The following is a 72089-nucleotide window of genomic DNA, read 5'->3' on the forward strand; positions in this document are numbered from 1 at the left end:
TAAGGCATGTGCTAGCGAGTGGCGCAAACTTTACTTGAAAACAAATGCCTCAGTTGGAAGGTCATAGCGGTACGCATGACACGGTGGCATTACGGCACACACACCACTCTACAGATGAGTGTGTGGATGTGGAATACCACCAGGATCTTGTCCATTAACCGCTGAAAACAATCCCTCAGCGCCTCGGGGGGGTTAGCAGCTAACTAGGAGGGCAGTGCCAGTTTGAGGGGAATTGGCCGCTCCACTAGGCTGCCTGATGCTCAGGTGCAGCACAGAAACGCTCATTAAGTCCTGCTACCTAGGGCTGGAGAGCATACACGATGGAGCCAGAGTGTGAGGAATTTGCATCACAACCCCTCACATGAAGACGAGGGAATTATTAAACACAATGAGGTTTTTTACATAATGATGAAACAATGAGAAGTTCTACGAGGTTAGCAAACCGTGCCAAGCGCTGTGTGCATGTCTGAGTGGAAGCCAGCGCCCGTTCCATTCAGCACACGTAAGTCCATGAAATGCACGTGGTTCGGGAGAAATATTCCCCTCATGAACGTAGGGATAAAAACACCTCGCTGACTACTCGTTGGAAATTGGATCCTCGCACACAAGCTTTTAGGGTAAATTGAATTGAATAAGCAATTTAAAACAATTTTCTTTTTCAATAAAGCTGTTGGAGCTTCTAAGCTTAAAGTGCCATACTAACGGAGGTTTGTTACACTATCTTGAGATGGTCCCTGTTCAACCACATTTGTTATATAGTACATCTCAGTTTACTACATGCAGTTAATAGTAAAAGGTTTGGGAAAACACTGCTTTCACCCCCTTAAAATATTGTTTTATACAACAATTCCTGCTCAATGTTGTCCACTCCATGGAATTAGTCAAAAGAAGTCACGACCAAGCCGAGTCTCCCTCTCCATCATTAATAAGTGATAACCGAGGGATGGGGGGAAATATCTCATACCAGGGATTAATCAAGGCATTTAAAATCCATTTCCATCACTCCGCTGAACTGCATGCTTGACCCCACGGATCATCGTCCATGCCCTGAGACACTGATGGAGAAATGGTGCAGCCCCTACGAAATGGGACGTGACGAGTGGGAAGCTCGGGGTGTCTTCAAACTGGGACTCTTTGAGGAAAGAAACACAACTGTAGGGATGTAATAAAGTCCTTAGTAGCTCCAGGGAGAGATGGCTAATGTCTTAAAAGAATAACTGGTGATGTCATTGGGGTTATCTCCTCTTTTTATTCCTTTTATAAGCAGGTAGACATGAGAAAGCGGCACTCTTAACCCCGAGGCCACCCGGGTGACCCTACTACAAATCTGTAATGGAAAGACTGACAGAAATGGGCAATTACCAGGAACAGATGGTGCGAAGACGAGATGCTATCGAGTTGCATTATGGGATGCGTAGGATTCAGGAGCATGACCCACACTAAATGACGATATCTAAGTCTTTCTTCGCCATCACTTTAGATGATTGTTCTTTTTTGTCATGTGTATGTAAGATGTGGATATGTTTCTTCCTTTGGATCCTTGTTGTTATGGAAAAGTGGTTGAAGAGTTTTGACATATCCTCGACCTGAAGACAGCCATTTCTAAAAAGTTAAGACGTTTTGCTCTGGGGCCGTGTTGGAGAAAGGTAGAAGCTCTTAGTCGCTGAAAGACGGAAGAAGACTACATCCCCATGCTGGCTTAAATAAAGGTCACGATAACTGTCTGACAGAGGAGAAGGCGACAGAGGCACCCGGACAGCCGATAAGGGAAGAGCGAGCGCCTCTCTGAAGGAAGCTAAAGGTCATATGTGTGCTGTTAAGACTCGTTGGGGTCACCAAGGTGGCATGGGACCTCCCCACAGCACAGCTCCTTGTTTGCCAAGGGACTCTACTGCAGTCCTGTTTGTCGAGAGGAAAAGAGAGTATTGATTTATGGAGTAGAGCCGAGTAAGGTGGAATTGTTTGTTTGTATGCGGGTGTATATGAGTTTATGCTATGTCCTCTTCATCTCAAGCTTCCCTTATCGCTCGCACGCTAATATCCGCTGCTCCCTTTCTTTCCTCCGTGCCCCTCTCCTCCTCTCAGATTCATTCTTCCCTCTCATCATTCTCGCTGTCTTTTTGCCTCCGTCTACCTCTCCCGCTGTTTCAGTAATCTCTCCGATGCCATAGTGAGTGGTTAGATGGAAATGAATTAATCATGTTTTTCCAAAACCAGTCTTCTGCACAAAAACATGAAGCCGGGAAAGGGCAGATGCACTGCTGAGTTGTGGCGACCCCTGCAAGATAGCTGCACCAAAAATAATTCATTACAATTGGGCAATCGGTGAGTGGGTTTAATTTAATAGACCCCCTTTTCACGGAATAACAGCCTCTTTTGCAAGGTAGTGACGGTAGCTGTTTATTTTTCCATTTCAATTTGTTTAAAATAATTTATGTCATTTAATCCGTACAAAATTGTTTTTTGTAAAGGGTAAAGAAGAAAGGCTCTCCACTGCGAATCTGCTAGTACAGGTCCCCATATCCACAGAGAGGTCACCCCTGAAATGCTCTTCTGCAGAAGGGCCTAATTGCTGGTCGGCCATTTTGCTTTGGGGGCGTGACAGTGGCATGAAATATTAACAGAAACTCGTGGGATCCGAGCAAGGAGCCCATGACAGTTGGAAAGATGTATAATTAAGCAGGCGAGGATTAAAGACATGGACACACACTCTCACCCCCCCCCCCCCCCCCCCCCCTCTTTCCCCATGACAAGCAGGCACACACAAGTATGAAGATTAATACACAGCTGGCCGGGCTGACAAAGCCAAACTGTAGCGTCAAGAGTCATTACCTCCGTCACGCATCCCAGAGTGCACCACAAGCATCGAGCCCCGTGCCTGGAGAGACACAGCGGAGGTCAGGGGTCATAAACTCAGCCAATGTTGTCTTCACACACAGTTAAATTCGGCCCTGCTGTCCTTCATGCTCATTGGCCTGATTCCGGCAGAGAATACTGCGGCGGAGCTCACTTCACCTTTTGGGTTTCGGGGAAACGAGCCATGCACTTTAAGAACTAACCGCCACGTATACATGATGTATGACTTTTGACACATTTGTCCTGTTACTATGGAGTGCTTTGACAGTAAGCAGTTTCACGAGGCGCGAGGCAGATAGTGCGAGACCTGGCTCACACAGAACAATCCCAAGTGTGTTTAAACCCAGTAGGAAACCAAGATGATCAGTCCCTTGACCTTTGGATTCTCTGTTACTATTGGGTAACTCTCATATATTTAAAGGGGCCCTATTACATGCTCTAATGCTCTTTATTTTTCACCTCTTTTCACCCTCTGTCTGAAACCAGAGCCCAGTCTGCTCTGATTGGTTAGCTGGCCGGCTCTGTACTTCACCACATCAGAACATTTATAAACTGAGTTTCTGGAAACCTAATGGTAAACACCCAACACAATAGAATCTGCTGTTCAGGATTTACAAACGTTATCGCCACGGCTGCAGACGCGTACAGATTGCTCAATAACATCCCAAAAACAAAGCTCTGCGAATGATGCGTCTTTGTGTCACATTCCGCTCAGACCCTCATGCTGAGTTTCGGCGACAGCTCCACCAATTCTCTCCCTGCGCTCTCAGTCAGAAGAACTATTGTATCATTTGTTTTGTTGTCTAATTACAGATTTTTCCTTTAGACTTTCCCGCCGACAGGCTCGCTGCGTCTTACAAAGTCTGCCGCAATTTATCTGGTAGAAAACTGAGCATTACTCTGTAGCTCTGGCCCGCGGGGCACGGAGCTGTGAAACACGGCACATTAGCTTGTCAAAGTGGACGAGGTCATTTGTTTTTTCTCTTGTATTACTGAATTAAAAGTGTCGACTGCGCCTCGTAATGCGCTTGTGTTGGAGTCTGTGGATGTACAGCTGCTTATGTCATCTGAACTGTGTGTTCATGGTGTATTCGTGAACATGCATGCACGCACACGTCTACGTTTACATTCGTCCCTTTGCTTGTTTTTCATATGTATGATTGATAGCGTACGTACAATACATACAAAGAGAGGGAGAAAGGAAAACACTCGTTGATCCATTATGCAGGAGTGATGACGCTACATCTCCACAGGCTCTGCATTAAGTTCACTCTGACTTCTCTAAAAGATGGCTGCACAACATACATGAGCCTATGCATACTAACTCAGCAGTATCTTTCAGTATCTCCAGCAATCTTTCCCAAAAACCAAAACACACAGTCATGATGATGATGATGCTGGAGTCTGGAAGAAAAAGCAATAATGTTTGGTGTAGTGTTTAGCAGAATTTGCATATAGATTTTTGGTGAAGCGATGGAGAGTTTCCCTGCTGTGTGACGCGTTTCTGTACTCTTAAAGGAGTGCTGAGGGAACCTGTTGAAACATATTCTGCTTTCTAATGAGGCAAACCCAAAAAAACACTCACATCCCTTCCACTACGCAAAATGTTGACTGCAATGCAAATCTTTGTTAATGTTATATGCCAACAGAGGGCAGTATGAATGTGCATATTGTAAGCAAAGTTATTTAGGCTAGACTAACGGTGCTTATATTGTGTAATGTATTTACAGACATGTTTTTTTAATAACACAACACACTAAATAAAGTCGTTATTCATTAAAGATGTGTGCATTATTTTGTAATGGTATCAGATCTCTACCATCAAACAAATGAATTCTGACATAAAGTATTGCAGAGCTACTCACTCGTGGGGGGAGGGGGTCTGCAGTTCGGTGGACTAAGGACCTCCAAATCTGAGGCCATGGTTCTCAGCAGGAAACCGATGGACTGTCCACTCCAAGTAGGGAATGAGTCCTTACCCCAAGTGAAGGAGTTCAAGTATCTCGGGGTCTTGTTCTCGAGTGAGGGAACAATGGAGCGTGAGATGGGCCGGAGAATCGGAGCAGCAGGAGCGGTACTGCAGTCGCTTTACCGCACCGTTTTGACGAAAAGGGAGCTGAGCCAGAAGGCAAAGCTCTCCGTCTACCGGGCCATTTTCCTTCCTACAGTACCCTCACCTAAGGTCATGAAGGATGGGTCCTGACCGAAAGAACGAGATCGCGGATACAAGCGGCCGAGATGGGTTTTCTCCGCATGGTGGCTGGTGTCTCCCTTAGAGATAAGGTGAGAAGTTCGGTCATCAGGGAGGGACTCGGAGTTGAACCGCTCCTCCTTCGCGTCGAAAGGAGCCAGTTGAGGTGGTTCGGGCACCTAGTTAGGATGCCACCTGGGCGCCTCCCTAGGGAGGTGTTCCAGGCACGTCCAGCTGGGAAGAGACCAAGGGGTAGACCTAGGACCAGGTGGAGGGACTATATCTCTTCGCTGGCCTGGGAGCGCCTTGGGACCCCCCAGTCAGAGCTGGTTGATGTCGCCAGGGAAAAGAAAGTTTGGGGCTCTCTGCTGGAACTGCTACCCCCGCGACCCGACCATGGATAAGCGGGAGAAGATGGATGGATGGATGGATGGAGAGCTATTCACTCCAGATAAATTAAATTATATAAATAGTATTACAAATGTTAAAATGAGGTAGGAATGTAAGAGTTCTAAATTTAGTTTGAGAGGCGTAGCGATGTCCGTCCTCTTAGCCAGCTACATGCACACAAACCGATATAACACACGACTACAGTGAGGGAAGACAAAATAAATGAATTAAAGATCCTGCCAATATATCCATTCCAAGTAAAAACTAGTCAAACAAACCCGATTTTCTTTTCCCCAAGTTTATACAAATAAACTGTGTCTACCTCGCTGCAGGAGTAAAATATGTATGCTTATGCGCCTTCTTTTCTGCATCTCTTTTCCTCTGTGTGGGTGTTCCCACCCAAACTTCACATTCATATGCAGCCTACGTTCCCCCTTTGCAAACTTCCCAAAAAGTTCTGACCCACTTTAGGCCTTCCCTTTGCATATTGGTAAACACATTTATGAACATTCTGTATAATCAGCTTCCTGAGTCTTACCCCCATACGGTCACTCGCTCTTTTAGAACAAAGGGGATGAGAGACACTGATTAGGGCCTTCAGACGGGCGTGTGTGTGTGTGTCTGCGTGGGTTTAAGCCTTCAAAACTGTGTGTCTTTTGCTGTTTGTGTGCATATTTGTGGTGTGTGTGTTCCCTCTCATGGACCTCTGGGCCCGGAGTGTGTGACAGCCTTGGACCAGAAACATGAAATTTGCATTCTTTAATTAACATCCAAGCATTCACTGGTGGTTGTGATTCCGAACTTGGGCTGCCGCTAGTGTTGGAATCACAAAGACAAACAACCCTGGAGGTGATTTTCCGTCTTTCACACTCCTCTTTTTACTGTCTACAAATAAAAAAGCTGAGAGTAACTGGACTTGATTCGGTGACATTTGAGGGACAGTTAGAAGCAATTGTGTTAAAAACAACAACATGCCACCACAAATGGATTGCCTTCAGGATTTGTATTTTCTGCTGTGAGACAAAAGGACAATTGTACTAAATGTGACGGACATTTTTTGGAGTTGCTCCCCGGTGACGTGGGCGAGAATGAACGGTGGCACGAGGTGTCAGGTTCGGTTAGCAGCGCGGGGGGGGATGTGTGGCTATGATATGTTGTTTCCCTTTGTAATGACACAAACAAGTTAAAGCTTAGGGGGGAACACGATTTCCATTTCATCAGTGCCTGTGTTCGAACATGCTGTCTGCATTTTAACTGCCGCTGTGTCACCGGAGTTATTCTGTTCTGTCCTAAAGCAAAATACTATTGTTTTTTATTCTTATTTTTTGTGTGTAAATGGCAGCAGATCATTTTCTTAAGAGTAAAGTGGTTTGAATTTGAAACAAAGCAAAAACACGTACTGAATGTTAACATTGTTGCAGGCATGAGATAGCTATTGACCTCAGATTCACACATTGCACTAAAAGAAACTATTGTTTGAAAAATCCTCTTATTAAAAGAAAAGCCAACATTCATCAGCCCTGCAGCATCCATTGCCTCAAAACGTTAGGATCACATCATTCTCATATGAACAGATAATACAACATGAATTATTTAACATTGTAATATGTTATTAGGTACCTACTAACATGACTTTATCAACATGTAGCAAATGTAGGTTAGAAAAATAGCAAATATGTGCCAACTAGGGATGTCACGGTATCCGTATTCGTCCCGTACCGTCACGGTTCGGACGTCACGGTTCGGCACATGCAGTCACACGGCGAATATGCCTTTTTTTTTACGAGTGGGAAAAAAGTCTGTCATTCAGGGCAGTATCCACTACACTATATATAATCCAGGGGGCGGTATTGCGCCTAAAAGCTGTTTGCCAGCCGCCCTTAAACAACAAATGAAGAACAAGAAGAAACACAACAACAAAAAGAACAAAATACAAGAAGAAGAAAAGTTAGTATGGTGAGTTCAGATAACACACAGGAGCTAGAACCCACCTGCTTCTTTTAAATCAGCTGTGTGGGAACATTTGGGTTCCCTGTGGACTACAATAACGATGAGGTGCGCGAGTGGTGGATCGGACGAGGACGGTGTGTCGCCGTTGTTCGACAGCGGTGCGGTATGCTAATGGTAACACACGCCAAACATGCTAAATCATATCAGAAGGGATCACCCAGATTTGCCACTCACCGGAGCCTGGCAAAAGACAACAGCTGTTCAACAGCTGATCCCCGCTGTTTTTAAGAAGCCAATAGACATGAAAGCCGTGAAACCAAAATAAATAACGGAAGCTTTTGGCATATGTTTTTAAACGACTTTGCGCTCTTGAAACACTTTCTTATTATTTATGATGTAATATTTTCAAGACATTCTTTTTAGTTTTACAGCTTGATGAAACCTTTTTGTTTGACATCAGCCATTATAGATACTATGGCCATCTGAGTGTGTGGTACTGTGTATGGTTTGTTTTTAACTGTTTAACACAGTTAATTATTCAAAATGTCAGAGTTCTTTATTTTTAAACTGAAACTTGCACTACTGTTCAAACATAAATAACAACAAACATGGAATTATGCATTTGGGATTTTTTTTTGCTTTTTTGTTGTTGTACCGAACCGTGACCCCCAAACCGAGGTACGAACCGAACCGTGACTTCTGTGAACCGTTACACCCCTAGTGCCAACAGTGGTCCTATGTTTTCTCTGATAGGGACCTAAGATGTATCACATGGTTGAAATAATATTGTATTTCGTATATATTCTGAGACTCCAAAATAAAGGGAATGATTTAATAATGAGGCAGATTTTGCAATAAAGTTAATTCCACTTCCGTGCTCCATGATGATACCATCCCGAGGGTGATTCAGTCTCAGGGAGCTCTCTTTCTTCATATTCCTCCAAATGCATTGTCAAGAACTACCATTGAAGACAAATCCAGCAGTCTTCTAAGTAATATGGGGGGGGGGGGGGGTACAGCCACCAGGCAAAAGCAGCTTATAATCGCCCGATACTCCACACACGGATCTAATATGCAAACGCTTTTACACTGGGTGACAATTAGTTTAAACAAATAACTGCCAGTGCAGTGCTTGCTTGTGTATCATTTGCATTAGGTTGAAGTCTAAATGGTCACATGGGAATGTAAGTGGAGCTTTGCAGCAGCACTGAGGAAAATGTAGCTTCTTTATATTGTTGATGGTTCAGTCATTTTACTCTTTCGCTGTCACAAACACCTTAGATCACCACTACATAGAAAACAGGGATTAAAGCGTGCAGCAGGAAGGAACGCATCCTGTTTCTCTTAGAAGCTAACAGACTTCCTTGTTCGCATCACGTAAGCGGACTGTGGTAACCTACTAACTTCACAACAACGTTTAACACCGAAGCAAAGTCATGGCCAATACAACACACGGTGTTTAGTTATTTACACATGGCTCTTAAAAAGAAAAAAGGTAAGGCGAGCTGATAAATATTTGAAAAGACCTCCTTAAGATGCTGACAATACACAATCATGTTTTCCCCTCAACCTGCTGCAGAACACGCTTGATGATGAAAGAAACTACCCAGAGTGCACTGCTGTCGTTCGCAGCCCCGGAGCGTGGTGCGAACAGAGGCCTTTCGTGCAGGGATCGCACTTCAAACTGCTCCCCTCTGTGGCGGCTGATTGACATCACTGACGTGTCAACTTCCAATGGCTACATGTGATGGTCTTGCCAAAGGGGGGGTGAAGGGGTGGGCTGGGGGTTAGACCATGATGGGGGTAGATACACATTTACAGGAACACACACAGATATTGAATGAGGATGATGTCAGAGCCGCACAGTATGCTCTACGTTTTAAAATCTAGCGACAGCCTTCAAACGCTTTCAATATCAAAGCGGCGCGGCTTCTGTACACGCTGTACTGTAACTCAGCTGCAGTTTATCTGACGGACTGGTGGTGGTGCAGGGAAACTGGAGCTAGCTGTGGGCAAACAGCCTGTTGGTCCTTCTGTCTCACACTCTTCTGTTTTTAACATTTCTTCAACCTACTCACTTGAATTGGGTCTTTTTCCCAACATGTCATTTCACATTTGGCCTCGTTCTCTGTTTGGATAAGGGTCTTTATTTAATGTTTAATGCAAACATTTGTGTAATATGTACAAAATGATACCACTTGTAAAATATAATATCAGTGAGAAAGCATGCAATAACAAGGGTGTTTTTGTTCACAGCGGTGCCGTGGGTGTTAACACATTCAGGAAAGTATTAATGTTTGGAATACATTCAGTGCAAACTTACAATTTCAATTTGATAGAAAAACAAATATATATATATACAGAATTAGTTGTTATCATACGGAAGGGGATTAGGGCCACATTAAAAAAAAAAATGTTGGGAGAAAAAAATAAGAATTCTGACTTTTTTCTCAGAATTCTGACTTTTTTCTCAGAACAAAAAAAAAACGTTTTTTTTTAAAATCCTCCCAAAAAAAAAATCACGTGGCCCTAATCCTATTCCGTATTATCATTTCTTATTTTTCTTACAGCCTGTATATATTCTGTTTCATCTCATTTTAATAAATATAATATTAAACTTGAATTATTGTTCTTTCTTTCGGTGATAAGAAGCATTTTTTTTTGTCAAAACCACAGCATACCAAGGCCAAATGCAAAACGTAAAATCACCAGTTATTTTTGTAATAACCAATTAAATAAAAAAGATATGACAGTCTCTCTTCGATGTGTCTGTAATGCTCTTTTTCTTTCTGTTTCTCTATTGGCATATGTGTCTGTGTGTCACCATTTGAAATGTAATCAATAATCGGAGAGATGTGACAGCAGCAAAGTTATATCGGTAGTTTCCAGTTGTCACTCGTCAAATGTCTATTTATTTCGCCCCCTCTCCTCCAGTCACACTGCGACATAAATAATAATAAGACGTTTCCTGTTATCTCTGTCTCCCACCAGTGAGGAATCTGATTGGCTGTGTGGTGTCGTGTATGATTGGTGACACTGCCATTCATGTCTCCAGGGATTAAGGGTCCCTGCAAAGAGTGTGTGTGGGGGGAAAAGAAGGGGGTTGACATCTTTACTGTTATTCACTTACGCAGCTTATTACAGATGAGTGAGACAGACGGCGAGAAGAGGAGAACAAATAATGTGACAAACAGTCTACTGCGCGGGCCGTAATAGCACACTATAAATACAGTAAACCATTTGTTGTTAAATATTACATTTTGCTTCCTGAATTGAATGCTTGGGCAAATTCTATTAAGTGAGTGTTTTTTTTTAATACCAAGAAATATAAACATCTAATTTTTTCTAGAACCAATGCATTATTTATTAGGATTTATTTTAGAGGAATTCAAGACTATTAACTTGTGTTATGATATAGCTCCTCCTGCATGAAATGTACTGTTCTCATCCACACACGCTGACATACAACTTGATGAGGAACACTCAGCGAGAGGAAATCTGGAGATTTTGGGATTTGGCCCTTTAGAGCTGCTGAGTATGGCGCCGTGTAGGGGCCAGATTAAACAGAGGGCCCACAGCTCAAACATGTCTGTTGTTTGACTCCGCTCAACACTGTTGATCTCTGAAATCCAAGGCAAGCTCTTAGATCTGATGCCTTTGTTGTACGCAAATGGTTTTGGCCTGATTAGCTGGTTCACACACAGGCAGGCCCGGTTCCAGAACAAAATGACTAAGGGTGCATCTGAGATTAGAGAGGGTGCAGTGGTAAAGTGCTATTTTTATAAGTGGGGAGTGTACCTAACACCCTCTATGGGGGTCCTCACCTCCTCTGGGGGGGTCCGGGGCATGCCCCCCCCCGGGAAGATTTTTTTTAAATATTGAAGTTAAAAGCATCAATCTGGTGCACTTTGAGAGCAACATTAAGAGATCTATGGATCTATGTGCTCTTTGCTTGATTATGCCTTCCCAGTCCCTTATCACGTAGCCTATAAGAGCATGGCGCCAGTTGTTGTAGCCAGTTGTGGTGAAGGCATCTGACTTACTTGAACCGAAATATCTACATGCATAGCAGAAGATGGCATCTTTTTTACATGAATATTCCAGCCAATCTCTGTTTTGAAACCATGAGCTGCAAAATGAGCGCCTTACCCCACTGTACAGGCGAGTTGGGTACTTTTTTAAATATACCTGGGCAGGCTCTGTTTTGCAGAGGTCCTCTGGCACTTGCGGGCCACCGAGGGGTGGCGGTGTTTGGGGTAACGAAGACGGCTGTGGCTGCTCCGCCTCTGTGGGCGAGGCGGGCAAAGCCGGCGAGTCGGGCAGGAGGACGTTAGTGTCCACGACAGTAACGTAATGTCCCCATGATCTGAACTGTTATTACCTGCAGTAGATGCAGTGTATGCTGGCGATAAGGGCTGGTTGTTTTAACCATTTTCTGATCCATCATTGACTGCTGTGTAAGCACCTTGCAGATGATGAATGTGCAGCGGCACAGGTCACGCGCACCTGACATAATAACGTTACTTACCGTTTAAATTGATCAAATAAATGCAGCAGACAATGCTATTCAACCACAATTACAATTTATTTTATTTCAACTATATTCTTCTTCTTCTTCTTATTATTATTATTACTACTATTGTTAGTAATAGTAGGCAAAATGTAATCTTTTTCACTTTTAATTTTTTTTTTTTTTTACTTTTAATTTTTCAAATGAGGGTGCATAACGACTCAACTGAGGGTGCAATGCACCCTTATGCACCCCCGTAGTACCGGGCCTGCACACAGGCCATACGTTAATGTTACGTAACACCCGTAAACCCCGCAACTATAGGCTCTGCAAGGCCATGTGTAAGTAATAATGCTCTGTGCTCACAAACAGTGATATTGTGGATGTGCAGTTATTCCTTTGAGGACACAGGAAGGATAGGTGAAACTGTACTTGTTGTGACTCCACCTGTTTTTACACAATTACTGCTCCATTTCTCAGTCGTTGCTAGGATACCCAAATCCAATAGTTTATTTCGAGGTCAACTCCCGCATGTGTCATCCAGAAACAAACGGGACGCAAGTAAATCAAAAATCTATCCCTAAATCCCCTGTGACATCGTATCCCTGACTATCCGTTAATCCCCGGTTGTCACAGTCGAGGTAGATCAGAGTAAATAAGAGGCGAGCGCCACGGCGACGTTTTGCCAGGAGCATGTGTGTGAAGGGGGAGGGGCCGCCCGATCTGCTGACCACCCTTCACAATTATCATTTCTGAAACTGACTTTGAAAACAATTGCGGCACACTTTAACTTCTGGCAATTACTGTACCTAATTATCACATTCTGGATACTTAACGTGAGTATTTCCAATTGACTTCATGTCAACTCAACTCCCTCTAAAAAGGGACATTTTGTACTTTACTACATTTATTAGATTGCTTTGTTTACTAGTTAGATTCATAAATTACCTATTAAATGATGATGCTGGTAAAATGATAAAAAAATCAGCTCCACTTGTCAAGGGGCCCTATTATGCTGTTAGGTTCATATTTAGATTTTTTTATATAAATATATGCATAATTCATACGGCAAATACAACAATGGAATTGTTTATGTGAGTTTGACTATGCTATAGGACTTTGAGGGTTTTAAAAATGTCAAGCTTGCATAAAAAAACTCACCACTCCCAGTATATTTAAATATCATTCTATATTTTGATTTATTATTTCAGCGGTATACTGCAGGCTGCTTACATCACACTCTAATAACTTTCGCTAAAGACATACAACTTACCAAAGCTGACTTAAGCCATCTTTCTCCCTTTTCATATTTTTATAAAGCCGAGTAAAATCTCAGCGAGGCACATGAAAAATCTCCTCCTGAGGATTATGAAAGGAGGGATAATAAAACCTGGCGATTGCTGCAAATCATTTGCATATCCTCTATTGTCGCTGGTTACGGCTGTGCAAATCATCACGCCGTGAGCAGACAAACAGCAAGGACAACTTAAGAGAAAGACTGCTTTAGACAGGAGAGTTGTATTTTTAAGGGACAGTGTGACTCGGACCGTTGTATTGTTTGTAATGTCATTTTGGCTGCAGGTCACCCATCAGATACCTGACACATGTACACAATAGAAACTCCTGCACTCTGGATGAGCTATTAGGGGCTTAAGAATGGCTGCATTTCAAACCACTTAGATGATTGAGACTAAATGTACCAGGATATGAAATATGCACAATTGGACTGAGTGATGTTTTTGATATGATTGTATCAGAAATACTCATGGCTTCAAAGTGCCCTAAGAGGAGATACACGTGTGGTATGGTTATGATCTGTAGCAAGGGTCCGTCCGCCGAAAACGATGCCTTTTTCACAGGGATCGTGTTGGATTTGAATGTATCGACATGTCTCTGTTGCGATCCGTCTCCAAACCAATTAGTTTCACACGAGTGCAAACACAGAGCGGGGATCTCCATGGCTAGTGTAAATGAAAGAAGTAATCATCTTAAAAACTCATAAAGGAGACGTTTTCCCATCGGGACACTCTGAGGGAGACGGACCTGTGCAAGCAGGGCCCTTATTCATACTGTGTGCATGCCCGTGTGTGTGTGTGTGCATGCCCGTGTGTGTGTGTGTGTGTGTGTATCGACCTCCGCCATGACCATGGGATCCGGTTGTCTGGGGAAATCTGCTCCAAATTGGACTCTAAGCAGACCTGAGTGTGCCTAATGAGGTGTTGATCACGAGCACAGGTCTAAGGAATAGTTCGCCACGTTAACAACATTGAGCGGCAGAATTATTCTCAGTTTAGTGTGGAGGAGCAGTTCAGGTCTCATATCATGTGGGAAATGTGAGAGTGATTGAACAAGCATGGCAGCGTCCCCTTGTTAAAAGATGCTGTGTGGATTCAAAACCCCAAGAGATTAGATGCCTGTAAAGGTAGCCAGAGGGAATGCACACACGCATTTACACTCGTCATTTCAAGTGTTTCGCATCGGATACAATCCAAATATCATTCAATATACTTAGTCTGTAATTCTACTCCAGGTCACAATTCTGATTACAAACTTCTTATCTTGCTTTTCCCCGCACCCGATGCCAAATCCAGACCAGATGGCGTTGATAATTCTACTCAAGCTGTTTGGTGACACCACCAGAACACACACAATGTGGTAAACACAGCAAACACTGTGGCACTGCGACTGCTATTTCAAATGTAATGGTTGTACTGACCAGGGATCAGATCAATGCAACAAGAGTGTTTCGTGTGCAAGTAATTTGAACGGGGGTGTAAAGATATGTAGTATTTAGAATGGCAGGAATATGAAAATATCCAAATTATTGCATCAATGTCTCCCGAATAATATATTTTGAGATACACTTTTATTTTACTTGCATCGTTGGCACCCATCAATCTCTAATGCCGCTTTCAATTTCAACTAAAGTAGTTCACAAATAGATATGATCCTTCCAACATACACACAGTAGTGAATGAATCAGCTCTGCCATGTTCACAAATAGTTATTGTCTGCTTTCAATACGAGTCCGTCTGTGCGGAGCAACACTACGAGGAGATGAAGTGGTTCAGAACTGGGGCCTGAAGGTCCCCTGAGGCCACAGAGACACATCTCCTATCTCTGTCACATAGCAATGGTCAGAGATACAAGCACCTTCTTCCTGTCCATTACACTCCCTTTACTCTGTCCTTTGCTCCATCTCTGTCACTCTTTCCCCATTTAACTCATTCTTTCTGTCACTCTTCCTCTTTGTCCGTCCCTCTGGTTTCAAGGAGACAGCCATTTGCTGGATTGAAGATGGAAAAAGCCCCTAAATGTTCCCGGTTCTCGGCACAAGATCGCTCGTCGGTTGTGGTCCTGACTTAGTATCTCACTTTGACCTGAGCTCCACACTCCACGTTTAAAGCAGAACTGTTTTAGACACTGATTAAGAGAGGAACTGTGCCATGGCCTCGAGCTGCATATCCTAACGCTCCGCACATCATTATCAGCCAGAGTTCACGTGGGGCCAAAGAGGATTTCACTTCCTGTATCTCCTCTGCTGACTTATGATGCTGAGGCAGCGCTATCAGGCCGCGCCGGTTCATTCTACTTGACAATTGGAGACAGTGCAGCCATGTTCTAATAATTACGATTAGCAAATTGGAAGATGGAAGGGATACAGGACAAAGAGGCAAAACTCTTCAGTCCAATTCCAGGCTGACCTGAGGGAAACAGTCACGCAATTACCACTTGCTAATTCTTTGTTAATGATGTGTACGACTTGCCTCTCGTATTTCACATACACGTACAGGTTGAACACACACACGTTTGAAGCCCAACAATGCATTTGGCTGCAGCTCAACCATCCATTATGCGTGGTCTGACCCTCAGGCGGCAGTGCCCTTTCTTTCTCTTTGGTGGTGCCGGTGCCCCCACCGCCCAGGCTCACCGATGAAGCGGCGAGACATCACAAGAAGGGAAAGCGAAACTTCAAAGGTTGGAGATTACTCCTTCAGATCTTCGCGCTGCAATTGTCTGCGCGGTTAGACCACACACACTCCGACCCCTCGTCCTTGAATGTGGAAAGGAATGCAAAAGAAGTGCAGAAGCCTTACTGAATCACACAGTTGCATTACAGATACAGGCAATATATGTGTTCAAGAAATACAATATAATATGATATTGTAGAGTATATTTAATAATTGCACTTTTTTTGTTTAAATAAATAAGAACGTTTTAGCTTCATTTGGAGCAGACTTTGTGTATTGTATGGATTTGACAAACATGCACAGTTACAATCTTTAATTATTCCATTATTGTAGCCTAATGTCGTACACACACCGTGAAAGTACTTAATCACACTTTAATGGCCCTGTTTAAGCAGATATTCCTGTGTTAAACGCAGCCGTGCCGATCATTCTGACACGAGTCCAGCAGAGCTTACCGGCCATCGTGACTTCTTCCCACACAGACTCTCTGCTGCTGTTGTTCAATTGGAGATGTCACCCATTACTCACGACTGAGACGGACACATATGGTAAAATACTGGGTACTTGGATGCTGATGGACCTCGTTGCCCCGTCTACTGACCATTAATTGATCTCTGCCGCTGTGTACCAAAATAAAACGGTTTTACTATTGCCAAGGATTCTGAATGAGGCTACCGAGGTGTTCCTGAGCAAGGCACCGCTCCCCACACTGCTCCCCGGGCGCCGTTCAAAATGGCAGCACACTGCTCCTAACACTAGGATGGGTCAAATGCAGAGAAACAATTTCCCCACGGGGATTAATAAAAGTCCATCTTATCTCAACACCTCCTCTGTCTGCTTTTTCCCCGCTGAGCTATTAAAAGATTTGGATCAAGGTAGATTCCTACATTGTCTTATATAGTAAACACCCTTAAACAGCCTTTGTATTGCCATGTAGCATTTTCCTGAGAGGTAGCTCTCTCTCTATTTCGGGGTCATGTTGTCCATGTAAAATCTCAGCGAGGCACATGAAAAATCTCCTCCTGAGGATTATGAAAGGAGGGATAATAAAACCTGGCGATTGCTGCAAATCATTTGCATATCCTCTATTGTCGCTGGTTACGGCTGTGCAAATCATCACGCCGTGAGCAGACAAACAGCAAGGACAACTTAAGAGAAAGACTGCTTTAGACAGGAGAGTTGTATTTTTAAGGGACAGTGTGACTCGGACCGTTGTATTGTTTGTAATGTCATTTTGGCTGCAGGTCACCCATCAGATACCTGACACATGTACACAATAGAAACTCCTGCACTCTGGATGAGCTATTAGGGGCTTAAGAATGGCTGCATTTCAAACCACTTAGATGATTGAGACTAAATGTACCAGGATATGAAATATGCACAATTGGACTGAGTGATGTTTTTGATATGATTGTATCAGAAATACTCATGGCTTCAAAGTGCCCTAAGAGGAGATACACGTGTGGTATGGTTATGATCTGTAGCAAGGGTCCGTCCGCCGAAAACGATGCCTTTTTCACAGGGATCGTGTTGGATTTGAATGTATCGACATGTCTCTGTTGCGATCCGTCTCCAAACCAATTAGTTTCACACGAGTGCAAACACAGAGCGGGGATCTCCATGGCTAGTGTAAATGAAAGAAGTAATCATCTTAAAAACTCATAAAGGAGACGTTTTCCCATCGGGACACTCTGAGGGAGACGGACCTGTGCAAGCAGGGCCCTTATTCATACTGTGTGCATGCCCGTGTGTGTGTGTGTGCATGCCCGTGTGTGTGTGTGTGTGTGTGTATCGACCTCCGCCATGACCATGGGATCCGGTTGTCTGGGGAAATCTGCTCCAAATTGGACTCTAAGCAGACCTGAGTGTGCCTAATGAGGTGTTGATCACGAGCACAGGTCTAAGGAATAGTTCGCCACGTTAACAACATTGAGCGGCAGAATTATTCTCAGTTTAGTGTGGAGGAGCAGTTCAGGTCTCATATCATGTGGGAAATGTGAGAGTGATTGAACAAGCATGGCAGCGTCCCCTTGTTAAAAGATGCTGTGTGGATTCAAAACCCCAAGAGATTAGATGCCTGTAAAGGTAGCCAGAGGGAATGCACACACGCATTTACACTCGTCATTTCAAGTGTCTCGCATCGGATACAATCCAAATATCATTCAATATACTTAGTCTGTAATTCTACTCCAGGTCACAATTCTGATTACAAACTTCTTATCTTGCTTTTCCCCGCACCCGATGCCAAATCCAGACCAGATGGCGTTGATAATTCTACTCAAGCTGTTTGGTGACACCACCAGAACACACACAATGTGGTAAACACAGCAAACACTGTGGCACTGCGACTGCTATTTCAAATGTAATGGTTGTACTGACCAGGGATCAGATCAATGCAACAAGAGTGTTTCGTGTGCAAGTAATTTGAACGGGGGTGTAAAGATATGTAGTATTTAGAATGGCAGGAATATGAAAATATCCAAATTATTGCATCAATGTCTCCCGAATAATATATTTTGAGATACACTTTTATTTTACTTGCATCGTTGGCACCCATCAATCTCTAATGCCGCTTTCAATTTCAACTAAAGTAGTTCACAAATAGATATGATCCTTCCAACATACACACAGTAGTGAATGAATCAGCTCTGCCATGTTCAAGTACAATTTGCAAAGCCCTTGTTCAAAATAAAACATCATTTCATTTGACTTTGATGCCATTAGATACGAGGATACCCGCCATCACACCTTTGATGTGCCGATTATCTTGGACAAATAGTTATTGTCTGCTTTCAATACGAGTCCGTCTGTGCGGAGCAACACTACGAGGAGATGAAGTGGTTCAGAACTGGGGCCTGAAGGTCCCCTGAGGCCACAGAGACACATCTCCTATCTCTGTCACATAGCAATGGTCAGAGATACAAGCACCTTCTTCCTGTCCATTACACTCCCTTTACTCTGTCCTTTGCTCCATCTCTGTCACTCTTTCCCCATTTAACTCATTCTTTCTGTCACTCTTCCTCTTTGTCCGTCCCTCTGGTTTCAAGGAGACAGCCATTTGCTGGATTGAAGATGGAAAAAGCCCCTAAATGTTCCCGGTTCTCGGCACAAGATCGCTCGTCGGTTGTGGTCCTGACTTAGTATCTCACTTTGACCTGAGCTCCACACTCCACGTTTAAAGCAGAACTGTTTTAGACACTGATTAAGAGAGGAACTGTGCCATGGCCTCGAGCTGCATATCCTAACGCTCCGCACATCATTATCAGCCAGAGTTCACGTGGGGCCAAAGAGGATTTCACTTCCTGTATCTCCTCTGCTGACTTATGATGCTGAGGCAGCGCTATCAGGCCGCGCCGGTTCATTCTACTTGACAATTGGAGACAGTGCAGCCATGTTCTAATAATTACGATTAGCAAATTGGAAGATGGAAGGGATACAGGACAAAGAGGCAAAACTCTTCAGTCCAATTCCAGGCTGACCTGAGGGAAACAGTCACGCAATTACCACTTGCTAATTCTTTGTTAATGATGTGTACGACTTGCCTCTCGTATTTCACATACACGTACAGGTTGAACACACACACGTTTGAAGCCCAACAATGCATTTGGCTGCAGCTCAACCATCCATTATGCGTGGTCTGACCCTCAGGCGGCAGTGCCCTTTCTTTCTCTTTGGTGGTGCCGGTGCCCCCACCGCCCAGGCTCACCGATGAAGCGGCGAGACATCACAAGAAGGGAAAGCGAAACTTCAAAGGTTGGAGATTACTCCTTCAGATCTTCGCGCTGCAATTGTCTGCGCGGTTAGACCACACACACTCCGACCCCTCGTCCTTGAATGTGGAAAGGAATGCAAAAGAAGTGCAGAAGCCTTACTGAATCACACAGTTGCATTACAGATACAGGCAATATATGTGTTCAAGAAATACAATATAATATGATATTGTAGAGTATATTTAATAATTGCACTTTTTTTGTTTAAATAAATAAGAACGTTTTAGCTTCATTTGGAGCAGACTTTGTGTATTGTATGGATTTGACAAACATGCACAGTTACAATCTTTAATTATTCCATTATTGTAGCCTAATGTCGTACACACACCGTGAAAGTACTTAATCACACTTTAATGGCCCTGTTTAAGCAGATATTCCTGTGTTAAACGCAGCCGTGCCGATCATTCTGACACGAGTCCAGCAGAGCTTACCGGCCATCGTGACTTCTTCCCACACAGACTCTCTGCTGCTGTTGTTCAATTGGAGATGTCACCCATTACTCACGACTGAGACGGACACATATGGTAAAATACTGGGTACTTGGATGCTGATGGACCTCGTTGCCCCGTCTACTGACCATTAATTGATCTCTGCCGCTGTGTACCAAAATAAAACGGTTTTACTATTGCCAAGGATTCTGAATGAGGCTACCGAGGTGTTCCTGAGCAAGGCACCGCTCCCCACACTGCTCCCCGGGCGCCGTTCAAAATGGCAGCACACTGCTCCTAACACTAGGATGGGTCAAATGCAGAGAAACAATTTCCCCACGGGGATTAATAAAAGTCCATCTTATCTCAACACCTCCTCTGTCTGCTTTTTCCCCGCTGAGCTATTAAAAGATTTGGATCAAGGTAGATTCCTACATTGTCTTATATAGTAAACACCCTTAAACAGCCTTTGTATTGCCATGTAGCATTTTCCTGAGAGGTAGCTCTCTCTCTATTTCGGGGTCATGTTGTTCCAGTCACTGTGTATATTTTTCCACACCTTCGGGATATTTGAACCTTGGCACTGTGTTTCGCTGAACGTGGCTGACTGTTCCTCGCACAGGGTCATGGAGGGAAATCACACAAGAAGTGGAATTACATTATAGCTTATTTGGAGGCCACAAGGTTCCATGGAAGCCATCCATCAAATGTTTAAGGTTTTTTGTGCAACCTGTAAAGAACAGCAAATCTAGTGCAGGGCACAGACACTCACCTCTTTGCACATGGCCGTGGGTCTGGGTGAGAGATCTCAGCAGACACCCTGTGCCCCTGAGTTTACAAACTGCTGCTTTGAGCTATAACTAAACACATTGATATGCATATTAAGGTATTAAATGACCCAGGCTACAAACAGTTTTGCTTATTCATAACTCAATATGACCTCTGCATGAGTCTTAATACTAGAATAAGGGATTATCTGCCCCAGGTGAAAGTGTTTTGCCATAATCAACATCTAATTTAGCTTAATTTAATAATAAGTCAAATAGCTATGACACTGCTTCCTTGACTTGCATTAAGTTAATTACAAATAAGCAAAACAGTGTAGAACATAAAAAGTTACATTATTCAATGAAAACCATGCATCAATCCAACATAGCTGCTGCTAAAAAGAATCACCACCTCCTAGTGTGTATTCATCCGCAACAGAAAATAGTCCCCAACAAATATACACTTTACTCATGTTTGAATAATGTTTGACTTCACTTCAGTGGACATGTTAATTGCTGATTTATTGTCTTATTTTTTGCCAAAAAGTGCACTCTCCTCTGAATATGTGTCCATCACTGAGAGCTGTTATGTCTGTAAGTATCAACAGGTGTGACGTAAATACCGTGGAGTTACACATGAGATATGTAAAGTATTTTTCACAAGCAGCTTGATTGCATTCATAGGTTCAGCATGATTTAATTTTCATGGATGGCGTACGGCACATGCATTTCCTTTAAGAAGTAAACTAGACAGACTTTTAGAGTCATACCAGGGGCGCTTATGGTGTCTTGTGTACTGAGGGGCTTATTAATAATGGGGCATGTCCTCCAGGGCAGGCAGAGCCATACTACACAGCGAGCCGTCGTGTGTGTCCTAATGGTGCCGTGTGATACATGACACGAGAGCGGGCAGCATTTCACGCTTTGGACTCTTTTATGACCTCGGATGGTTTTACATCACGTCCGGGTGCGAGGCCCCACTTAGCACATTTACAGGTACAACTATTATCCCCTTCATCTCAATAAAAGTTTCAATTACAGGACAGAGATTGGATCAGATAAATGGGCCGTGGTGGTGAGATACTGCACCTTCAACGTGGGAGAACAAAGAAGAGGGCGAAAGAGGGGAGAGGTGATTCACGTGGCTGCAGTCACCACTCAAAGTTGGATTTCGTTCATTAGGAACATCTCTACAGGCAATGAAGTGTATGCAAAAGTATGCATTCCGACATGTTTCACACCCTGCGATACAAGTGTGTTTAAGCTGCAAGCGTTAATGGAAATAGTGTAAATGATGTGGAACAAAAGCACTTATGATGCAAAGAAAGTCTGATACATTCGAGGCAATAAAGGATTGTCAGATCCCGTGGTGTAAATAAGCTCCGGCGGATGCACATTCAGTAAGAATAGTGTTGCCATAAAGAGAAAAATAATGGTGTCATTTACAGTTTTATTTTGCATCTAAAAGACGAGTTTTTTGCAGGGACACAGAGAAGAATGTTGATTGTGTTTGTGATTTCAACAGAAAGAAGAAAATGTCTGAGTCATTTGAACACAATCACACAGATCCATGCACATGTACAACAATGGATTAGACTTTGTTTCGGCACATTGCTCTCACGGCTGCGTGACTTTGCGTTTCTTAATATTGCATGGAAAAGGGAAATGTGGAGGACGATGGGTTCAAACATCTAAGTTTTCATAATTTTTTTTTTTTCTTTGGCTAACAACCTCCTCTGTTTACTACCGGAACATAGTGACATCATTATGTAACACATGCTTCTATGGCTAGTGAACTATTTGCCTCAAAATACTAATATGAACCTACAAAGGAGGATACTAGGACTGACTTCTTCAGTTAGTTGAAATGTTGTAAAGACCAGAATATCCAATATGTACTCAAGGATGTTATGGTAATTATAGGATGAGATGTTTAAGCATTGCCCACTAGAAAATAAATGTATGAGATACACATGAAATAAGAGCATCGACAAGCTTTACCTTGTCAAAACAGAATCAGCCAGTTGTTTCACCCCAGAGATAATAATAGACGCTAAAGGGAACGTCAGACAGATTTTTAATCCAATTATTTTGTACCATAACCTACTGAAAATAAATCTAAGTCACAAGTCTCACATACCCGTTGTTCCCATTTCTTTGGACACATACATCACATTGAGCAACACAATGGAGTCTGTAATGTCTGTGAAGGATGATGAATAAAAAACATCCCTCAGATCAAGACTCAAATGGGATTTAAGTGCTGCAATTTCATCAAATTACAAGTACTCAGCCTTACAACGACTCCATATTTTCTACTTAGTTTTCTCTACCTAGATGGATTGACTCAGTAGCAACAATGTTCAGTGCATTAGACACACATGTTGTACTCATTGGTCCATTATGGGTTCATGATTGTGCCTTTTAAAGATACACTGAACACAAATATAAATGCAACACTTTTGTTTTTGCTCCCATTTTTCATGAGATGAACTCAGAGATCCAAAACATTTTCTATTTACACAAAATAACCATTTCTCTCAAATATTGTTCACAAATCTGAAAGAATCTGTGATAGTGAGCACTTCTTCTTTGCCGAGATAATCCATCCCACCTCACAGGTGTGGCATATCAAGATGCTGATTAGACAGCATGATTATTGCACAGGTGTGCCTTAGGCTGGCCACAATAAAAGGCCACTCTAAAATGTTCAGTTTTATCACACAGCACAATACCACAGATGTCGCAAGTTTTGAGGGAGCGTGCAATTGGCATGCTGACAGCAGGAATGTCCACCAGAGCTGTTGCCCGTGAATTGAATGTTCATTTCTCTACCTTAAGCCGTCTCCAAAGGCGTTTCAAGAGAATTTGGCAGTACATCCAACCGGCCTCACAACCGCAGACCACGTGTAACCACACCAGCCCAGGACCTCCACATCCAGCATGTTCACCTCCAACATCGTCTGAGACCAGCCACTCGGACAGCTGCTGCAACAATCGGTTTGCATAACCAAAGCATTTCTGCACAAACTGTCAGAAACCGTCTCAGGGAAGCTCATCTGCATGCTCGTCGTCCTCATCGGGGTCTCGACCTGACTCCGGTTCGTCGTCGTAACCGACTTGAGTGGGCAAATGCTCACATTCGATGGCGTCCGGCACGTTGGAGAGGTGTTCTCTTCACGGATGAATCCCAGTTTTTCACTGTTCAGGGCAGATGGCAGACAGCGTGTGTGGCGTCGTGTGGGTGAGCGGTTTTCTGATGTCAATGTTGTGAATCGAGTGGCCCATGGTGGTGGTGGGGTTATGGTATGGGCAGGCGTATGTTATGGACGACGAACACAGGTGCACTTTATTGATGGCATTGTGAATGCACAGAGATACCGTGACGAGATCCTGAGGCCCATTGCTGTGCCATTCATCCACGACCATCACCTCATGTTGCAGCATGATAATGCACGGCCCCATGTTGCAAGGATCTGTACACAATTCCTGGAGGCTGAAAACATCCCAGTTCTTGCATGGCCATCATACTCACCGGACATGTCACCCATTGAGCATGTTTGGGATGCTCTGGATCGGCGTATACGACAGCGTGTTCCAATTCCTGCCAATATCCAGCAACTTGGCAGCCATTGAAGAGGAGTGGACCATCATTCCACAGGCCACAATCAACAACCTGATCAACTCTATGCGAAGGAGATGTGTTGCACTGCGTGAGGGAAATGGTGGTCACACCAGATGCTGACTGGTTTTCGGACCCCCCCAGACCCCCCCAATAAAGCAAAACTGCACGTTTCAGAGTGGCCTTTTATTGTGGCCAGCCTAAGGCACACCTGTGCAATAATCATGCTGACTAATCAGCATCTTGATATGCCACACCTGTGAGGTGGGATGGATTATCTCGGCAAAGAAGAAGTGCTCACTATCACACATTTTCTTAAGATTTGTGAACAATATTTGAGAGAAAAGGTTATTTTGTGTAAATAGAAAATGTTTTAGATCTTTGAGTTAATCTCAAAAACAAAAGTGTTGCATTTATATTTTTGTTCAGTGTAAGTGGTACTAATTCTCCATTCAGACTGAGAATGTCAGCATTTTAAGTATCAAGGATTTTCTTTAAGATAACTGGAGATCTTATCAGTGATGACAACATCCATCTGTCCTTCATTTGAGAATATTTCTATATATAGGGACGGGTGGCGCAGTGGTCTGTGCGTTTGATCTTCAGATCAAGGGGGCGTTGGGAAACCCGCTCCCCCATTGTGTCCTTGGGCAAGACACTTCACCCGAATTTTCTCCTGTGGGTATTGTCCACAGTAGATGACCATTACATGCATGTATGTGTAATGTGTATTTGCAAAGCGCTTTGAGAGTCATTGATAAAGCGCTATAATAAATATAAGGATTATTATATTATTATTATTATATGGTTCAGAGGTTAAAAAACTGAATCTCACAATTTCCATTTTACCTTCACACATGCTCTCCGACGCTCAAAGCAAGTATAACAAATCTCTTTATCCCTGCTGCTGTCTTTACAAACATAATCTCTAATTCAAGGAGGAAATCATTCATAATACTGGCCAAGGTTATTAACAGGAGCACATCACTGAAGAATGTTCCCACTGTTTGAGGGCACTGAAGCATATGCTTTAGTGGGAGATTTCAGCTTAGTGCACTAATGTGAAGTAAGAAGTCTGATCACATCCCTCATTCACTGCAGGCACAGTCACACAACGTATTAACTCTCATAGTTCTCTAGTTTCTCAGGAAGTATGCAGCTAATATCTGATGTAAGCGGGAGTTGAGCCCTGCATGTTCTTATGTTTTTCTTCTGACTTCGTTTTGGTCATAATACCAAAACATCTTCCTATATATGACAAACAATGCTCATGATTAGTTCTAATGATGATATAAAACAGCCCTTTATCCTTCTCTATCATTAAATACCAACATTAAACTGATTTTGCTATTCAGATACATCTGTCATTATTCACCTCCGTGCCTTAACCTTTTCCAAGTGTAAGGATATATTTGTATGTATTCATGCAAACTGTGAAGAAGCTTGAAAATGATTTGTGTAGAAAACTGGGCTGGTTTTGGGCCTGCTAACATGTGGTTTTTAGAGGACACAGGAAGAGGGGGAAGGTCAGGAGTTAACATACAGTCATCCCTGATGTGGGGTGTTGATGATAATTTGGGCAGCCAATCACTGGTCTGGAAGGGAGGCGCAGATAACTCCTCCTTGGGTCAGCGAGGGATATAGACAGAAACCCCGCTGTGTTCGGCCTCTCCTCTGGCTGGCTGGCTGGCTGGCTGGCTGGCTGGCTCACGTGAGTATCAGGTAAATGTGGGATCCCACAGAACTGTATGTAATTTGTACTGTATTGATTGTACTTGATTGTATTGCATTGTATATTACCATTAAAGTGGATTATTGTTAAACGGTTACTTGTAGGTTCTGGGTTTCCTTCCTGTAAGATAATGGCTCGTGTAGGAACGCGAGGAGATTTAAGAAAGTGGACAAGTTGTCTACCAAATCTCCTAACAAATGGTGATCTCCGACATTTCCGAGTAGACAGGGCTGTGGAAGGATTCAGAGGACCACACTGGGTCGGGAACAAGCACTTTTAGACGCCTCGGACAATAGCAGGGCCATGTATGATTGTCTGTAGGCGTTTCAGAGTGTTTTTGAAGTTTGAATGGAGTATACAATGCATCTTTTTTTACCATGTTAGGAAAGTTATATATAACACGTGAACGTTGATCGTCAGGTATAGAGAGTCCTGCGTAACAAGAAATTAGAGCAGTTTAGCGTGGATCTTCAGGTAGTTTAGTCCGGAAGTGGCGTAGGAGCGGTGCAGTTCGTGGGATGTGCGGTGTGAGTCCCACACGACGTAACCTGGATGATCGATATTTAAGATCGGTCCGCCGTTTATAACTGGGGGTAAAATAAGAGTCCAAGACCAAATAAGCGAAAGTGTCAGCGGACTTTTATCTGTTAAATCCTTGGGAGAGAGCGCTAACGTCACCTACATTGTGACGAGACCGGCTCCCGTTTCCCTTGTCTGTAAAAATTAATTTGAAAGGCTGACGTAAACATAACGTTGATCGCAAGGTAGGCAGAGAGTCCTGCGTGACGACATATGAAGCACGTTATCAAGCCGGACAAAATGTAAGGGGAATAAATCTGTGTGATTTTCACATAAATAACCTGTATGAGCATTGTCTATGGATATCAGACATTGAGTCAGAAGAGTGAAGCTCGTTTGTGCTCTGCTGCTGCCATCTAGTGGCTGAAAGGGGGGGAAGCACGTTAATTAAGTCAGATAAATAAAAGCGAAGTCAATATATTGCGTATATTTAACTAAATGAGCTGTCTGTGGGTTGTCATTGTTGATTAGTACAGACCTTGTTTTATGTTGGTAAATGCAATGATACAAAAGCAAGCTATTCATCACAATTGTTTTTAGGTTATGAATAAGACAAAAATAGTGGCCTAAGGGATAAGCAGAAAGGTTTTTGAACGCTTGTCAGTTATGACAAGGCGTTTAGGTTTTCAATGTGCGCCATCACGTTAAAACAGGATTGGTGGCATTTTCAGTTCATTGCTTGCTTCCACACGCCTTCCCCCTCCTTGTCTCTTTCACGACTATAGTTAATGCATTGGAACGATTGTCAATTTGCCGTGTTTTCTAGGAACACGGCTGTTCCGGAACGGCCTTTCAAAATAAAAGCCAAAGGCCGCTGTTCGCCAGAGATGCCTTCACAATAAAACAGTAATTACCTTAACAATATATTTAACTTATATTGCGTCTTTAAATATTGATTTTAATTCATTACAGATCTAACCTGCTTGCAACACAACTTAGATAAACAATTTCAAGTGGTTAAAAGGGGTTTCCTGTCTGGCTCATTTGATTTAGAACTGAAGTAAGGGAGAATAGTGTTTTATGAGTCATTCCTCATGGTTTATAAAGATAAATCATCAGTTTGTCTGGACTTTGATATAGAGATAGGATCATGGTGGAGAAGGAAGACCTTTTTTGGTTTCAAATTAAAGTAGAGTTTAAGGATGAAGTAAGCAGGACTTCAACTGGCCAAAAGACATTTTAAAGTTTAATATTCTTGGTTAGCAAACAAGACATCTGATTATTATGTCACACGTGATAATCTTGTTATAGAAACTAGCTTAAAATATTGGAGAAAATATGTAGATGTTCTTTCGTGGTGTGTGGAATATGTGATGCTGGAAACATGTACGTTTTTCAATGTATAGGAGAAAATGGTTTCCTGAAAGAGTTATGTTGGGTACATATGTAGCAATGGATGAAACAATTTTTAGAGTGGGTTTTTGTAATATCATTTGTAGACATCAATTAGGTTGTTTAGATGGCATTTAACAATTAAGACAGATAGTATGATTACAAAGAGTCAGAGTGGAAAGGGTTGGATTTATTTAACCTCAGTGTGCTAGATTTTTTTATAGGTAATGCGTCCCGAGACCTGGACTCCCCCTCTGAGTTAGAAAAGGCTATGATCCCGACCCTCCAAGCAGACAAAAGACCTAACCCAACAGGAAACTCCTCCTTCTCCATCGAACAGACAGAGAACCAGAGCTGAAACGACAACAACAACAAGACTGCAGCCAGAACTATCTCCACCTGTGGCATCCAGAACCAAACAGCATGCTGACGGGCAGAGATCTATGCTCATCAGTCCCTCAGACAGGACCATGAAGTTCCAAGCTGAGCACAAGAGCAAAGTGTGGGAGATGAGAGCAGAATCTGCCCTCCATAAAAACAGCAGAGAGACTGTAAAGGAGGGGATAAAATGCAAAGCAGGGCAAGATGGGGCATGCAGAGGTAACTGGGCCAATGGCTGACAGCGGATGAAGTTACAGCGGATGGACTGAAGAGAACACAGAATCAGAGGAGTTGGCATGGTCGATTTGAAGTGAGGAGGCCGGGGTCACGGCTTGAGAAAACCAGAGGAGGAGAAAAGGAAAACGGGAATGAGTGAGTTTACACATAAACACACTTATTCACAAAACGCACATTTAAAGCATAAATACGTAAAGACAGAAAGATTTATTAAATTAAAAATAGCAGTAAACTATTAGAGTAAAATGAGAACACACTGAGGGTTAAAGGGGGCCACATGACAAAGTACAACCATATTCTTCAATCTTTTCATCAGGTTAACAGAATATTCTTTGACATTTTTATTCACGTGTGAATAAAGTAGTGGGATAGTTTTGGGAACCACTCTATAAGACAAATCTTTATCTGTATGGATAATGTTAAAGGGAGAGCTGGTGCCAAGCCAGATATAGTATTCCAATCTAAATAATTGATTTCACCATTGTAGCATAGTTATTACCATGGGAAATATGAAATGACTTCTGTTTTTAAATCCTTGATAAAGGAGGGAGGAATGGTTGCATGTTCGGACATCCAGGGTTCCACACACTGCTAAAGAGTTTAACATTGGTTTTTAGGTGGACCAGAATTGATGACATGTGGTTGTTATACCATTGTTATCGTGAACAAAACATAAATAAGGACATAGTATCTGCTTGAAGATGAATGGATTTCATATCCTAGAGGGGATTAGTTATTGTGAAGACTCCACAAGGTATCTACTAATGTATTGTAAAGAACTTGAATTGACTTGATAAATAAGTGAAGATAAGAAGATGTATGGACCATAAATTAGTCAATTGGTAAATAAAAATAGCGGAAAAGAGGGGAACTATTAAAGGCAAGTGAAAAATCAGTCTAATACACACTGAAAGATAAAAAAAAAAAAAAAGGGGGGGGCATGAAGGAAGTATGCACTGGACTTTTTATTCGTGTGTGAATTTGGTAGTGTTTTAATTTGTTACAGTATTGATCAGTTCAAAGGGAGAGTTTAGTAACAGCTCTATAAGATCAGATAAATATTTATTTATATAGGTCATGTTGAAGGGAAAGCTGGTTCTAAACAAAATATAGTATTTCAATTTGAGGTACTGGTTTCATGTTCAGACACCCAGAGTTCCACGCACTGTGAAAGAGAGTAACATTGTTCTTTAAGTGCATCAGAATTGAAGATAAATTGATAGAATGAGTTATGGAATAAATAGCAGAGCTTTACAGATCCTAGTAATGTTTTGACACAAGATAGTGAGGTACACATGTTTCTGAAATAGATCTATTAGTCATTTTAATACTAATTAGGTGTAAATGAATTGCAGTAATAGTAATAGTACAATAAGGAAGTGACATTTTTTTGGCTAGACACTTTTCAGGGAATGTGGGAAACAGCAAGGAGGGGTTGGAGATATCTTGAACATTATAGTTGTAATTGTGAATTAATAAATGATGGTGCTCCATATATACAGATTTGTATAGACGGAGGATGCTGGCCTGTGCTGGAACATCAAAGTCTCTGCAGAGCACAACACATGGCCAAAAAGACGGAGACCAACTGACCTTGACCCTGACAGACAGGGTAACTTGGGAAGGCACTGTCAATGACTGACTCTGCGGTGAACCTGACCAGACCTGACTTTACAACCTGACAGTGTGAGTGTGAGTGTGTGTATGTCTGCACCTGATCAGTGCAACTGCGTGATTTGAAACGATGACTAATCAAGCATGTTTTGGACTAACACATTATTTCTGTGTGATAATAATGTGTGAAATGAGAGCTTTCCTAACATTGCACAAAAGGGGAAACCGTATCTAATCTGGTTGATGATGTTTCACTCCCACAGGAGGTGGCTGTTTGCAGAATGTGAAACTCAAACTAGGAAATTTGGAATTCTGTTTCTTTTAGGACTGCATGATGGAGAGAAACACTCTCAAGTGTTTACTGGGAAAAATGTTTGGTATTGTCTTATAATCCATTATGACCTGAAGGTTTTCTTCCCATACAGGTTTTTGTTTACACATGAGAGAATGTGTAAAAAAGGGGGAGTGTAAACTTTACAATATACATTTTTCATTTAGGGACGGAAAGGAACCTGCTGCCCAACTCCATTGTTCAATCTGACCATTGATTGACAGTTTTAGAATTGACCTGCTCCATATCTGGGGATAAGAGGCTGTTTGGTGAATGTTGACATGTCTCTAGTATTGATTGAGTTATAGCAGGTAGCACAGGTAGAGAATCAGTGGCCAAGGGGCTACCAGAGAGATGTAAGTCCAGAATGAAATACTGGAGAGGCTGACCGGTGAGTAATGTGTCAACTGAGGTTAGAAATGTAGAAAGAACATATTTACAGTTAAGCTAAAACATAGTAATGTAATGAGACACAATGTGATTTGGACAACATCATGTAACTAGTCTGGTAAAGAAGTAAAAGCCATAGACTTTATTGTTTAGGTCATTATGGGGATATACATTTCATCTACATTTAGAAAGACATTTGATGACAGTTGGTGGGAATTCTGTATTCATTTTTTCAGTGGGATAATATCTAAGCACTGACGGGTAGAAGCAGTATCACCAGGAAGCCATTCACTTTGTTAGTATTGTGATTTTGGTTGTTTTTGAATCCATAAGATTAGTGTGTTTCTTTACCAGAAACATTAGCAGTTCAAATCATATTTTTAGATTTTTAATGGGATCTCATTTAAAAATAAATACAGATGCTTGTCAGAAATTCAGAGCTATTGAAATATGTTATTTAGTTTACCTAAAGATGTTGGGGTTCTTATTTAGTGGGCACAGTCCAAGATTCTGAAGCAGCACAATTAATTTAGAAAACCTGTGCACACACGTCTGTTGTTTTAAGACACCCCACCAACAGGCTCCAAGTTGCCACGCACTGGTGGGTTAAACAGCCGAGGGCCCCAGAGCCCGGAGCGTAGGCTTGAGGGATTTGTATCAGATTTCTCCACACAGGTTGCGGACGCCGAAAGAGGGACCCGAGACGCAGGAGGCTGACTGTCAACCCCAGGCTCTCCGGCCCCGACCGAGTGACCCAGAGGACAATCCCGTGTCGTCCGCCTACAATCAAAGGGGGACAACTGGTACCACTGTGCGGAGCCAGTGTGCGGCGGGGGAAAACACCTGCGAGGACCCTAGACGACATCAGGACGGATCGGGCTCTCATCATGGAGGTCGACTGGGAGGCATCATCATCGGACCGGAGAAGGAAGATCGGGAGGACATCTATTCAGCATCGACTCGGAAGCCGCCATCAGCAAGCCGGAGGAGAAGGAAGACATCTCGCCGCCATCAGCGGATCAGAGGGACAAAGACACGGCAAGCCAGGACGGCACAGGGGACTCCACTCTCCGCTGAAACAGGAGTGTGGGTTAAGTGCAACAAGACGGTGTATGGAGCCAGCCCTGCCAAGCTATGGGCAGCCTCTACCATGACAGCTGCTTCACCTGCAGCGCCTGTAGTCGAAGGCTGAGAGGGAAGGCGTTCTACTATGACGCAGGAAGAGTTTTCTGTGAAGAGGACTTTCTGTACTCTGGGTTCCAGCAGTCTGCAGACAGTGCAACGCAGGTAGACATCTAATCATGGACATGCAGGCCCTGGGGAAGTTGTACCGCCCCGGTTGCTTCCGCTGCGTCATCTGCAACGAGAGCCTGGACGGAGTGCCCTTCACTGTGGACACTGAGAATAAAAAGTATGGGAGACTCAGCAGACAAGGATGCAGTTTTTTGCAAGTGCCTTGTATAAATTGCACTCTCTTTTTTAAGAGTGCAAAAGAGGGAATTGTAAGGATATATTTGTATGTATTCATGCAAACTGTGAAGAAGCTTGAAATGATTTGTGTAGAAAACTGGGCTGGTTTTGGGCCTGCTAACATGTGGTTTTTAGAGGACACAGGAAGAGGGGGAAGGGTCAGGAGTTAACATACAGTCATCCCTGATGTGGGGTGTTGATGATAATTTGGGCAGCCAATCACTGGTCTGGAAGGGAGGCGCAGATAACTCCTCCTTGGGTCAGCGAGGGATATAGACAGAAACCCCGCTGTGTTCGGCCTCTTTCTCCTCTGGCTGGCTGCTGGCTCGCTCACGTGAGTATCAGGTAAATGTGGGGATCCCACAGTAACTGTATGTAATTTGTACTGTATTGATTGTATTGCAGTGTATTGCATTGTATATTACCATTAAGGTGGAGTATTGTTTAACGGTTACTTTGTATGATCTGGATTCCCTTCCTGTAAGATAATGGCTTGTGGAGGGACGCGAGGAGATTTGGAAATGCGGCCTAATTAACATTTATATCTCCTAACACAAGCCATCAGTGTCTTATTCAATAAGTAATACATAGAGACATTATAATTATCAAACACTCATTCTCAGGAGGATATCTAAGAGCCACAAAGGGTATTATTGCTCATTTCCAGGTTGCATTTGTATTGTGTGTCTAACTGTGACATGTTTACATGCTTTAATGTTCAAAAAGGTCTTTATTTGTATCATACTGCCTGTGCTGCAACTCCCTCTGAAGGGAACACAGGGATGTTAGCCTTTGCAGAGCATTTACATGCACAGAAACCTATATCACAAATGACAGGAAAGGGAAAACCCCAAAAAGCCTGTTAGGGCCTCTTCAGCCACCAGCTAACTCTCACTCAACCGTGGCCGGCCTGTGTACTTGCCCATGCCCGTTCCTTACATGACTAACCTAGTGTGACTTTTGACAATCTGAAATCCAGCAGCCCTCTCTCTCCCCCCACTTTCGGTCCCGAGACGATGTGGTAGCACTCCCAGCTTTATAGTCTGCCCCGAGATCCTCAGTGAGCGAGACAAGGATCCAGGCTGTAATGAGCAGACAGTGGGCCTGCGTTAACAAACTGACGCTAATGCATTTCTACAGTTTCAGGAGCACGGGGGCGTCCCAGTGGTCCTAATTTCAAACTGGGATTAGCAGCAGGAGAGGGAGTGGTGTATGACTAAAGGGAGAGGATGGAAGTTAGTGGTGTGGAGGGAGCGGTCAGAGGGTGGGAAAACTGGAGAGCTGGTTAAATGAAAACGGTATTTTTTTTTGTTTAAAGGCCGTTACACACCTGATCCAGGGAACAGTAACGTCAAAACATGTTTTAAAAAGCAAGAATCGGGTCCAAAATTCTCATAACAGTGATGCCAATTGGCGGACAGTTGCAAAAAAGTGTTCATCCCCCAAAGAAGAGACATTTTTCTGCATTGTGTTTTGCTTCAAAAATGCATAGTAACAACTGTGTCAACTCGCCACACAAAAATGCTACGTGGCGTGAGCTCCTCCGCCCTCGACTGACATGTTGCCCTAACTGGAATTAACTTATTTCTAGGTTCGCCTTATTAACACTCATCCTCAACAAGAAGTGTTACCGCAGCACTTGCTACACTACCCTGCTGCTTCGTGGGCCACATGTACCCAATTAAGTGGGTCTCCACACCCCCAAACCTCGCAAGCCGGCTCTACCTTCCAGGGGAAAAGGTACAAAAACAACTCCCCTGAAAATATGAATGTGCTTTCAGTTAACTTGTGGTTTTGAATAAAAAGGTGTTAACACTTTTGCAATAAAAATACAACTAAATGTGGACCAGGTATCATTACATGGAGTCGGCAGTGGTGGCGAAGTCGATAGGGACTTGGCTGTGGCAACTGGAAGGTCACCACTTCAAGTCCGGCAAGACCAGTGCTACCGAGGTGTCCCTGAGCAGGCACCGTTCCCTACACTGCTTCCCCGGGCACTGTTCAAAATGGCAGCCCACTGCTCCTAACACTAGGATGGGTCAAATGCAGAGAAACAATTTCCCCACGGGATTAATAAAGTATATCAAATCAAATCAAATCAAAGAAGGATACAACTGTTTTTACAAAGGAGAACAAATCCTGAGAGGAATGAGTCAATAGCTTAGTCGCTGCCAGGATGATCACATCACCCAACACATTTGAATCACTAGTCTCATTACTGTTTCTCAAGTCTGAGCCGAAAGAAGATTTTAGAGGAAATTCTCCACTGAAATGTCTCACCGATGTGCAGCAATTTGCCCGTGTGCTATATTTACCCACTAACATGCATTTAGCTAAAACACGAAGCTGATGAGCACAGAACCAACTGAAGAATATGGAACATGGAGTGCTACTGCTTTAGCGCCCAAATGGCCGCTGATAAAATTATTCAGCATGAATTGTTGGTGTCTTGGATAATTGCACGTTTCCATGGATACAGTCCCACTGAATATGGCGCGCTCTCAGAGTGGAGAGGCGAGAGACAGCTGTGGTGTTCGGATGAAAACAGCCAAGAACATGGGGAAACTTTGCACAGCTGGCTCAGTGACGGATGCTATCGTGCCGCTGCAGCTCCAGAATGGCAGCATTAGCTAAAGTACAGGAGTGTTGCTTTGACGTGGCGCCTTCCACTCTGTGAAGTGCACAGTGTTGGGAAAGTTCACTTTCTACATGAACTAGTTCAGTTCACAGTTCACACATTTTAAAATGAACTAGTTCAGTTCATAGTTCATAATTCAAAATGTTGAACTAAAGTTCATGGTTTCAAAAATGAACTAATTTATAGTTCATAGTTCTTTTTTCAATAAGTTGCTGCGAGCTATTATCAATGTTTACAATATCCTCAGAGGGCCGTACAAGTTATTGACCTCTGCTTAAAAAAACTAAAATCACAACTCATTCATTTCATTCTGTGCAAAGAAAAAGCAACCTCTTAATCCAGATATCTCACCATGACTCGCGTATGCATGCATGTGCAGGGTGTGGCGTGACCACCAAAACAGAAAGATATGGACACAAGATGTGTGCAAATGTATTTAGTTTCCTATCCATGTGAACATGGTTTAAGTGGGGGGGACCTAACCTCCTCTAGGGGGGTCCTAGCACTTTTTTTTAAATGTTGAAGTTAAAAGCATCAATCTGGTGCACTTTGAGAGCAACATTAGGAGATCTATGGACACATCTCTCAACACCCAAACACAACTGTAAACAGATTTTCTTTTAATTTATGGATATTTGACAAATCACTCCCCTTTCAAACTGTAGGCCTATTCTTCTTTATTAATAACTGTCATATAGTATTTTATACCTGTTTACTTTATTCTCTTATTTTTTTGATAACTATAATGATCATATAAAGATGTGCCTTTACCTCACTGGTTGTAGACAAAGCTTCTTATATTTGTTAGCATAGCTAGCTAACCAGATGCTAATGATAACAACACAGTTATTGACTGTCTGATCTTCTCCTGTCCATTACACTCCCTTACTCTGTCCTTTGCTCCATCTCTGTCACTCTTTCCCCATTTAACTCATTCTTTCTGTCACTCTTCCTCTTTGTCCGTCCCTCTGGTTTCAAGGAGACAGCCATTTGCTGGATTGAAGATGGAAAAAGCCCCTAAATGTTCCCGGTTCTCGGCACAAGATCGCTCGTCGGTTGTGGTCCTGACTTAGTATCTCACTTTGACCTGAGCTCCACACTCCACGTTTAAAGCAGAACTGTTTTAGACACTGATTAAGAGAGGAACTGTGCCATGGCCTCGAGCTGCATATCCTAACGCTCCGCACATCATTATCAGCCAGAGTTCACGTGGGGCCAAAGAGGATTTCACTTCCTGTATCTCCTCTGCTGACTTATGATGCTGAGGCAGCGCTATCAGGCCGCGCCGGTTCATTCTACTTGACAATTGGAGACAGTGCAGCCATGTTCTAATAATTACGATTAGCAAATTGGAAGATGGAAGGGATACAGGACAAAGAGGCAAAACTCTTCAGTCAATTCCAGGCTGACCTGAGGGAAACAGTCACGCAATTACCACTTGCTAATTCTTTGTTAATGATGTGTACGACTTGCCTCTCGTATTTCACATACACGTACAGGTTGAACACACACACGTTTGAAAGCCCAACAATGCGTTTGGCTGCAGCTCAACCATCCATTATGCCGTGGTCTTGACCCCTCAGGCGGCAGTGCCCTTTCTTTCTCTTTGGTGGTGCCGGTGCCCCCACCGCCAAGGCTCACCGATATGAAGCGGCGAGACATCACAAGAAGGGAAAGCGAAACTTCAAAGGTTGGAGATTACTCCTTCAGATCTTCGCGCTGCAATTGTCTGCGCGGTTAGGACCACACACACTCCGACCCCTCGTCCTTGAATGTGGAAAGGAATGCAAAAGAAGTGCAGAAGCCTTACTGAATCACACAGTTGCATTACAGATACAGGCAATATATGTGTTCAAGAAATACAATATAATATGATATTGTAGAGTATATTTAATAATTGCCACTTTTTTTGTTTAAATAAATAAGAACGTTTTAGCTTCATTTGGAGCAGACTTTGTGTATTGTATGGATTTGACAAACATGCACAGTTTACAATCTTTAATTATTCCATTATTGTAGCCTAATGTCGTACACACACCGTGAAAGTACTTAATCAACTTTTAATGGCCCTGTTTAAGCAGATATTCCTGTGTTAAACGCAGCCGTGCCGATCATTCTGACACGAGTCCAGCAGAGCTTACCGGCCATCGTGACTTCTTCCCACACAGGACTCTCTGCTGCTGTGTTCAATTGGAGATGTCACCATTACTCACGACTGAGACGGACAACATATGGTAAAATACTGGGTACTTGGATGCTGATGGACCTCGTTGCCCCGTCTACTGACCATTAATTGATCTCTGCGCTGTGTACCAAAATAAAACGGTTTTTACTATTGCCAAGGATTCTGAATGAGGCTACCGAGGTGTTCCTGAGCAAGGCACCGCTCCCCACACTTGCTCCCCGGGCGCCGTTCAAAATGGCAGCACACTGCTCCTAACACTAGGATGGGTCAAATGCAGAGAAACAATTTCCCCACGGGGATTAATAAAAGTCCATCTTATCTCAACACCTCCTCTGTCTGCTTTTTCCCCGCTGAGCTATTAAAAGATTTGGATCAAGGTAGATTCCTACATTGTCTTATATAGTAAACACCCTTAAACAGCCTTTGTATTGCCATGTAGCATTTTCCTGAGAGGTAGCTCTCTCTCTATTTCGGGGTCATGTTGTTCCAGTCACTGTGTATATTTTTCCACACCTTCGGGATATTTGAACCTGGCACTGTGTTTCGCTGAACGTGGCTGACTGTTCCTCGCACAGGGTCATGGAGGGAAATCACACAAGAAGTGGAATTACATTATAGCTTATTTGGAGGCCACAAGGTTCCATGGAAGCCATCCATCAAATGTTTAAGGTTTTTTTTGTGCAACCTGTAAAGAACAGCAAATCTAGTGCAGGGCACAGACACTCACCTCTTTGCACATGGCCGTGGGTCTTGGGTGAGAGATCTCAGCAGACACCCTGTGCCCCTGAGTTTACAAACTGCTGCTTTGAGCTATAACTAAACACATTGATATGCATATTAAGGTATTAAATGACCCAGGCTACAAACAGTTTTGCTTATTCATAACTCAATATGACCTCTGCATGAGTCTTAATACTAGAATAAGGGATTATCTGCCCCAGGTGAAAGTGTTTTGCCATAATCAACATCTAATTTAGCTTAATTTAATAATAAGTCAAATAGCTATGACACTGCTTCCTTGACTTGCATTAAGTTAATTACAAATAAGCAAAACAGTGTAGAACATAAAAGTTACATTATTCAATGAAAACCATGCATCAATCCAACATAGCTGCTGCTAAAAAGAATCACCACCTCCTAGTGTGTATTCATCCGCAACAGAAAATAGTCCCCAACAAATATACACTTTACTCATGTTTGAATAATGTTTGACTTCACTTCAGTGGACATGTTAATTGCTGATTTATTGTCTTATTTTTTGCCAAAAAGTGCACTCTCCTCTGAATATGTGTCCATCACTGAGAGCTGTTATGTCTGTAAGTATCAACAGGTGTGACGTAAATACCGTGGAGTTACACATGAGATATGTAAAGTATTTTTCACAAGCAGCTTGATTGCATTCATAGGTTCAGCATGATTTAATTTTCATGGATGGCGTACGGCACATGCATTTCCTTTAAGAAGTAAACTAGACAGACTTTTAGAGTCATACCAGGGGCGCTTATGGTGTCTTGTGTACTGAGGGGCTTATTAATAATGGGGCATGTCCTCCAGGGCAGGCAGAGCCATACTACACAGCGAGCCGTCGTGTGTGTCCTAATGGTGCCGTGTGATACATGACACGAGAGCGGGCAGCATTTCACGCTTTGGACTCTTTTATGACCTCGGATGGTTTTACATCACGTCCGGGTGCGAGGCCCCACTTAGCACATTTACAGGTACAACTATTATCCCCTTCATCTCAATAAAAGTTTCAATTACAGGACAGAGATTGGATCAGATAAATGGGCCGTGGTGGTGAGATACTGCACCTTCAACGTGGGAGAACAAAGAAGAGGGCGAAAGAGGGGAGAGGTGATTCACGTGGCTGCAGTCACCACTCAAAGTTGGATTTCGTTCATTAGGAACATCTCTACAGGCAATGAAGTGTATGCAAAAGTATGCATTCCGACATGTTTCACACCCTGCGATACAAGTGTGTTTAAGCTGCAAGCGTTAATGGAAATAGTGTAAATGATGTGGAACAAAAGCACTTATGATGCAAAAGAAAGTCTGATACATTCGAGGCAATAAAGGATTGTCAGATCCCGTGGTGTAAATAAGCTCCGGCGGATGCACATTCAGTAAGAATAGTGTTGCCATAAAGAGAAAAATAATGGTGTCATTTACAGTTTTATTTTGCATCTAAAAGACGAGTTTTTTGCAGGGACACAGGAGAAGAATGTTGATTGTGTTTGTGATTTCAACAGAAAGAAGAAAATGTCTGAGTCATTTGAACACAATCACACAGATCCATGCACATGTACAACATGGATTAGACTTTGTTTCGGCACATTGCTCTCACGGCTGCGTGACTTTGCGTTTCTTAATATTGCATGGAAAAGGGAATGTGGAGGACGATGGGTTCAAACATCTAAGTTTTCATAATTTTTTTTTTTTCTTTGGCTAACAACCCTCCTCTGTTTACTACCGGAACATAGTGACATCATTATGTAACACATGCTTCTATGGCTAGTGAACTATTTGCCTCAAATACTAATATGAACCTACAAAGGAGGATACTAGGACTGACTTCTTCAGTTAGTTGAAATGTTGTAAAGACCAGAATATCCAATATGTACTCAAGGATGTTATGGTAATTATAGGATGAGATGTTTAAGCATTGCCCACTAGAAAATAAATGTATGAGATACACATGAAATAAGAGCATCGACAAGCTTTACCTTGTCAAAACAGAATCAGCCAGTTGTTTCACCCCAGAGATAATAATAGACGCTAAAGGGAACGTCAGACAGATTTTTAATCCAATTATTTTGTACCATAACCTACTGAAAATAAATCTAAGTCACAAGTCTCACATACCCGTTGTTCCCATTTCTTTGGACACATACATCACATTGAGCAACACAATGGAGTCTGTAATGTCTGTGAAGGATGATGAATAAAAAACATCCCTCAGATCAAGACTCAAATGGGATTTAAGTGCTGCAATTTCATCAAATTACAAGTACTCAGCCTTACAACGACTCCATATTTTCTACTTAGTTTTCTCTACCTAGATGGATTGACTCAGTAGCAACAATGTTCAGTGCATTAGACACACATGTTGTACTCATTGGTCCATTATGGGTTCATGATTGTGCCTTTTAAAGATACACTGAACACAAATATAAATGCAACACTTTTGTTTTTGCTCCCATTTTTCATGAGATGAACTCAGAGATCCAAAACATTTTCTATTTACACAAAATAACCATTTCTCTCAAATATTGTTCACAAATCTGAAAGAATCTGTGATAGTGAGCACTTCTTCTTTGCCGAGATAATCCATCCCACCTCACAGGTGTGGCATATCAAGATGCTGATTAGACAGCATGATTATTGCACAGGTGTGCCTTAGGCTGGCCACAATAAAAGGCCACTCTAAAATGTTCAGTTTTATCACACAGCACAATACCACAGATGTCGCAAGTTTTGAGGGAGCGTGCAATTGGCATGCTGACAGCAGGAATGTCCACCAGAGCTGTTGCCCGTGAATTGAATGTTCATTTCTCTACCTTAAGCCGTCTCCAAAGGCGTTTCAGAGAATTTGGCAGTACATCCAACCGGCCTCACAACCGCAGACCACGTGTAACCACACCAGCCCAGGACCTCCACATCCAGCATGTTCACCTCCAACATCGTCTGAGACCAGCCACTCGGACAGCTGCTGCAACAATCGGTTTGCATAACCAAAGCATTTCTGCACAAACTGTCAGAAACCGTCTCAGGGAAGCTCATCTGCATGCTCGTCGTCCTCATCGGGGTCTCGACCTGACTCCGGTTCGTCGTCGTAACCGACTTGAGTGGGCAAATGCTCACATTCGATGGCGTCCGGCACGTTGGAGAGGTGTTCTCTTCACGGATGAATCCCAGTTTTCACTGTTCAGGGCAGATGGCAGACAGCGTGTGTGGCGTCGTGTGGGTGAGCGGTTTTCTGATGTCAATGTTGTGAATCGAGTGGCCCATGGTGGTGGTGGGGTTATGGTATGGGCAGGCGTATGTTATGGACGACGAACACAGGTGCACTTTATTGATGGCATTGTGAATGCACAGAGATACCGTGACGAGATCCTGAGGCCCATTGCTGTGCCATTCATCCACGACCATCACCTCATGTTGCAGCATGATAATGCACGGCCCCATGTTGCAAGGATCTGTACACAATTCCTGGAGGCTGAAAACATCCCAGTTCTTGCATGGCCATCATACTCACCGGACATGTCACCCATTGAGCATGTTTGGGATGCTCTGGATCGGCGTATACGACAGCGTGTTCCAATTCCTGCCAATATCCAGCAACTTGGCAGCCATTGAAGAGGAGTGGACCATCATTCCACAGGCCACAATCAACAACCTGATCAACTCTATGCGAAGGAGATGTGTTGCACTGCGTGAGGGAAATGGTGGTCACACCAGATGCTGACTGGTTTTCGGACCCCCCCAGACCCCCCCAATAAAGCAAAACTGCACGTTTCAGAGTGGCCTTTTATTGTGGCCAGCCTAAGGCACACCTGTGCAATAATCATGCTGACTAATCAGCATCTTGATATGCCACACCTGTGAGGTGGGATGGATTATCTCGGCAAAGAAGAAGTGCTCACTATCACACATTTTCTTAAGATTTGTGAACAATATTTGAGAGAAAAGGTTATTTTGTGTAAATAGAAAATGTTTTAGATCTTTGAGTTAATCTCAAAAACAAAAGTGTTGCATTTATATTTTTGTTCAGTGTAAGTGGTACTAATTCTCCATTCAGACTGAGAATGTCAGCATTTTAAGTATCAAGGATTTTCTTTAAGATAACTGGAGATCTTTATCAGTGATGACAACATCCATCTGTCCTTCATTTGAGAATATTTCTATATATAGGGACGGGTGGCGCAGTGGTCTGTGCGTTTGATCTTCAGATCAAGGGGGCGTTGGGAAACCCGCTCCCCCATTGTGTCCTTGGGCAAGACACTTCACCCGAATTTTCTCCTGTGGGTATTGTCCACAGTAGATGACCATTACATGCATGTATGTGTAATGTGTATTTGCAAAGCGCTTTGAGAGTCATTGATAAAGCGCTATAATAAATATAAGGATTATTATATTATTATTATTATATGGTTCAGAGGTTAAAAAACTGAATCTCACAATTTCCATTTTACCTTCACACATGCTCTCCGACGCTCAAAGCAAGTATAACAAATCTCTTTATCCCTGCTGCTGTCTTTACAAACATAATCTCTAATTCAAGGAGGAAATCATTCATAATACTGGCCAAGGTTATTAACAGGAGCACATCACTGAAGAATGTTCCCACTGTTTGAGGGCACTGAAAGCATATGCTTTAGTGGAGATTTCAGCTTAGTGCACTAATGTGAAGTAAGAAGTCTGATCACATCCCTCATCACTGCAGGCACAGTCACACAACGTATTAACTCTCATAGTTCTCTATTTCTCAGGAAGTATGCAGCTAATATCTGATGTAAGCGGGAGTTGAGCCCTGCATGTTCTTATGTTTTCTTCTGACTTCGTTTTTGGTCATAATACCAAAACATCTTCCTATATATGACAAACAATGCTCATGATTAGTTCTAATGATGATATAAAACAGCCCTTTATCCTTCTCTATCATTAAATACCAACATTAAACTGATTTTGCTATTCAGATACATCTGTCATTATTCACCTCCGTGCCTTAACCTTTTCCAAGTGTAAGGATATATTTGTATGTATTCATGCAAACTGTGAAGAAGCTTGAAAATGATTTGTGTAGAAAACTGGGCTGGTTTTGGGCCTGCTAACATGTGGTTTTTAGAGGACACAGGAAGAGGGGGAAGGTCAGGAGTTAACATACAGTCATCCCTGATGTGGGGTGTTGATGATAATTTGGGCAGCCAATCACTGGTCTGGAAGGGAGGCGCAGATAACTCCTCCTTGGGTCAGCGAGGGATATAGACAGAAACCCCGCTGTGTTCGGCCTCTTTCTCCTCTGGCTGGCTGACTGGCTGGCTCACGTGAGTATCAGGTAAATGTGGGATCCCACAGAACTGTATGTAATTTGTACTGTATTGATTGTACTTGATTGTATTGCATTGTATATTACCATTAAAGTGGATTATTGTTTAACGGTTACTTGTATGATCTGGATTCCCTTCCTGTAAGATAATGGCTTGTGGAGGGACGCGAGGAGATTTGGAAATGCGGCCTAATTAACATTTATATCTCCTAACAAATGGTGACTCGACGCTGAATAAACATGAGCTGTGGAAGGATTCAGAGGACCACACTGGGTCGGGAGCAAGCACTTTTAGACGCCTCGGACAATAGCAGGGCCCTGTGGGATTGTCTGTAGGCGTTTCAGAGTGTTTTTGAAGTTTGAATGGAGTATACAATGCATATTTTTACCATGTTAGGAAACTTATATATAACACGTGAACGTTGATCGCCAGGTATAGAGAGTCCTGCGTAACGAGAAATTAGAGCAGTTTAGCGTGGATCTTCAGGTAGTTTAGTCCTGAAGTGACGTAGGAGCGGTGCAGTTCGTGGGATGTGAGTGTGAGTCTCACACGGCGGAACCTGGATGATCGATATTCCAGATCGGTCCGCCGTTTATAACTGGGGGTAAAATAAGAGTCCAAGACCAAATAAGCGAAAGTGTCAGCGGACTTTTATCTGTTAAATCCTTGGGAGAGAGCGCTAACGTCACCTACATTGTGACGAGACCGGCTCCCGTTTCCCTTGTCTGTAAAAATTAATTTGAAAGGCTGACGTAAACATAACGTTGATCGCAAGGTAGGCAGAGAGTCCTGCGTGACGACATATGAAGCACGTTATCAAGCCGGACAAAATGTACGGGGAATAAATCTGTGTGATTTTTACCTAAATAACCTGTATGAGCATTGTCTATGGATATCAGACATTGAGTCAGAAGAGTGAAGCTCATTTGTGCTCTGCTGCTGCCATCTAGTGGCTGAAAGGGGCGGAAGCACGTTAATTAAGTCAGATAAATAAAAGCGAAGTCAATATATTGCGTATATTTAACTAAATGAGCTGTCTGTGGGTTGTCATTGTTGATTAGTACAGACCTTGTTTTATGTTGGTAAATGTAATGATACAAAAGCAAGCTATTCATCACAATTGTATTTTTAGGTTATGAATAAGACAAAAAGTAGTGGCCTAAGGGATAAGCAGAAAGGTTTTTGAACGCTTGTCAGTTATGACAGGGCGTTTAGGTTTTCAATGTGCGCCATCACGTTAAAACAGAGGATTGGTGGCATTTTCAGTTCATTGCTTGCTTCCACACGCCTTCCCCCTCCTTGTCTCTTTCACGACTATAGTTAATGCATTAGAACGATTGTCAAATTGCCGTGTTTCTAGGAATCGGCCTCGCTGTTTCGGAGCGGCCTTTCAAAATAAAAGCCAAAGGCCGCTGTTCGCCAGAGATGCCTTCACAATAAAACAGTAATTACCTTAACAATATATTTAACTTATATTGAGTCTTTAAATATTGATTTTAATTCATTACAGATCTAACCTGCTTGCAACACAACTTAGATAAACAATTTCAAGTGGTTAAAAGGGGTTTCCTGTCTGGCTCATTTGATTTAGAACTGAAGTAAGGGAGAATAGTGTTTTATGAGTCATTCCTCATGGTTTATAAAGATAAATCATCAGTTTGTCTGGACTTTGATATAGAGATAGGATCATGGTGGAGAAGGAAGACCTTTTTTGGTTTCAAATTAAAGAAGAGTTTAAGGATGAAGTAAGCAGGACTTCAACTGGCCAAAAGACATTTTAAAGTTTAATATTCTTGGTTAGCAAACAAGACATCTGATTATTATGTCACACATGATAATCTTGCTATAGAAACTAGCTTAAAATATTGGAGAAAATATGTAGATGTTCTTTCGTGGTGTGTGGAATATGTGATGCTGGAAACATGTACGTTTTTCAATGTATAGGAGAAAATGGTTTCCTGAAAGAGTTATGTTGGGTAAATATGTAGCAATGGATGAAACAATTTTTAGAGTGGGTTTTTGTAATATCATTTGTAGACATCAATTAGGTTGTTTAGATGGCATTTAACAATTAAGACAGATAGTATGATTACAAAGAGTCAGAGTGGAAAGGGTTGGATTTATTTAACCTCAGTGTGCTAGATTTTTTATAGGTAATGCGTCCCGAGACCTGGACTCCCCCTCTGAGTTAGAAAAGGCTATGATCCCGACCCTCCAAGCAGACAAAAGACCTAACCCAACAGGAAACTCCTCCTTCTCCATCGAACAGACAGAGAACCAGAGCTGAAACGACAACAACAAGACTGCAGCCAGAACTATCTCCACCTGTGGCATCCAGAATCAAACAGCATGCTGACGGGCAGAGATCTACGCTCATCAGTCCCTCAGACAGGACCATGAAGTTCCAAGCTGAGCACAAGAGCAAAGTGTGGGAGATGAGAGCAGAATCTGCCCTCCATAAAAACAGCAGAGAGACTGTAAAGGAGGGGATAAAATGTAAAGCAGTGCAAGAACATTGGCATGAGGGCGCACGCAGATGTAACTGGGCCAATGGCTGACAGCGGATGAAGTTACAGCTGATGGACTGAAGAGAACACAGAATCAGAGGAGTTGGCATGGTCGATTAGAAGTGAGGAGGCCGGGGTCACGGCTTGAGAAAACCAGAGGAGGAGAAAAGGAAAACGGGAATGAGTGAGTTTACACATAAACACACTTATTCACAAAACGCACATTTAAAGCATAAATACGTAAAGACAGAAAGATTTATTAAATTAAAAATAGCAGTAAACTATTAGAGTAAAATGAGAACACACTGAGGGTTAAAGGGGGCCACATGACAAAGTACAACCATATTCTTCAATCTTTTCATCAGGTTAACAAAATATTCTTTGACATTTTTATTCACGTGTGAATAAAGTAGTGGGATAGTTTTAGGAACCACTCTATAAGACAAATCTTTATCTGTATGGATAATGTTAAAGGGAGAGCTAGTGCCAAGCCAGATATAGTATTCCAATCTAAATAATTGATTTCACCATTGTAGCATAGTTATTACCATAGGAAATATGAAATGACTTCTGTTTTTAAATCCTTGATAAAGGAGGGAGGAATGGTTGCATGTTCGGACATCCAGGGTTCCACACACTGCTAAAGAGTTTAACATTGGTTTTTAGGTGGACCAGAATGGATGACATGTGGTTGTTATACCATTGTTATCGTGAACAAAACATAAATAAGGACATAGTATCTGCTTGAAGATGAATGGATTTCATATCCTAGAGGGGATTAGTTATTGTGAAGACTCCACAAGGTATCTACTAATGTATTGTAAAGAACTTGAATTGACTTGATAAATAAGTGAAGATAAGAAGATGTATGGACCATAAATTAGTCAATTGGTAAAAAAAAATAGCGGAAAAGAGGGGAACTATTAAAGGGAAGTGGAAAATCAGTCTAATACACACTGATAGATAAAAAAAAAGGGGGGGGCATGAAGTATGCACTGGATTTTTTATTCGTGTGTGAATTTGGTAGTGTTTTAATTTGTTACAGTATTGATCAGTTCAAAGGGAGAGTTTTAGTAACAGCTCTATAAGATCAGATAAATATTTATTTATATAGGTCATGTTGAAGGGAAAGCTGGTTCTAAACAAAATATAGTATTTCAATTTGAGGTACTGGTTTCATGTTCAGACACCCAGAGTTCCACGCACTGTGAAAGAGGGTAACATTGTTCTTTAAGTGCATCAGAATTGAAGATAAATTGATAGAATGAGTTATGGAATAAATAGCAGAGCTTTACAGATCCTAGTAATGTTTTGACACAAGATAGTGATGTACACATGTTTCTGAAATAGATCTATTAGTCATTTTAATACTAATTAGGTGTAAATGAATTGCAGTAATAGTACAATAAGGAAGTGACATTTTTTTGGCTAGACACTTTTCAGGGAATGTGGGAAACAGCAAGGAGGGGTTGGAGATATCTTGAACATTATAGTTGTAATTGTGAATTAATAAATGATGGCGCTCCATAAATACAGATTTGTATAGACGGAGGATGCTGGCCTGTGCTGGAACATCAAAGTCTCTGCAGAGCACAACACATGGCCAAAAAGACTGAGACCAACTGACCGACAGGGTAACTTGGGAAGGCACTGTCAATGACTGACTCTGCGGTGAACCTGACCAAACCTGACTTTACAACCTGACAGTGTGAGTGTGAGTGTGTGTATGTCTGCACCTGATCAGTGCAACTGCGTGATTTGAAACGATGACTAATCAAGCATGTTTTGGACTAACACATTATTTTTGTGTGATAATAATGTGTGAAATGAGAGCTTTCCTAACATTGCACAAAAGGGGAAACCGTATCTAATCTGGTTGATGATGTTTCACTCCCACAGGAGGTGGCTGTTTGCAGAATGTGAAACTCAAACTAGGAAATTTGGAATTCTGTTTCTTTTAGGACTGAATGATGGAGAGAAACACTCTCAAGTGTTTACTGGGAAAAATGTTTGGTATTGTCTTATAATCCATTATGACCTGAAGGCTTTCTTCCCATACAGGTTTTTGTTTACACATGAGAGAATGTGTAAAAAAGGGGGAGTGTAAACTTTACAATGTACATTTTTCATTTAGGGACTGAAAGGAACCTGCTGCCCAACTCCATTGTTCAATCTGACCATTGATTGACAGTTTTAGAATTGACCTGCTCCATATTTGGGGATAAGAGGCTGTTTGGTGAATGTTGACATGTCTATAGTATTGATTGAGTTATAGCAGGTAGCACAGGTAGAGAATCAGTGGCCAAGGGGCTACCAGAGAGATGTAAGTCCAGAATGAAATACTGGAGAGGCTGACCGGTGAGTAATGTGTCAACTAATGTTTCAACAGGTATTAAAGTAACTGAGGTTTGAAATGTAGAAAGAACATATTTACAGTTAAGCTAAAACATAGCAATGTGATTTGGACAACATCATGTAACTAGTCTGGTAAAGAAGTAAAAGCCATAGACTTTATTGTTTAGGTCATTATGGGGATATACATTTCATCTACATTTAGAAAGACATTTGATGACAGTTGGTGGGAATTCTGTATTCATTTTTTCAGTGGGATAATATCTAAGCACTGACGGGTAGAAGCAGTATCACCAGGAAGCCATTCACTTTGTTAGTATTGTGATTTTGGTTGTTTTTGAATCCATAAGATTAGTGTGTTTCTTTACCAGAAACATTAGCAGTTCAAATCATATTTTTAATGGGATCTCAGGGATTTCATTTAAAAATAAATACAGATGCTTGTCAGAAATTCAGAGCTATTGAAATATGTTATTTTAGTTTACCTAAAGATGTTGGGGTTCTTATTTAGTGGGCACAGTCCAAGATTCTGAAGCAGCACAATTAATTTAGAAAACCTGTGCACACACGTCTGTTGTTTTAAGACACCCCACCAACAGGCTCCAAGTTGCCACGCACTGGTGGGTTAAACAGCCGAGGGCCCCAGAGCCCGGAGCGTAGGCTTGAGGGATTTGTATCAGATTTCTCCACACAGGTTGCGGACGCCGAAAGAGGGACCCGAGACGCAGGAGGCTGACTGTCAACCCCAGGCTCTCCGGCCCCGACCGAGTGACCCAGAGGACATCCCGTGTCGTCCGCCTACAATCAAAGGGGGACAACTGGTACCACTGTGCGGAGCCAGTGTGCGGCGGGGGAAAACACCTGCGAGGACCCTAGACGACATCAGGACGGATCGGGCTCTCATCATGGAGGTCGACTGGGAGGCATCATCATCGGACCGGAGAAGGAAGATCGGGAGGACATCTATTCAGCATCGACTCGGAAGCCGCCATCAGCAAGCCGGAGGAGAAGGAAGACATCTCGCCGCCATCAGCGGATCAGAGGGGACAAAGACACGGCAAGCCAGGACGGCACAGGGGACTCCACTCTCCGCTGAAACAGGAGTGTGGGTTAAGTGCAACAAGACGGTGTATGGAGCCAGCCCTGCCAAGCTATGGGCAGCCTCTACCATGACAGCTGCTTCACCTGCAGCGCCTGTAGTCGAAGGCTGAGAGGGAAGGCGTTCTACTATGACGCAGGAAGAGTTTTCTGTGAAGAGGACTTTCTGTACTCTGGGTTCCAGCAGTCTGCAGACAAGTGCAACGCAGGTAGACATCTAATCATGGACATGCAGGCCCTGGGGAAGTTGTACCGCCCCGGTTGCTTCCGCTGCGTCATCTGCAACGAGAGCCTGGACGGAGTGCCCTTCACTGTGGACACTGAGAATAAAAAGTATGGAGACTCAGCAGACAAGGATGCAGTTTTTTGCAAGTGCCTTGTATAAATTGCACTCTCTTTTTTAAGAGTGCAAAAGAGGGAATTGTAAGGATATATTTGTATGTATTCATGCAAACTGTGAAGAAGCTTGAAAATGATTTGTGTAGAAAACTGGGCTGGTTTTGAGCCTGCTAACATGTGGTTTTTAGAGGACACAGGAAGAGGGGGAAGGTCAGGAGTTAACATACAGTCATCCCTGATGTGGGGTGTTGATGATAATTTGGGCAGCCAATCACTGGTCTGGAAGGGAGGCGCAGATAACTCCTCCTTGGGTCAGCGAGGGATATAGACAGAAACCCCGCTGTGTTCGGCCTCTTTCTCCTCTGGCTGGCTGGCTGGCTCGCTCACGTGAGTATCAGGTAAATGTGGGATCCCACAGAACTGTATGTAATTTGTACTGTATTGATTGTATTGCATTGTATTGCATTGTATATTACCATTAAAGTGGATTATTGTTTAACGGTTACTTGTATGATCTGGATTCCCTTCCTGTAAGATAATGGCTTGTGGAGGGACGCGAGGAGATTTGGAAATGCGGCCTAATTAACATTTATATCTCCTAACACAAGCCATCAGTGTCTTATTCAATAAGTATACATAGAGACATTATAATTATCAAACACTCATTCTCAGGAGGATATCTAAGAGCCACAAAGGGTATTATTGCTCATTTCCAGGTTCATTTGTATTGTGTGTCTAACTGTGACATGTTTACATGCTTTAATGTTCAAAAAGGTCTTTATTTTGTATCATACTGCCTGTGCTGCAAACTCCCTCTGAAGGGAACACAGGGATGTTAGCCTTTGCAGAGCATTTACATGCACAGAAACCTATATCACAAATGACAGGAAAGGGAAAACCCCAAAAAGCCTGTTAGGGCCTCTTCAGCCACCAGCTAACTCTCACTCAACCGTGGCCGGCCTGTGTACTGCCCATGCCCGTGTCCTTACATGACTAACCTAGTGTGACTTTTGACATCTGAAATCCAGCAGCCCTCTCTCTCCCCCCACTTTCGGCCCGAGACGATGTGGTAGCACTCCCAGCTTTATAGTCTGCCCCGAGATCCTCAGTGAGCGAGACAAGGATCCAGGCTGTAATGAGCAGACAGTGGGCCTGCGTTAACACTGACGCTAATGCATTTCTACAGTTCAGGAGCACGGGGGCGTCCCAGTGGTCCTAATTCAAACTGGGATTAGCAGCAGGAGAGGGAGTGGTGTATGACTAAAGGGAGAGGATGGAAGTTAGTGGTGTGGAGGAGCGGTCAGAGGGTGGGAAACTGGAGAGCTGGTTAAATGAAAACGGTATTTTTTTTTGTTTAAAGGCCGTTACACACCTGATCCAGGTAACAGTAACGTCAAAACATTTTTAAAAAGCAAGAATCGGGTCTCAAAAATTCTCATAACAGTGATGCCAATTGGCGACAGTTGCAAAAAGTGTTCATCCCCCAAGAAGAGACATTTTTCTGCATTGTGTTTTGCTTCAAAATGCATAGTAACAACTGTGTCAACTCGCCACACAAAATGCTACGTGGCGTGAGCTCCTTCCGCCCCGACTGACATGTTGCCCTAACTGGAATTAACCTATTTCTAGTTCGCCTTATTAACACTCATCCTCAACAAGAAGTGTTACCGCAGCACTTGCTACACTACCTGCTGCTTCGTGTGCCACATGTACCCAATTAAAGTGGGTCTCCACACCCCCAAACCTCGCAAGCCGGCTCTACCTTCCAGGGGAAAAGGTACAAAAACAACTCCCCTGAAAATATGAATGTGCTTTCAGTTAACTTGTGATTTTGAATAAAAAGGTGTTAACACTTTTGCAATAAAAATACAACTAAATGTGGACCAGGTATCATTACATGGAGTCGGCAGTGGTGGCGAAGTCGATAGGGACTTGGCTTGGCAACTGGAAGGTCACCACTTCAAGTCCCGGCAAGACCAAGTGCTACCGAGGTGTCCCTGAGCAAGGCACCGTTCCCTACACTGCTCCCCGGGCACTGTTCAAAATGGCAGCCCACTGCTCCTAACACTAGGATGGGTCAAATGCAGAGAAACAATTTCCCCACGGGATTAATAAAGTATATCAAATCAAATCAAATCAAAGAAGGATACAACTGTTTTTACAAAGGAGAACAAATCCTGAGAGGAATTGAGTCAATAGCTTAGTCGCTGCCAGGATGATCACATCACCCAACACAGTTGAATCACTAGTCTCATTACTGTTTCTCAAGTCTGAGCCGAAAAGAGATTTTAGAGGAAATTCTCCACTGAAATGTCTCACCGATGTGCAGCAATTTGCCCGTGTGCTATATTTACCCACTAACATGCATTTAGCTAAAACACGAAGCTGATGAGCACAGAACCAACTGAAGAATATGGAACATGGAGTGCTACTGCTTTAGCGCCCAAATGGCCGCTGATAAAATTATTCAGCATGAATTGTTGGTGTCTTGGATAATTGCACGTTTCCATGGATACAGTCCCACTGAATATGGCGCGCTCTCAGAGTGGAGAGGCGAGAGACAGCTGTGGTGTTCGGATGAAAACAGCCAAGAACATGGGGAAACTTTGCACAGCTGGCTCAGTGACGGATGCTATCGTGCCGCTGCAGCTCCAGAATGGCAGCATTAGCTAAAGTACAGGAGTGTTGCTTTGACGTGGCGCCTTCCACTCTGTGAAGTGCACAGTGTTGGGAAAGTTCACTTTCTACATGAACTAGTTCAGTTCACAGTTCACACATTTTAAAATGAACTAGTTCAGTTCATAGTTCATAATTCAAAATGTTGAACTAAAGTTCATGGTTTCAAAAATGAACTAATTTATAGTTCATAGTTCTTTTTTCAATAAGTTGCTGCGAGCTATTATCAATGTTTACAATATCCTCAGAGGGCCGTACAAGTTATTGACCTCTGCTTAAAAAAACTAAAATCACAACTCATTCATTTCATTCTGTGCAAAGAAAAAGCAACCTCTTAATCCAGATATCTCACCATGACTCGCGTATGCATGCATGTGCAGGGTGTGGCGTGACCACCAAAACAGAAAGATATGGACACAAGATGTGTGCAAATGTATTTAGTTTCCTATCCATGTGAACATGGTTTAAGTGGGGGGGACCTAACCTCCTCTAGGGGGGTCCTAGCACTTTTTTTTAAATGTTGAAGTTAAAAGCATCAATCTGGTGCACTTTGAGAGCAACATTAGGAGATCTATGGACACATCTCTCAACACCCAAACACAACTGTAAACAGATTTTCTTTTAATTTATGGATATTTGACAAATCACTCCCCTTTCAAACTGTAGGCCTATTCTTCTTTATTAATAACTGTCATATAGTATTTTATACCTGTTTACTTTATTCTCTTATTTTTTTGATAACTATAATGATCATATAAAGATGTGCCTTTACCTCACTGGTTGTAGACAAAGCTTCTTATATTTGTTAGCATAGCTAGCTAACCAGATGCTAATGATAACAACACAGTTATTGACTGTCTGATCAGTATGACAGATGAGCAGATCGCAACTGGGCTTTCAACTAAAGACACAGACACGCAGAAACTGCGGCATGTGTATGGACTTATCGGTACTGCAATTTCTGAAGTGCTGGAGTGGCGTTCTGGTGCTCTCCGTCAGAACTGCACCCCTGTCAGTCGAGACATATACCACGTGATGACACGTTAGGCTCGTGTTGTGTTCAAGGACCCTAACCTTGGCCAGGAAAAACAGGCACTCGCTTGTTTAATTTTTTTGCGGTCTAGATTTCTTTCATTTTTTATTTTTTGCGTGTGTTTATAAATTACCTCGAGAGCCGTACCAAATTGTCTCGCGGGCCGTATACGGCCCGGAGGCCGGAGGTTCCCCACCCCGGAGGCCGGAGGTTCCCCACCCCTGCCGTAGAGTCTCACTCTGAGCGAGTGCTGCTGCAGCTGCTCTCGGCTTCGTCCATACTTCATTCAATGCTCGCCGGTTCCGCGGTTCCACATTGTTTCTTGTGAGGAGTCTGATATATTTAGTATATTTATATTTTAGTGCGACAGCCAGGGGTGACAGGCGCGTACGCGTCACAGGCAGCTTGCTGTTGCCAGATTGGGTGGTTTTCCGCATTATTTTGAAGCCTGTTTACGTTGTGTTTTAACTGGGTTTTCGGCTGAAAGGCATATGAAATCTGGCACACTTTTGAACGCCGTTATAATACAGTGCTGAGAATGAACGCACTTTTGAACGCCGTTATACAGTGCTGATAATGAACGCGTTCTCAATTACGTTCATCTAGCGGAAATACAGTACGTTCAGTTCACGTTCGCCCAAAATATGAACGCGTTCATGAACGATCGTTCATTGAACGCGTTCAGGTACATCACTGGAAGTGCACCACATGCTGGTATGGCGGCCAGTCACACAGAACATACTGTCCTGTAACATAAATCCATGCGAAGGATAATGTAGCCAGTACAACCAGGGCTCACTGCATTTTGAAACCTTTGTGGTTCACATATGTCACAAGGTAAAAAGGGTTTACCTGTGTTGATTTGTCTGCATGGCTTTTACCATACCCATGTTATATTTCTAACTGTAAGGATGACTGTAAGAGCTTTACATGTCAGTTTCTTGTTATGAACAAAGCCATTGATGCGAAAGAAAAGCAGTTGGCCTTAACCAAGGTGAAACATTTAGAACATTTTCTGTATCTTCTTCACAATGAATGCCTTTACATGCTTAGCTAGTGAAAGAGCCATTACATGAAACAAAAGCAGAAAGACGCGGTTTCTCTGAGAAAACAGCAGAGCATTTTCTTTTCATAAAAAATAACAAAGTACATTTTTAACTGGAAGGCTCCCACCCAAAGACAGTTTTTATTATACACTGTCCTCTTTGAAACAGCTAGTTAGTTCCAAATGCATCAATAGGCCCTCCTCTTGACTGAGTGGGAAATTAAGGGGCATTTTCCCTCAGTGGAAGCCTTAACTGGAAGTCTCTCATGCGTGGAACTGAGCGGCCTGATGGGTTTGCAGCCTGTCAAAGCATTGGAGAGTGTAGAGGGTGGGCTGAGGGGGCCTGCCCTTTTCTATAAAATGACAATTAAACATAGAGGAAATGTACATGTGCATCATAAAACTGTGTGTGTGCTGATTGGATGTTTCCAGGTGAGTCTAGGATACATTGTTTTTATAGCATTGTTTTTTTAGAGTAGATCATCACCCATTCCATTATTAACTATAAGTATACGGGGGAAGGGGAAGGAGGAAACATATCTTAAAGAAGTTGTTCCAAACTATGCACTATCAATATTTGACTTTGTTGGCACCACACATGAAACACATCCTGTTTGCATGGGCTAAGATCATTAATGGCAGTCTTCAAAAGGTTAGCACCCATGGTTTTTAAGTGGTGTTGGAATGCTTCATGAATCTCATAATGAGGGGAACAAAAATCCCATAAAATCTGATTGTGTTTCTCCATTGAGTTCCATTGGCGGTGAATTTATCCAACAGCTGGGACCCGTTGAATGAAACCTGCAAGGACTAATTTGTGTTGAATATCAATTCAATGCTCAAATGCATTGCTGAAAGTAGGAGCAATTAACAGGCTAATTATCAGCACCGTGGAGAACATTCTAATCAGGGGAAAGAGCTTAAGTGAAATAGTGTTATCAACATTGGCTCAGGGAGGGAGGGACATGTCTTGACTGTTGCTACCAAGAGTTGACCTTTGCCTAAACTTGCCTTGCCTTGCCTTTGTTTAAAACCTATGAAAGTTGTGAAGTTAGTTTATTAATGTTATATGGCTGGTTTTAAAAAATATATATATATATCAGGTTCACTTTCCAGAAGCACAACAATGCATCCAGGTGTACTGGTGTACTGTAAGCTCTGCAACAAAGACATGTTACAAACTTATGTTTGTAACTGGTGTTACAGGTAAAATGATCACCTTATCTACTACCTTATCTCTGCATGTTAGCATGACAGCATCTGCTGAATAGCACTTAGCACAAGATACGGTTGATGTCAAATGGACCGTAGTGCTAAAAGAAAAGTCTAGGGAAGTCATTAGGATGCATCCTCTGGCGACTAAGAATGTGAATGACCAATCAAATCTATAATGCATGCATTATTAATTGATATATTTCCGACTGGACTAACCAATCACGAGCAGCATCCCTAGAGTCCTGTCCCTAGAGGGGAACACTTGTATAACGGTTAAGGTTGCATAGAAGCGGAATATGTGCTGAACATATAGTTGATGGAGCTGGATCTTTTGCACACTATATGTGAATGAATGGGTAAAGGGTTTAGTGAACTGCGGAAGTCATACATTATTTTACACATATCTGCCAAGTCAAATGGTGGGCGACTCAGGGACAACACAATGACATATATGTGTCGTTGTTCTATAGTAAGACACTTCTTGTAAACAGCGTTCACTTAATTTTCGATGGATATGGAACTGCATTGATTAGCATGTAGCTCACTGGAATAATTGTAGCAGCACTCACCATCTCATTAACTGTGTCCATTTCTTCTGATCCCCTGCCAAATGACACTGACTCAGGGACAACACAATGGCATGTACAGTGGGGCAAAAAAGTATTTAGTCAGCCACCAATTGTGCAAGTTCTCCCACTTAAAAAGATGAGAGGGGCCTGCAATTTTCATCCTAGGTACACTTCAACTATGAGAGACAGAATGGGGGGAAATAATCCAGGAAATCACATTGTAAGATTTGTAATGAATTAATTGGTAAATTCCTCGGTAAAATAAGTATGTGGTCACCTACAAACAAACAAGATATCTGGCTCTCACAGACCTGTAACTTCTTCTTTAAGAGCCTCCTCTGTCCTCCACTCGTTAACTGTATTAATGGCACTTGTTTGAACTCGTTATCAGTATAAAAGACACCTGTCCACAACCTCAAACAGTCACACTCCAAACTCCACTATGGCCAAGACCAAAGAGCTGTCAAAGGACACCAGAAACAAAATGGTAGACCTGCACCAGGCTGGGAAGACTGAATCTGCAATAGGTAAGCAGCTTGGTGTGAAGAAATCAACTGTGGGAGCAATTATTAGAAAATGGAAGACATACAAGACCACTGATAATCTCCCTCGATCTGGGGCTCCACGCAAGATCTCACCCCGTGGGGTCAAAATGATCACAAGAACGGTGAGCAAAGATCCCAGAACCACACGGGGGGACCTAGCCAATGACCTGCAGAGAGCTGGGACCAAAGTAACAAAGGCTGCCATCAGTAACACACTACGCCGCCAGGGACTCAAATCCTGCAGTGCCAGACGTGTCCCCCTGCTTAAGCCAGTACATGCCCAGGCCCGTCTGAAGTCTGCTAGAGAGCATTTAGATGATCCAGAAGAGGATTGGGAGAATGTCATATGGTCAGATGAAACCAAAATAGAACTTTTTGGTAAAAACTCAACTAGACGTGTTTGGAGGAGAAAGAATGCTGAGTTGCATCCAAAGAACACCTACTGTGAAACATGGGGGTGGAAACATCTTGCTTTGGGGCTGTTTGTCTGCAAAGGGACCAGGACGACTGATCCGTGTAAAGGAAAGAATGAATGGGGCCATGTATCGTGAGATTTTGAGTGACAACCTCCTTCCATCAGCAAGGGCATTGAAGATGAAACGTGGCTGGGTCTTTCAGCATGACAATGATCCCAAACACACCGCCCGGGCAACGAAGGAGTGGCTTCGTAAGAAGCATTTCAAGGTCCTGGAGTGGCCTAGTCTCCAGATCTCAACCCCATAGAAAATCTTTGGAGGGAGTTGAAAGTCCGTGTTGCCCAGCGACAGCCCCAACACATCACTGCTCTAGAGGAGATCTGCATGGAGGAATGGGCCAAAATACCAGCAACAGTGAAAACCTTGTGAAGACTTACAGAAAACGTTTGACCTCTGTCATTGCCAACAAAGGGTATATAACAAAGTATTGAGATGAACTTTTGTTATTGACCAAATACTTATTTTCCACCATAATTTGCAAATACATTCTTTAAAAATCAGACAATGTGATTTTCTGGATTTTTTTCTTCTCATTCTGTCTCTCATAGTTGAGGTATACCTAGGATGGAAATTACAGGCCTCTCTCATCTTTTTAAGTGGGAGAACTTGCACAATTGGTGGCTGACTAAATACTTTTTTGCCCCACTGTATGTGTCGTTTTTCTATAGTAAGACACTTCTTGTAAACAGCTTTCACTTAATTTTCGATGGATATGGAACTGCATTGATTAGCATGTAGCTCACTGGAATAATTGAAGCAGCACTCACCATCTCATTAACTGTGTCCATTTCTTCTGATCCCCTGCCAAATGACACTGGGGATTGGGGAAAGGTGAAAAGTTTACATTGGGGTGGAGAATGCATCTATTAAGGCTTTAATGAAAACACTTTACCATTTCTGGCAGAGCACCAAGACTACATACAATTCAAATTCACTGGACCTAAAGGGAAGATGCTAATGTTCCTTCCCAGCAGGTTTACTTCTAGTCTGAGGCTATAGAGTATATATATATATATACACTTTATGTAAATCAGTCTCATGAGGACTTACATTGAATTACATCGCATTGGAAACCCATAATGGTACATTTATGAGTTTAAACTTCTTGTCTGCAGAGTCTCTGTTTCGGTATAGCCACTCCAGGAGATATTTTCCAGGCTGCTGGCAGTTATGCATTCGGCTCCAAATGTAGTTAAGCCTGATGGACTCGTCTGCGCTTTGTCCGTAATTTACCTTCCCTCATTTTCCTAGCAGCTACAAGCCCTGGAGAAATAGTTAAACATGAGCATGGTTTTATGCAGTGTACTCTGTTCATTTCGTTTTGCAAAAAAGAGTAGCCAGCTATCAGATGTCAACATCCATCTCTTCATTATATTATTCTAAAAACTGAGTGAGCCGCTCTCTGCTGCCTTGGATTACATTCTCCGTCCAGACAAAGTGCATTTATTCTGTGGCAGAACTAAGACACAACATTCCAACATCTTGTCATTGTTCTACCGCTTAGAAATCTACCAAATCAATTGAATTATTGTCCTTGGACATTGATGAAAGGTTTATTAGCCAACATGAAACATAACCATAAGGCCTTTTAAAGACAGCTTTTGGTGCCAGACAAACAACTTTGAAACAAATTAGTTTGGGAGCTTAAAAAAAAAAGCTTTTAACTATTATTTCCGAATTGTAAATTATTACTATAAAAAAACCATTTGTTCATTTCGAACAAAATCCCTCCATTATAATGGCGTAACAGAGCTAGATACATTAAGTGACAGTTTTGATGGTTGGACACCAAGTGGTAGTGAGATTTCTTATTATATTTAATTAGAACTGACACTTTAAGATATTCCAAGCAAAGTTGTTGCCATAAACGGACTGAATCTTTGTCAAACACATATTTAGCATACTTCTAATTTAGCTTGATTCAAAGCCTCGGCTATTAGGCCAAAACTAATGATACGGGTATGCTGTTGGACCAGCATACCCTTCCTTCTTTTCTACATTATTGGAAAAAGTCTCGTTAAAAGAAAGAGGTTTGATCTCTTGGGCGATTTGTACATCCGAATAGTTCTACACCGAACAGCCAGGCTTTCATTACACATCAATATCCAAGCACTGACAAGCTTTAGTTGCTTGTGTTTCTCATCTGGCAGAATCCTGCTTCCTCTTCCTAAAGTGTACGCAGATAATTAAGCACAGGGGACAGAATTAAGCAGACAGGTATGTGTGCCTTTGAGTTAATTGACTGATTTAAAGAGGGTAAGTACAGAATGATGTTATCTGCTTGGTTACTCATTCTTGGTAGTATGAAGTCCGCGTTGGGAACATCATTTATCTTGTGACGGCACATTCGCTGACCTTAAGTCTGTAAACAAAAGTACTAAATGTCTGGTAATCAGACAACAAACGGCTACATTATAATTACGCCCCTTTGCTGAGGCGTGGATATTAACAATGCTAATTATTCCAGCAATACTCCAGAGCAAGCATGTATCTATTTACAATGCAAATGTATGCTATGAATTATGAAAAAGGGCGTGTTATATTAGTGCACAATTAATCAAATCTACGCCTGATTAAACATATGTTTGAGGCTTTGGGCTTAAACCACATTATCTCAAACAAAGCAGTTTATTCATCTGCATTATGTGGGTGGTGCGGATTTAAAGTATGGTTTTCAATGCACACTCACATTGGTAAACCATTTATTAATGTTCCCTTTGTTCTACAACTGTGGAATTATTCTGCAAACGGTTTTCTTTACTTAACATAATCTGCAAAGAGGATATTTACTCACAGCACACATCACTCCCCAGGTAGGCAGTAAATCACTGTTTACCACATGTCACTGATTATTGTGTAATGTCGACATAGACGGAGTCCTGATGGTTTGTTCTTCTTTATATTGAATCACATGTGCCATTTGAGTGATAAAGGACCTTCCCACAGCGGGATCGATGGAGTTATACTGCAACTACTAATGCACTAGATGCTTGTCTTTACTTATGTTACTACTGCACAAAGGCAGCGGATGGAAATGGAGTCTAGAACTCCTTACCCCAAAAAACAGTAGTACATTTACAAATAAATAATACATACGATGCAAAGCCATAACAGTGAATTAGCATTCATCATTATTTCATATGAATACAAAACTGTGGATATTACATTTGCTCGATGTTTGTAGTTAAGAAATGTATTTATTTTTACAATAAAAAGCTCCACGGTCGAATAGTAATTACATTCGAGTTACACGTTTTTCTCGCAATTCTCAGTCATGTTGATTGGGATGTTTTATTAGGTCCAGATACGATCGGCTTAAACAATCACAGTTTTCAGCAATAACAATACAATGACCGGGTCCATCATGGAGCCTTAGTCTCTGTGTTTGTTTCTATCCACAAATCCCCATGTCATTAAAAGACTGAGGGAGAAGAGGAAGATGTACTTTGTTTGGCTAAAGTCGCTATCCGGCCTGCATATGAATACGTCTCTTTCTATCCAGATCAGCATGCCACTTGGACGCCCCCATTGCTGTCTCATTAGCATTCCAATAAAGTGAGTCAGACACTTCCTGGTATAGAAAACTGTCTGTATCACTTAATGTCATTAAGGAACTGGATCTGAGGAGATGTGCAGTGGAATATCTAGGCTTCCAAACCTGTCTTAGATATGGAAGCATTAGCAAGGTTAAAAAAAATGCTTTTATCACAATAGAGATGATAGTAATCTTTAAATACTTTTGTCTGTTGTTAAATTGATCTTCCCAGTTGTGGCCATTGCTTTAACTTATAGTTTCTTCACACTCTCCCAGCTTGAGCATTGATTTACGTGGCAGAAAAAAGGCTGACGCACTGTAATGGTGGCTACCCTGCTGTGAAACCCTGTTTTTCCATTTGTAGGAAAAAGTAGACGCATGGTTGCCTAGTAATAGATGATATGGCTGCTTATTAACACTTGTGCGATAACACATCTGGTGTCCAAGGAGTGTGACTACTATCCAATCAAGCATATATCCCACAGCTTCCAATCCTAGACAGAACTGAGTTGTTCATACTTCTCTGGAGTTTATTTAACTTAGAAGCATTTCTTATGAGCTTTGAAGAGTTCATGCTTTTAGTTAGCTGGTTCCACATTTAATATATTCTTGAAGATGAAGAGAGTCTTGGATGTTCACTGTACTATATTAAACTTCCTTATTTATATGTGTTTTCTCCTTTTGCCAACATCCCAAGGATAATAGGGTTCGTACCCATTTGAATAATTGCCACACGAACCCTGCTATACCTCACAGGGTCTTTACAGAGCTCGGTGACAGTGTTTTCCATAAAGAGCTGGCGGTATTTCAAAAGGAAATGTAATGGCCAAGGACAGCATAACAATTATTTGTGAATATAAATAACCCTCTTCCTAACATAAACACAAGATATTTTAAGGCTATTGTCGACATTACAAGTATAACAACAGAAAAGATGAAGTGCCCGCTCTTATTCTCAAAGGGAGTTTAGATGAATGATCGTACACTTTTTACATTTGCAATTGTACACCTTGACCCTAGATTGAACAATTCCAAAGGAGTTTGTGAAAAGGACCTTTTAATCTGACCTTTGCAAAGATATATGGTTGGTTAATTGTGGTTATAGTCTAAATAAACTAGACCTAACATTTTAAAAACACATCACAAGGATGTTGTATTTATTCTTTTAGTTTACTTAAAGAGGTTTTATCTCATGTCGATAACTTAATCTTCTGGATGCTAAACATATTTTAATAAAATCTATCTAAAGCTGCCCCTCAAATTACATAAAAACTATTTGTTTTTCTTGGCAAAAACTAACAAACAAGTTCAACAAAACAGTTCCGCCAGTTCTTAAGCTATCGTGTGTAAAAATAAGTATCTCTGATCCTTAAGCGGATATCTAATATTGACCCGTTTTGAACTCCACATTTCCTTGGGAGAATGATTTGGAGTGATTGTCAGGCTGCAAGGTTTACCGGGACTGCAGCACGTCTTGGGAGAGCTTCAGTCAGGGCCGCCGGCCCAACACAACACCGATGACACTTGTGAAGGTGGCCAATGATTTGGGAATCAAAACTAATTTCAAGAGGCTTTCTGTTCTCATGCTGCTAGACTGCTGGAATTAAGACAGCTGAAGATGAAATTCTGCTTGGATGGACGTCATAAGTCGACTTGCCTGTCTGTGCTGTTTTAAAGTGGTTTAGAGTCTAAGGGAGACATTTGGTGTAGGAAACAAAAACACCTCTTGTAGAATCGCGCAGAAGTATTTTGGTATATGTATCTTATGATAGCTCCATTCAATTCAATTGAAGACACAGTAAAGGCTCAAAGAATGGATGAACTTAAAGTGGACCTATCATGCTATATTTGAATAATAGATTGTGGCGCCATACCTATATAAAACATGTCTGTGAAGTTTTTTTTCAAAATACCAAACAGATCATGCATTTTAGCCATGCCTCATTTCGCTCTATTTGCTCTATTCCAGCCCTGTTTTTGCAAGGGCTGATTCTGTGACGTAGCTTTAATGCAAATTACCTGCAGCTGACCACGCCCCCCTGCAGGAGAGGGGAGCGTGCTTTGAGATCAGCTGCTGGGCTGTCAGAAGAGGGGGAGGAAAAGAGAGGCCCGTCCTCCGTGTATTATTCTTATATGATTATATAGAGTCGTTATTCATTTGTTTTAAAGCTCAACAAATAACAAAGAAGACCTTTGACCGACACTTTTCTAATTATGTCCGGAAGATTTCAACTTTAACGGACATGTTGACCGCCGAAAAAAAATCGAACTGAAACTCTGCCGCACCATCCCCTCGTCCCTTGGAAGAGGCGGAGAGGTGGGTGTTTGTCATCTGCTGGTGGACTAACCGGAGAGAATTACAGCGCTTGCCTCGACGGGGAGGGAGAAAAAGAGCCACAGCGGAGAATAAACAGAAGGGCAACCATGGCAACCATGCGCGGGAAGTCTTCTTCACTGCTTTTGTGGCAGACTACACCACCACTTACAGGCCTGGCATATGTACTACAGCGTCTCCAGCGCTTTCGAGCGGCAATGGCCGGCCGTGGCCCAACCTCTCATTCCCCTGATAGGTGGAGAATTGCCCATATAGGCGGAGCACCCCTTTTCTGACGTCAGAACAATTAAAATCTAGATCCGTCTGTATCAGCTCCGTTTTTAGAGATTTGGGTATGGAGGAAAAGAGAGGGTTGTGTTTTCTGACACTTGGTGAGTTCCCTGACACACCGGGGACACACATTCATGTATAAAAGACGTACAAGAGTGCATTTTGCATGATAGGTCCCCTTTAAAGAATTTAACAAAAAGTCAATGTAGTTGCCAGACACAGAAAAGTAATTTTATATGTAAGGCTCAACACAAAACTGTATTATTTTAATTTCTTACCGAATAGTTCCTTTAATCATATGCCGTTGCATCACATCTATGAAATGTATACTGCACTTAACAATAGAAGCATCCTGAAAATATCTGTACACCTTTGCCTTTTATATTATTACTCTCACTACACAAGAGGGAGTGCAACACTGTGCATACTATCTACATTATATCTGTGCATCGTTAAGGATAGAAGCAATCACCATGATCATTATGTGGGATTGTTTTTGCATTACAGCGTCTGACAGCAGGTATTTCTTTAATGGTGGTTGGCCGAACTGTTAAATCCATCCTGCATATCTCTTCACAAACAAGGACGCACGCCTCATTTAAGCAAAACACCTCCATAAGTGCATCGCTTGGAAAAGATTTGTAATGCATAGCAGCATTTCATATCTTTTAACAAGACTCGATGCAATAAGATCGCAATTGGTGTTTATCTGTTCTGAGTGGGATGTTCATAATTAAGCAAGCATGTGTGGAAGGTTGCAGTGATTCACGCTGCCTCAAGTTGTACTAGCTCAAAGAAGTATTGATTAAAGGCGCAGATTCATGATCCTGCAGTCCTACAGGAACATGTTCTGTGGAAGCCTGCAGCAACTCAAGTGTTAATCTGACCACGAGAGGTAGTATATCCAAAACCATGTTATATTTGTAACCCGTTAAAACCCTCCAGAGAGTTCTCGTGTTTCAGTTTGCATATTGATTGAACTGAATACGAGCTTGAGAATAACATACTAGCAGTAAAATCTTATATCAGGACGGACATTACATTAAGTACTTACTGGGGGATTTAGCAATGAATATTATTTATGTCGAGCAAAGCCTGTTCACTAGGGCCTAGAGAAATAACTGCGAGAATCAAGCCCACCAAACACGCTTCTTGTATTTTGTGCAAACATGATTATTTGGAGACCTAATGTGATTAACTTGTGAGAATGTAAACCTCTGTGGACCTTGAAGAGGAAGAGCTGTATTGGATGTTTTCAGTCAAAGATGTTTTGCATGAATCCTCCTCTGGTCCTAGAACGAGAGCGAGGCAGAGGGATGATGCTTGTGTGGGGTTCTCTTATTAGGCGTGCCAAAAGAAAAACAAGAAAGCCGGTTGGTTATTTTCTTCCCATTAAATAGTTGATGTGTTTATCAGTCCTGCAGGGCTTGACAGCTTTTTAACCAACATCTTAGGTTGAACTTGACGTGAACCAAACGGAAACCAACTGCAGATTTGTTTGCCGTGAAAATCTACATAAAGTACACTTGATATGTATGTAGAGCCTGCCTGCACCAATATTTGGTTCAAACTTTGAAAAGTGTCTTCATTGATTGGGCTGGTAAAGATAGTTAACTTTGGATGTGCTATTCAGCAAAAGGGCAGGTCTCTTTGGTCTTGACATTAAGTAACAATACTCTCTTAGGGAGATGGGAGCTAATAGTAAAAGTCAGACAGGTCAGTGTGGGAGAAACAAGGATCAGTTGGACCAATCAAATTAGGTCAATGGGTTTCCAGGCAATAAAAAAGCTTTGATTAAAAGTCGTTTTAACAGAAAGTTGGTACAAACAGTGCAGGCGAACTGACTGGCACTACTGAACCAGCCCCCCTTCACCATTATTCGTCATGCCCTGCCAACTTGCTACAGTCATCATCCGGGAGTGGGCTGCTCAGCTTAGCACCCTCTTCTACATCTCTCTTTTCCCTTACACACCATCCACTGTTTGCTGGCACTGCAAAAAATGGATAGGTGGAGAGCAGATACTGATTTCCCAAAGTGCTCCGAGTCTCTGAGGGTACACTACATACTGAAATAGATTTAATATGCGTCATTGTGCGGGGCTCTGCGAGAGTCCAGTCAATATTTGTGAATAACTTTGTCCCACAGCTAGATTTTGGACAACCGAGTGGGTGACTGGAGTAGAAAATGTGCCTACATTGTTTGAAAACCCACTGGAATTTATCACAGTGGCCACAGAGCAAAAAGTTCTACCTGTATGAGAAAATTATATAATATAATTATATATATTTAAAATACTGTCACTTTCTTTATATACAGTATCCTCTTGCAGAATCCCGTTTTTTAGTAATGGAAGAGCCCTGGAGTATCACAATCCAAGCCCACTCACACATTTAGAGCCATTTTTGGTGTAAAAAAAGATATAGCTTCTCTTAATGGAAAAAAAAACGTAAAGGCTTCTTTTCTCCTCAGCCGGCACATCTCTTACTCCTTCAATTTCATTATGACATGTTATGGGTCACTGCAGTATTGCTACGTTGAGCTGCCAACAAGCATATCATCTTCCATTAAGATCCAGCTCAATGGTTGGAGTGGCATTATAGGTGGGAGGAGCAGACGGAGAGGATTTGACCTGCAGGTAGACACTACCTGAGGGTACCCTATAGAACCGTAATAGACTCAAGTCTCTATGAAAAGCAGGGAAAGGAGAATAGGGAATATATTCAGAGGTAAAACCAGTTATGTTAATCATTTGGTTTGGAGCTAAGAGTTAATTTTCTTATTTAATTTAATTAAAGAAACCAAATTTGCATGGCTCAAGTAAATATTCAAATCCTTAATCTTACTTCTCCTGTGCCAGTGCGAAATTATCATTTAGCAATAATTCGCTTTTTAAAATTCTGATCCCAAAGCTCTCCACCACCTCTGCCTGGGAAAGATTTACAAGGTGTAGCACTTGCTGTAATGGGCTTGTCCACAATGTCCAGCAGTGATTGATCTCAGCCATCAAGCCTCATGTGTAAAAGTACTTTGATTTACACTTTGTTAATCTTTCACCACTGTGCAGAGGCCCGGAAACCAAACAACAATATGACCACTGCTTGTGACTTATGGGAAAAAGTAGCTTCATAAATGCTCATAACGGTTGGCCGTATCAAATCATATACAAAGATATACATCCTGCTTATCTTGCCCTGCATAATTATGAAAAGTGAAGTGCTATTACTGAGGCTGGTGGTGTGAAGCACATCATGATGGGCTGGGTTGGAGAAGATTTAAAGAGGCCCTGTAATGCTTTTCAGGTATTCCCTTTCTTGTGCTGTGTTATATAGGTTTGTGTGCATGTAAATGGTCTGCAAAGGCTAACAATCCAAAGTTCAATCCAAAGGAAACACATCCACTGGATTTAAAGCATGTAAACATGTCACAGTACAGGCATAACATATCCATGAACTTGGAAATTAGCACAAGGGCCCAATTAACACTAAACTGTAGCCACATAGAGGGTAAAACGTAAGTATAGTTTTCAAAAATGTTTCCTAACAACCACAACATCAAACAAGTCGTATATATTTCTTTTTTTGGCACTGAAACTTCCATGTGTGATTTATTTGCTTTTAATTTAAATGCCAAAACTCATTATTTATACATTATTATTAAAAGATCATTAATAAAAAAGCTCTTCCAGTTTAGGAGCCCCGTCACAAATCAGCCACTACAGTCCCTGCTGGGCCCCACACAGGATTTATGCTAAGATAAGTAATTACATTCAGAAACATATGTTTGCATGCATACTGGATTTTAACCTTTAGAGCCGATGGACTTTGGAATTGTCTCAACCTGACATGCTACTTATTGTTATCTTAAGGAAAAGCACTCAGAGATACCAATACATATTCATGTCGGAAGTACAGTAATGCACATGCTCGAGGACAGTTTCTCCACTGTAGAAGTTATTTTGCATTACTGTCAATTTATTTGCCCTGTAGGCGTGCATTATGCAACTGCAAGGTTAATGTTTCTGTTGGAGTAATGTGAATCTAAATGTGGTAATATACAACAAATAGCCGTGGTTGGGTGCTGACCAAAGAACATCTGATTTAAAAAAAAATAAATGAATATAAATTATTCATACCTTTCGTACAACATTGTTTACCATCAACTGCATTACTTAAAAAGCAGAATAAAGCCAATTAAGGTAGGATGTTTACACTTCTCTATGGTTATCATGTTTGACACCCCATGTCTTGCTTTATTGCATTTGTTTAGAATATTTTGAATAATGCAGCTTTTACAGCAGTGTTGTGTATCTTATGTGTGTGTGCAATATTTCGAGGATGCCTGTAAATATGGCTTCCATCCCGTAAACTCTGACCTAATCCCTCTTGTGTTGCTGAATAGTTCCAGGTTGCCATTTGATCCCTCCCTCTCCCATTATACCCCTCCCTCTTTTTCTCACCCTTTTTCTGTATGCAGCACACACACAACAATAAAGCAGAGTATAATTAACAGCGAGCGTTTGAAGACAAGTAGTCATACCCTCATTACAGGGCAGCTCCATTCCTCAGAAGCGCGCGCGCACACACACACACACACACACACACACACACACACACACACACACACACACACACACACACACACACACACACACACACACACACACACACACACACACACACACACACACACACACACACACACACACACACACACACACACGCAGTTCGCAAGGGCACAATCTACGCTCGACAAAGACAGGAATACGAGGTCGGTGACAAATGGACGGACAGCATCTGTTTCTCAGTGTCAGTCGGCAGCCTGGTGCTAATTGCAAATGCCAGAAGATACAAAAACATGGCAAAGGTCTCGAGCTAACTTCTCCCCAGCTCTGATTTTTTTTTTCCTCCTTCCCCTTCCTTTCTTTCTTCTTCATGCTCGGGGGGTAAACAAACGCTAGGGGCCCGGTGGCTAGAAAAATCACATTATATATGAAGCGCTTCATGCTATCACTGCTGTGTGTGTGTGTGTGTGTGTGTGTGTGTGTGTGTGTGTGTGTGTGTGTGTGTGTGTGTGTGTGTGTGTGTGTGTGTGTGTGTGTGTGTGTGTGTGTGTGTGTGTGTGTGTGTGTGTGTGTGTGTGTGTGTGTGTGTGTGTGTGTGTGTGTGTGTGTGTGTGTGTGTGTGTGTGTGTGTGTGTAATGAATCCCAACCACAGGCTTTCTATTCCCCAATCACCTTCTAATATGTTTCTGGCAGTGGCTGTCATGTTAGGCAGCACACATTGAAAGTATCTGGTTAATTAGCAAGGCTTTGTAATATTTCACATACAATAATCATATCTTTATTTTACCTAAAGGATACATTTGAAAACATTAGCTGAGTGTATCATATCTGTATTTCCATGTGTGGCGTGGCTTATTATTGCTACACAATACATGTGTTTATTCTGTTTGTCTCCTATTGCAAAGTATACATGTTTGAGTGTACATTTTACTTTGTGTTGTTCTTGATTTAGGGAGGACATTTTTTGAAACCAGTGGCATAATTGTGTTTCTCTATTTGCATTCCCAACCGTTCTGCAGTCCTCAGTCATGCCCAGGACTCAGTGTAGCTTCAATATGATGCTCTTCATTTTACTTAGTGTCAACTATTCTATTTCATGTCTGTACATTTGTCCAAGAAGTCTTTATACGTACAGCCCACATGAATACATTTCAGATCATTTCACTCTAATGACATTTAAAGATGCGATTACATGAATACAATAGGAAAAAGATGGCAGCAGCAGAGAGACATTTTCCTCGCTGTATGAGAACGATTATAATGGTCAGGCGTCTAATGGCAATTATGATGGTAAGTAAGGCTGTTTTTAGAGATGGACACCTCATATGAGTTGATTAGAACACTCTGTTCTGATGTAATTATATCTCCCATAGCTTGTTATGGACACTGGAGGATGTGTAGCCTGCCTCCATTTTAGTTTTTGATTATGCACCATCAAACAGAACCAACATCTTTTTTTTTTAAATATCCCAAACTTATTTTTGTCTTTTCAGTCCTGTTTCTTTTAATGAGGCCTCCTGTATCTACTTTGAACTAGGAATGGGAACGATTCATCGAATATTCGAAATTATTCAGGTATTCGAATAATTATTCATGTATTCGAATGAGTTATGAATATTTATTTTTTATTTTTTTGGGAGGGATGCCTAAGTTGATTACATATTATCAAATTGAATAATTCAATGTATATATAAACGACAGTGCCATAGCTAAATGTGTTAGGTGACGTCTAAAGGTGTGTTTTGCTCCGCTCACCGGTCCCTCACAGCGGGCAGAGCTGCAGGTGCTGATCTCTCTCTCTCGCGTCCGGTTATACTTCACTCGTGTTTATGTCCAAATCCATCAGATCTAGCTAGTTCTAGCCAATGATATGGCTGCTGCCCCTCCCTACACGCAGATCACGCAGACTCAAACCTCATCTTAGGCCCAAATGCGCTCCGCAGCCGTTGCGAGGTTCCGGCGCTAACAGTTCATGAGCGTGCTCCCCCGCCCCCTGTCAACACTCGCGACACATGAGTGGCCAGCCTAAACAACAATAAGCGCTGCTTGGCAACCGTGTGTGGCGGCAAAGTACATAGACATTTTGACAGGAGAGATTTAGTTTTGCCGGTATTCAACATATTTTACCAGTCATAGTCCGGTAATTATTTACACTCTGACGGCCCCTACACACGGCGGTGGGCGTGTCTTGAGCTTGGGGAGTCAACGCGAGCAGCCCGACCAACAACCAACCACATGAATGTCCCGTCCCGGACATACAAAGCAAAGCATTCATGCTACATCCATGCTGGCTAAATATACTGTCTATGCTTGCTAGCTGTCCATTCAAACGAAATACACTGGATATAAACTCCCCAAACAAGCGAAAACCTACCAGTTTCCCCCACTGTCTCTGCCACCTCCCCCCATGCCTGGCTCCTCCGGTTTGCATCCCTGTATGTAAAGATGGACTGGTCATAGAGTACCGGGTGATTCCCTACCGCCACGATCATTTTCTCCTCCTTTTGTTTACATATGGGAAATAACTGCGGTCTGGCTCTCCCAACATACACCCGGTTTGATTGGCTACTGCTTGTACTGTCAGATTTACATACGAGGGATTTGATTGGCTGACGCCTCCGTCGAGGCGGCAAAAGTAGAACATTGCTCTACTTTTGCAGCGAGCACCTCGAGAGAAGCTACGCTTTGCTCCCACAATGCAGTTCGGCGAATCGTGACGTCACCCCATTCAAAGTGAATGTGCAGAAGCGTTGAAGCGGCAACGCACGCCGCCGTGTGTAGGGGCCGTAAGAAGAGTCCGACACAACAGACATGGCGTCAAAAAGGAGAAATGTGTGGAAATATTTCGACCAGGTTAGTGAGTGCGGTGTAGAGTGCAAACTATGCCAAATTAAACTTGTATATACATGCTATACCTTGCCATACCCGCAACCTCCGTTCCAGCTGAGAGGGTCTTCTCTACAGCTGGCCTGATTGTGAATCGCCTCCACACATGAAAGCTGTAGGCCTATAGCTGTCAAACTGTGATCACCAGTTCAATACATTTTACAAATTCGACTTGGTTTCTCCACTGGCTCCCAGTCAAGCACCGTATCACCTATAAACTCCTTCTTCTGACTTACAAATCCCTCCATGCCCTCGCCCCCCAATACCTGTCTGACCTTCTCCGCTACCACACTCCATCCCGGAAGCTAAGATCATCTGGACAGGATCTCCTCTCCACCCCCCGCACCAGGTTGCGGACTTTTGGTGACAGAGCCTTCAGTGTGGCATCCCCCACCCTCTGGAACTCTCTCCCCCCCGAAATCCGCAGCGCCCCAACCCTGGACATTTTCAAAAACGCACCTTTTTACCAAGGCTTTCCCCACTGTATCGTTAGTTTGATAGGTTTATTTTTCCGCTACTTCCCCCCCCCCACCCCCTTAACCTGTCTGCCTTTTTTATAGGCAGATTGTAAATCACTGAAAATCATCCCTCAGTGGAGATACCATTCATAACACTATGACTGACTACGTTTGGACAATACCCAATACCAGAGTTTCAATTAGAAGTCATATCTTAAGTATCTTTTCCCATTATACGGCCATTTGAGCTGGAACAAAGGGTTTATCTGAACTATGACATGTCCTGAAGCTGTTTAAATCAATAACAAGTTTCATGTGGTGGACGAAAAAGGTATGTTTAACTATTTCCCAGTATGGACCTTAATGTGGCAAACATCCAGCTCACCTAAGGTCTACATTTCCTCTGTCGAACCCACTGGTTTGTCAGCTGCTTTTCTCTGGAGACAATGCAATGTTCATGGATAATTCAATTTAGACTCAAGGGCAGTGAAATATAAAAGGCACTCGAGGCCACTTATGCCATTGTTACAGTACAGTGCCAACTAATGCAGATCTTAACAAATGTACCGCCTGGACAGAGACATGGATTTAAATTACCTGAGGGGTGGCCTTTTGTAATGACGCCACAAAGGGACTATATCTCGGGTCATTAGGATACAGGTTGAAGCAATGACACATTTTAAAAGTTTGAATCCCTGACTGAGGCCCTATTGTGAATGAATGACACACACGACAGCTATCAAAAGGCCTATCATTGATGCATCAGTCTGCCAGCCTCTCAGCCGTCATGCACAGA

This window comes from Pseudochaenichthys georgianus, chromosome 2 (genome assembly GCF_902827115.2).
Source record: "Pseudochaenichthys georgianus chromosome 2, fPseGeo1.2, whole genome shotgun sequence".
Classification (NCBI taxonomy): domain Eukaryota; kingdom Metazoa; phylum Chordata; class Actinopteri; order Perciformes; family Channichthyidae; genus Pseudochaenichthys; species Pseudochaenichthys georgianus.